This window comes from Epargyreus clarus, unplaced genomic scaffold (assembly GCF_041222505.1).
Source record: "Epargyreus clarus isolate Ecla_fem2 unplaced genomic scaffold, WU_Ecla_fem_2.2 ptg000027l, whole genome shotgun sequence".
NCBI classification, from domain to species: Eukaryota; Metazoa; Arthropoda; class Insecta; order Lepidoptera; family Hesperiidae; genus Epargyreus; species Epargyreus clarus.
Window position 1 is genome coordinate 10,369,064 of NW_027332234.1, and position 72,089 is coordinate 10,441,152.

The following is a 72,089-nucleotide window of genomic DNA, read 5'->3' on the forward strand; positions in this document are numbered from 1 at the left end:
TTTTGTTATGATTTCCTTAGGAATACACTGACCGCGTTTCGAAAAAGATCGTGGTTGCTGTATGGAACTGCAGATGGTATATAAATCAGCTTTGTTTTTTTGGTAAATTGAAAAAAATAAAATCTTCTAAAACAGTACGTACAAATAAATAGTAAAGTACCCATACAGAAGTTTACAAAATAAAATAATAATTTTTATCTACAATATCTACAAAGAATATGACAACTAAATATGTGTAAAGTTAATAATAAACCTTAAGACATAACACATTATAAACGGACAAAAAACGGAACCTAAGTACATACAAATAAATAGTAAAGTACCCATACAGAATTTCACAATATAAAACAATAATTTTTATACATAGAATCTAGAAAGAATATGACAACTAAATATGTGTAAAGTTAATAAAAAAGCTTAAGACAACACATTATAAACCGCCAAAAAACGGAAACTAAAAATTGAAAAAAATAATTTTGAAATCTCCGAAGACGTATTATTTTGGCAATCGTAACTGTCAAATTCATCCGTCCTTTTAGCGGTCTGTACAAAAATCCGCAATTTCCGGTAAAAAAGGAATGCACCGTAATTTAAAACCGCACAAAATTGCCGTTGCAACACGTGCAGATGTATTTTTCCACTTGTAACCAACTTTTAAAAAAACAAACGGAGGTCTGAAGGTTTAGTTTTTATCTGTGGAGCGTTATTTTTTATCTGTGCGCTTATTGTCACGTGTTAGTGATTTGTGCGTCTAATGGCCTCGTGTTGGCGCTTCCTTTTGCTGATTGCGTCAAATATTGCAGCCAACAAGCGCCTTTTAAGTGGTTCACCCCCGGTTTTTAATTAACAGATAAAACATTTTTTATTACTTAAGGAAAATAATTTAGGAAGCTGCACCTTGAAGCTCGTGACTTAATCATTAAATTGAATGCTTTTGATACCATAGATTGGTTCGTTACAGTTAGTAATATAATTCAATTCAATTCAGTTTATATAAAGTATATTCAGTTTTTATATTTTGAAAGTGGTAGAACCCGTTGTGGTCAGTCTCCAGCGGCACCATCGCCACACCCATTTCTGCCTCATAATAGCAGTGTTAAGCACTGATGTGTTTCGGTTTGAAGGGTGTGATAAGGGAGGCTGGTACGCCTTAGTCCTCGGGGGTAGCAGCGGATCTGTGGCTGACTTCAGGTAGGAATATCCAATCCTTTTTTTTTTGTTATCGAGGGGGAAACCTTCAAAAGGTACCCGACAACGTGGGAGCGACGCCGGGTTATGTGGGATATTTACCGCACTAAAACCCCCCCGGTGGCCGTCCTCTGCGCTGCGTAGAGGGCTCCGGGATCTCCAAAGGAACGCAACCGGAGTCCTCTTAGCGCGTTGCCCCGTCGGGCTCCGCCCAGGCGAGCTTGATGCTCGCCACACCATCTGGTGTGTACGACGGTATGCGACCACACATACCGTCGTCCTTCCCGGGGCCGCTGGCCGGGCGGTTCGAGCTCCCACTCTTGCCGCCCGCAACCCCGGACGCCCCCTTTTAGTCACCTCTTACGACAGGCAGGGGATACCGTAGCCCTATTCTAGTCCCGGAATTACAGGGACAAGGAATATCCAATCCTATCTGAGGTTGATTACAGATATCCAAAGGCAGCAGTAGCCACTTACCATATTATAAAATTTACAAGAGCATAGTGGTGTACATGGGTGTTAAAATTAACATATTTTCTCATGCCCTACCCATTCGAAATTAGTTACTTATAAATATGTAGGTATTCGTCTTAAATTCAAGTACCGTTTTATAAATGTTTACCGAGTTTATGGGTACTCTTTTAAGATGTTTTTTAAATAATATTGTAAAAGGAAGTAGCGGAAGCTTAAAGGCACTTAAATACATATTTGTTAAATATTTATGCATTTTCTAAGCAAATTTACAACCAAATTACTAAATAGGGACTTTCGTAAAATAAATTCACTTTACGAGTCGGAAGTGGCTAATTACCTGAACGTGGTAATGGCACTTAGCGCGTCCCGAAGTCAATAGTCCTTTTGTAAAAACATCTCGCACCTAAATGTCCTTTCCTGTAATTGTCGGGTTTGAGTTTGTGTTGGAATATAGTACGGTACGTGCCTGGAAGAATAACAGTTTTTTACAAAAAAAAAATGTAGAAATTTAGTAATGATTCTTGGGAATAGGATTCATTCAAGAACTTATCCTGTTTTTAAATGAAAATAGGTACCTACATACTTATCTCTTTCCTGCAACTTTTTTCTGCCCCATTGCTACGCACGTGTCACTTCTTATAATTAGCTGAGCCCTGAAGAAGATACCTACTCGTATCATTTATAGAAAAAAAAAATACTTGGCTAGCGTTATAGTTAATGAATATTGTTTATTCTTAGACTAGCAATAAAGAAGTTAAATTCTGTCGATAATAATAGAATATGACTGATGAACTGTGTTCAGCACCTACCTACCAGTGTTTTTACGTATTTGGCTATTATGGTAGAATATGGTCATAATCCTGTTCATTCTGACAGTATATCCATACAGTGCAGTTAAGCTGATTAATAGAGAGAAACTACAGATGGCAGTGACCAACTATCAAGTGTTCCGTTTCCTATTCAGATTTAAAATACTTACTTTAAAATCCCTTTACTTGTTAGGGCATTTTAAGAGCTTCCTCAAATCATTTTAAGCAATTAAGAAGAACACTTCCGTTTCAAGCTGCATCCGTAAAATTTTATCAAAAAAAGGATTTTGACCACTCGGAAGTGGCAAAGTATCACTAATTACGTGCTAGCTTAGACACACTTGGCCAAGGCAACAGCCACTTTTGTTATCTCAGCACTCGCACCTAAATGACATTTCTGTATTATTTGTCCTAAGAGCAATAAGGGTCTGTGGTCAGTTGTTAGAAAAAGAAAAATATGGCATACGTTTAAGGAGTCTTTCCTTTATAAAAGCTTTAAGAGGTTTTAATTTTTTTATTGTACAATAAATTTTAATAAGACTCCGCCATTTTGTACTTTAGAATTTTTAATACATCAGCATAATATCAACAAAGAAATAAGTTTTAGATTTGTTTCGAATCTGTAGTCAACTGTATCTACGAATCTGTAATCAATCTGTAGTCAACCTCAGATAGGATTAGATATTCCTACCTGAGGTCCCCTGAGGACTAAGCTGGAACGCCTCGGAAAAGTCTCCCTTACCACACCCTTCAAACTTGCACACAGCAGCGCCTAACACTGCTGTTAGTAGGTAGAAATAGGTGTGGCGGTGATACAGCCGGAGTCGAACCACAAAGGGTCCTACCACCTTTAAAAATATTGATTTCTATAAATACTAATGCATACAGTATGCATCAATCAAGAAATCAATTATAGTAATTTATATAGATACTAAATCATTCAACAGAGAAAGTATTCAAAAACAAAAAGAAAAAACTTACCTATTTTATTGTGCTTTTCTAATTTACAACTTAAATATCCCAAAACCACTTAAACATGAATATTATCTTCTTTGTTTCGTGAAGTTCCGGAAACAATAGAAAGGGCTTTTAGTGGTCACTTCAATTGAAGACGCTTAAACGACAATAGTGCTCGACTAAACAATGGGGTGTTAATTTTCGAGCCTTCACTTGTTATCTTGTTTTATTATAGGCTTGAATGCCTGTTGTATATTTCTGTGGTTTGAACAATTTTATGAAAGAAATGAAGGATTTAATTAATACAACATTTCTTAAGATAAACCATAATAATAGAAGTATTAGTTGATCGTAGAACTTATGGCCTTATATGTATTTTGAATTGGCTATTTTTATTAATTTTACTTGTGAATTCGATATTTTCATGTTTATATATTGGTATATAAATAAGGCTCATTGACACTAAAAATAAACATTAGTGATAGCAATGCATTTGTGATCTATTTCAATTAGAACTCCTGTTCTCTCCTCTCCGTCTCTCTCCTGTATATAAAATTGGTTACAGATGTCCTCAGGCGACATTTATCACATATATCAGGTGTACATACTGGTTTCGTATCTCACATTGTACAAAAAATCTCAGTTTTTGAATTCCTGCGCTAGTTGCAGAAATCAAAAAAGACACACAGTTTCTTGGAAGGTAATTATATATTTCTTACGACGCTATATTTAGCTGGAGGATGCATCAACGCGTGCTGACAAATCATTAGTGTGCAAAAACTTAAAATTAACCTACACGTCCAGTAATAATAGATAGTCAGCTATAATTATGTCGGCTCGACTAGAAAAATCAAACACGTCAAGACGGGGTAATTTAAAACTTTGTGCGCATGTACGTACGCACAATGTATGTAGAATTATTTTGCGGTTATAGGCATATTATGTACAGAAATGAAATTGGATGTACTTTGATCTTTGACTTTGACTGATCATAAAACGTATTCTGTGATTGATTGTTACTTAACTACAGGATTTTTATTGATAGCAACATAAAATATACCTCGTACACTGCAATGTATGTATGTATGTACGGTAAGTTTCGTTTTAATTTAGTTTTAATGGGAAAATACAGTGTGAATAGAGCGCGATTGTATTCCTTATCAATATCGTTTTTAATAAAAGGATGTTAAACTCACAAATAAGAAACATCTGACCGTCCCGATGGTTTTAAGTAAATTATTACAGCACGTGATTTCTTTGTGAAAATTCACGCCGTCCCAAACATTTTGGGACAAATTAACATCTTACTTTTTCGGCGCTTTTTTCAAGGGCCTCCAATCGTGAAGGACTCATTCGCACCCTCAAAAACCATTTCCGTTGTAGCCATCTAAAGAAACTGTTAATCGTGGCACTTTTAGCGATCGCCTCTTGTTGACGGAACATCGAAGCGTGAACTCTTTTACTTTTCACAAATTTATCTTTACTGCTAACATTTTACAGGTCCCAACCAAAATATTCCTTAACGTAAAGGAATAAGGAGACCAAGTCGTTTGAACGGTGATTTTTTAATGTTGTGTTATTTGAGTTTTACCAACGACATAAATCGGAATTTCACGCGACAATTGTTTGTTTCACGGGCCGTTGTTTTGCACAAACGGAGTTGTGAATTTTAACAAGACAAGTGGCGGGCTCTGATTTTCACAGATCCTGAGTATCGACAAAGACGTTCGGATTGACGAAGCCGCTCTTAAGTAGCTTGCATTTATTGCGATGAGGTAGCGTTAATAGGTATAGCGTACACAGACTGTAGATGTAAGGTCAGGGTAAAAGATAACGTAATACCTACTATTATTCAATTTCATTTCATTTTCAGTATTGGTAGAAATAATGCACTATATTATTGAGTATTGTTACATAGTAGCATAGTAGTACATAGGTAGATGTACTTTCAGACTTCAGACTTCAGATGTAAGGTCAGTGTAAAAGATAAGATGCCATTATTCAATTTTGTTTTCTTTGTTGGTGTAAAAAATAGCATCATATCGTTTAGAAGTCGTTTATATAGTATATTTTTATACAATAACGTTATTGGTTGATGATTAAGTAGAAAGATGTTGGATATTAATGATCATCTGATAAAACAATCTTGATACTTTTTCCCAAAGTTCTCTAAAACATATGAAGTGGCTGACATAGTGCACCAGTCGAAGACCGCACTGTGCTTATACAAAATCTTAGAGCTTAATAATTTAATTATAAAATCAAGTTAGTAATAGGTATAAACTTCGTAGAAAAATTATTAAGCTCAAAAGATGGAGCCCTGTGACAAATAGATTTAAGGTTCCATGTTTTACTCATTGGGTACGGGATGAAAAAATCTATTTCTTTTTACTCTATTTTATTTTCATTCGGAAGCTCTCAATCGCTTTAGTGTAAGGTTTAAGTATTCAACGACTCAACAACTCGTGAATTTAACATTAAAAATAAATTATCTTTTAAAGAATCCTACTAATCAAGTAAAATTAATTATAAACGAAACTATTTTGCCGACGATACCAGCAATCTTTACAAATAAGTTAAGTAGCCGACATAGCATTTGACAAATGCAGTCAAAGGTGCCGACGCGTGGAGCGGCGGCTCACAAACAAACTATTATGCCACACATGGGTTTATCTAGTTGCTACAGGCTCCTTGTAACGCACATGTTAAATAAATTTTACAAAGCTTATCTTAAACTAAAGCTGGGCTTATATCACGGAGGTAGTATAAAGTAGTAAAGGTTTGTGAATATACAAGGATAGTAGTAAACACGACTCAAGCGCAAGCCTGAGAAAAAAGCTTACCGCACATTTCTGCAAATGAATTACAGAACAATATCTCACTTTATTGATACTTTATATTAGTTATTTAGTCTATATACTTTAATGTTATGCTTTATATTAGGATGGTCTATATTATAGCAAAGATGTACGCACCTGTAACTGGCATGCATACCAGTCTACGTGTATAGAATAAGTTTGTATAATATATTTTGTATGTAATGCTATTAGTGTGTCTTATAAATAAATAGTACATGTACAAGTTATGTTACCTAGGACGGGTACTTCTATATCAAATGTGTTTTGTTTTTTGGTTTTTACCTCGGAAAAGTATATTTCGCTTACCAAATCGATTAAACAAGAACACAGCAGCGTTTAATACTGCTGATAGACGCTTAATGTTATAATAATAGGCTGTTGTACTCATTGAAAATATTTTTTACTTGTACTTTTGAAATAATTATAATTTCGTCGTGTCGTGTATGTAATTTATTTTATTTCTTTAATACTCGTAAGTAATGAACTTACACATATTCTTTCTAAATTTTTTAACATATGACCAAACCCGGCTGACTTAGGTACATATCAGGCGACCATCTGAGTCCTCAGGAGTACCAACGTATTTTTAAGAATCCCTCTTCTATATGGAGAGGTTTGCAGATGTTTATAAGCCGCAGTAACCACTTACCACTTAATTCAATTATATTACAAAACATTTTATCACTCTTTATAATGTATTTTTTACTATGAAACTGTTTCACGAAATCTTTTTTCAGGTCTATCGTCATTTTCGTAGAACACAAGTCGTAGAATATGCATATAGTATTATATAATTGCTGCTTTATTCGTATGTATGTAATATGTTTGCTTGGTAATATCCACAAAACAAATACAGGTCTGTGGTAATATCATATGCGTTGTATGAAAAGAGAGTAATATCGTTACATGAAAAGATTTATGATAACCACATGGAAACCAGAAATCATTGTATTACATATATATTGTCAGAATGTCTTACACGGTTATTCTTAGAAATAGCTATTTTCCAGTGACATCATAAAATTAATAACTAGCAGCTGTGACGGAAGGTAAGTCAACATCAATGTAACGGATCGCAAACCGTGAAATCAGTCGCAAAATCGAAAAGCCGTCGCGGATCTCTGAATGTAGAAGTTGGCTAAATCAAAGAGCATGTGTTTGTAATGCTGACACCCGTTTAGCGTAGCGAATCAGCGAAGAAAGCCCGTACAAATCCCTAAGAAATAACCGAAAAACCGAAATTTTTCTGCGATTCGACACAGCGCTGCGATTTCACGGTGCCCTATTACGATATCCTTACTCATGGTAAGGTGACCATGTCCGCAAATAGAAAAGCGGGACTGGTAGCTAGTATTTTATTGTTCAGTTACTTTTATTGCGTAATTGTCAAATAGGGACTGTAATTTCTGCCTTTCGGAATTTTTATTTCTGAAAAAACATTCCTCGATCCATTACGCGCTGATGTTGCATCGTAACAATGACTGCTTTCTATCTGGCAGACTTCTGCCTTATCGCTTGGTTATAAAATATATATAAAGAATGCAGTATGTTCGTTTTTTTTAATGAAACAAAGAAGGTAATAATAAAATAATAACTAGAGTCCATTATTACAATAAATGACAGATATTTTAATCGACTTCTGTAATCTCAACGTAAACGGTCGTACAAATATTTTTCTTGATACAAAACCAAAAACCAAATATGTCCGCCTAAAACCTGACTCGTACCCACCCTACTCACGGCACTACCTTTGTGCCGTGACGCAGAGGTGTCGCTCACTTTGTCCGATATCGCAGATCGGAACGAATCGCGTTTAGAAATACCGCCGATTTATCATTCTTAAACGTTTGCCCAGACTGCATTATACCCCTTAAATGGACATCCAACACTTTTACAAAATGTCACGTATCTTATACTATTTCTTGACACGTAACATCGATACCCATTATTTTTTATTTATGATGGGTTATCGGTACGGGTCCTTGTAGTACCTACGTTACATTGAATAGCAACGGACTTTAAGGCCTAATAAATGACGAGCCTTTTTACCCCAAAGAATTAAGTGCCGTCCAATAAATTGAAAATAAGCCCGTGTCTATCCTATCAAAATTCCAAAAGAAGGTTCTCTTTTTATCTTATTTATTGAATGTTATCTGATTTGAATACAGTTTTGTTTTTTGAAACAAAAACAAAATTTACTTTTATCAGGATCCTGAGCATTCCGAGTAAAAAACGGTAATCCTCGCCTATCTTAGGATTAAGTTTGTTTATATTTTGTTACGGTTTTATCTGTATACTGATTTACAAATATCTACTCAATTTTTACGGTTACATTAAACTGTACATAACTTTATTATTTACGTAAAGGTACTTACTAAGGTAATATATAAATAAGTGAAAGATAAAAAGACGGGGATATTTTGGTGTGTTTATAATTTGGTTGATGTTGAATTGTTGGCATAACTTCTACACCTATTTGTTTTTGTATGTGTTCAGGTTTGAAAGGGGAAACCTTACATTGAGCGTTACTCCTCTATATGTCTTAGTCCTCAGGGGTAGCAAACCTTTATCCAATCTTAGGCAAGACTCCTTGATACCTACCTTGATAGATACCTACTATCTGTGATTGTATACTGACGTTCATCCCTGCATCATTGCATACTTAATCGTATTTACTACTTCTTCTTTATTACAAAGAGAAGTAGGTAGTAGCTATGTTGCCTATACATACATACATATCGTAAATCTTATTTGTCGCGCTATTATAAAGACTATTGATGCAGTGTGTTTTAGTAGCTGAATATATTACACCATTCATAAATTTATAATCAGATTGCTTACAGGAAAGCTCGTCTAATTTGCAATTCTATTGTAGACATTTTAGCTCTGCATTAATTATCAATGTATTCATTGTTTTGCCTAATAAAGGTCGACATTTGATATTTATTTTATATTGTAAACTGTCTAATTTTGATGTTTGTCCATATTTAGATAGATTGAATATTAATAACGGGCTTTAAAGTCCAACGACCGCCAGCATATTTCAACGACTATTATGTAAAACAGAGTAACAAGAACCAATACAACCGACAACAATTGACACACAGGAGTGTGAGACAATAATAAAAATGTTGTTTACCCATTATTGTTTTATTGCTGGGCATAGGTCTTCGTTAGTCATAGCCCTACGCTGGGCAACTATAGATTGGCAGACTTAACACGACCTTGAGATCTTTTTTACAAAAAACATAGGCATGTTGGTTTAATCACAATGTTTTCTCCGTCACAAATTGAACTTAATACTTCAAATTTCGTTTTTTTTATAATATAGGTGTAGCTGACAGCATGCAGTCCACCTGATGGTAAGTGGCCCATGGATACATAATAATCAACCCCAGATAGGATTACCTACCTGAGGTCGGCCACAGATACGCCACTACCCCTGAGGACTAAGCTGGAACGCCTCGGAAAAGTATGTCTCCCCTACTACACCCTTCAAACCAGATTACAGCAGCGCTTAACACTGCTGTTATGAGGCAGAAATAGGTCGAGTTCTACCACAAAGGGTTCTACCACCTTCAAAATATGGTAACACCCAGTCACAATTTAAGCAATAAATAAAGTACATACTACAATATTCGTCATAAAGGACATTTTCAGTTCTGTGACTGAGACTGGGTGACAAACATTAACAAATATATAATTCCAAGAAACAACAACCTTCAATTATATATTTGTAATGTTATTTCATTGTTATTCGTTACGATCCTTGATTCGTCGTCAAAGTTTTTTCAAAGCTTTATAATCAGATGATTATTTCTTCCCTTAGGTATAAACACAGATCCCTTGTATTGTGGCAATAGATTATGCTATTACGCTGGCCAAGTGCTTGCTCATATAGATACGAGATATAAACGTGTTATGTTGTACTCTTATACGTATGTTATATATTTAGCTAATCATTAAGCTGCAATTATTTATTTATATATCTGCATGATTATTTAATCAGAGCTCCATGCCATGGATTTGACCTCTGACTTTCGTTATGATATTTCGAACTTCGTACTACGGCGCCAATCTCGGTTTACCAGTCGTAAATTAGTTTTATAATTAATTACTAAGGTTAAAGGATTTTTCATTTAATTACCTAGTTAGTTATATTCTTATTTATAGGTTCTAACAATAAAGCTTAAAGCTCAATAGCTTAAAGCTCAATAGGCGTCATATTAATATAAAATTATTATTTAGATTAACATTAGTCTTGATTTTAGCGTGTCCCGAATGTCCAGTATGAAACGGGTTCTGAAATTGTAGAATAATTGAAAGGAATAAATAGGGGTAGCCCTTTCTTATTTAAAAATAAGTGTTATAGTAGGTAGAACTTATTGTAGATAAAGATAATAATAGGGTTGTATTCATAATTAAAGGGTATGGTAAAATACTTTACGAGAAGTCTTAACAATTTAACTTATTTAAGCCTCTTAACATAGATTACAGAGGTAGTTTAGGTGTGATTGAAAGTAAAGTTAAGTATTAGTGATACTTAGGTATAAGGCTATAAACAAGTGATTTGTAAAGTTAAACTGTAGTAATCAATTTTATACTTTGTAGTGATTGTTTGTAAGTGTATCATCATCAGCAACCCATTACTGTCCCACTACTTATATCAGTAGAACTTATATCATAGTTAAATGGCACAGATCGAAACTAGTGGGCAACAGTTGCGGTTTTTTCATTATTACCATGCTCAGTCAGCATTATAATGGTTGCGTATGGTTCGATTTGTTCCATACAAATTTAAGATACAGAATTATATAATATAAACGTTGTTCATGCCTATAATTGGCACTCATACGAACCTTATATTATTAATACTACTATAGTGTACTTCTAAGTACTATATAATGTATTGTGTGTGTTGCTGTTGGCATGTAAATAAATAAATAAATAAGTGTGCCTACTAAGTGTAAAAGTACGTAACTTCATAAATGTATTTGATTCCATTGTATGACAAATACTACTTTAGATACAGAATCATTGAACTAAGTTACAAAGTAGGTAGGTTAAATAGGTATTTTCGGGAAAGAAAAGATCAAATGTAATGTTTGAATATCTTTATTTAATGAGAGATCAAACGAAAGTCTTGAAATTCTTAACAATCAGTCTACGAAAATGGTTTACAAACTAGACTTAATACAAAATTAAGAAAAACTTATCCTAATTGACACAATAGGGAGAAAAAGTATCTTAAGAAAAAAGAAATAAGTTTTAAGCGTTAAAAATGCCTTACAAGTTAAAAGCATGCAAACTTAAGTATGTAGAACTATAGATATACTTATACACTTAAATTAATACTTAAACTAAGATTGGCACGCTCGGCCCACTTCTGCGATACAAAAAGATAAAGTAAAAGTACTTAAAAGAAATAAGAAAAAGGACATTAGTCTTACAAACTATGTTTGAGTACAACTACCTTACAACTATTAAAGCTTTTCAGTGGATACTACAAACTAATGTACCTCTAATAAAGTCACTGAAGTCGATGGATTGAAGTGCATTTTATGCAACTACTAATAACTATGAAAACAGTAAATTGAATAATGGAAGTATGGATTTTTTTTGTTTCTAACTACTTTGAATTCCATCGCATTCAATGACATATTCTTCATAAAGCATCTTTTACATAAAATTTCTCTATAGTCTCTTACCTATTTAAAGCTTCGATTGTGTACTTTTAATATCACAGTCTATATAAAACTCTCTTACAAACTAATGGAAGACATTGGATACACAGAACATAAAGATTTAAGCAGAATTACGTTAAGAAGAAAATGAATTAGCCGGAAGTTGGTGCATTCATAATTACAGTGCAGTTGACATTAAAGCTGTCTACCAAAACGTGACATTTTAACCTGTTAAATTACACCGAAAACTAATTATGTGGACTAATGTTGCAACGCCTTTACTCTAAGTTGTTAATTAAAGCTAACACCACAATGTGAATAAATTTTTAACTAAAATCACAAAAACAACAACTCGATTAAAGGTATTGCAAGAATATTCCACGTCACTATTCTAATGGAAGACGTTGTTGCGCTCGCATCAGAACGCGCACTAAATCTAAACTTGGAAGACACGATTTTGTTTTCACTGCATTATTAGTACCGAAATTTAAACCGATCGTAGAAATATTGGAAGACGTAGATTCGAACTTTGAGGAGGTTAATAGCAAAGTTTACATACGAAACAGTTAGACTTGGTCGCCGAGTAGCAGATTTCCCGTACTTCGTTCGCCATGTTCTCACTGATTTCTAAGTCTTCGGAGACGAGCTCGAAGCGGCTGGAGTTGAGAATGTTTTGGTTCTCGGCGTTATCGTTGTCTTCTACTGGAACCGGTTTCACCGGGTCCACAGGGTAGAAGTACTCCGAGAACGGTACTAGCAATGGTTCTTCAGGATATGCAGTCTTTTGCGATGGCAGGTCAGTGCGGGGGGATGAGTTGGAGATCAGCTCTCCAAGCTTCGACCAGCACTTGTTAAGATTAACTCGAGTGGAGCTTGCAACCTTCCTCGGAAGTCTTGGCTTTGAGCTCTATAAAAGAAAAAAAGAAAACTCATTAGGCGGGGCTATAAACACAGAAGAGTTAAAACAATTGTTTCAAATTGAACCACAAATGAATTTAAAGTTAACTTAAAGAGATGAACTGTACATTAGAAACTAAAGGAGTATAAACAAGCAAAGGATCCTTACCTGACGGTTCAAGAGCTTCATCCAAGGCGAGCGGGGCGACACCGCCTCCTTCTTCGGGGAAGGTGATTCTCCGTTAACGAGACACATTTTACTATTACGAGCTACGAACTTAAGTAACGTCCTACGTATTTACAGATTACGTCTACGTATTTACAGTACGTTGGAGCGACGCGACATGCACACGCGGAGCGCCAGAAGGGAATGATTGAATCAGGAAGGGCGGGTGGGTTTATATACCGTACGTGTGCCCGCGCGTGCGTCTGGGAGCGGGGCGGCGCGCGCGCAGCACGCGAGCGGTAGCGCGCGCCTACGGACTGGTTTTTACTTACACTTCTACGAATAGGTGCTTTGACGTGCCGCGACTTAGAATTGTCGAGATTACATTCGTAGGCTTATTGATGTTAGTTATCTTAGAACATTCTTTGTTGATGAGGGTTTTAATGTTCTTTCGTTTCGTTTTTTAAATTAATTGACTAATAACACAGCTAAGATTAAATAGAAAAATTGCAAGATTCGCATTAATAGACAGTCGCAAATGCAAGCATGTCGGCACGCTTCCGTCGCTCGGGCGTGCATCGCATAATTTTGCATGCAGGAACAGCGCTCGCTTTACCGCGCCGCACCGCAGGCGATTCTAACAGAATAAACAAGCCTATCCCAGCATTATGAATCACGACTAGCAGCAAGCAGCTGGCCGGTGGATAGATAAGTTCCGCTGCAGTTTGATCATGTCGCTTCCTGCGATTAAATCGGTACTGCAGCGCTCGCAAATCACGTATTGCGCTCTGATAAATCATTTCCTCCGGTCACTCGTGAACCAATGAATTATACTCATTGGTATCTAATATTACTTGACGTGATACAGCATAAATGACGGCTGTAATGGTTACACGTAAAAGTTTTCTCTACCAGTTTCCGGTGTAATTTGGTACGAGTCTATAATAACTTATTTCCTTTGATTTTTAAGTGATAAAACAAACCAGAATAATCTTTTATGTTGGTAAATTTGATTGGTTGATAATTTACTAATGTGTAACAAATTTGTTGTTACTGTGGTCTGTAATTTTTGGATGCAATTTTACTTATCCCAAATATGTCTACGTATGTTTTTTGGATTTTTTTCACATTTTCAGTTTAAACGACTTACGCGTGTTATCAATAGTCAATCTATCTATAATATATCTTACCAAAGATCGACATTAAACAATGACTGACTACCAGACATTGTCATCAAATAACAGAATTGTCGACAGTCAACAAAAAATAGTGTCACAAGTGTATTTTATGAGATAGACACATGTTTTGCAGGATGTTAGTGGCTGGCAGCTCATGTATAGGGCACCAAATAGCCGTTGGAGTTTAAATATAAATCATGACAGTTACGAAACTTTTGAAATAAAAATCTTAAACATCTTCAAGATTTCTTGGATAGCTATTTGAAATTTAAAGTGATGTCTACGTAATTGTGTCATCTTCGTAGACATTCCGTAGAACATTCGTAGAAGTATTTGTCTTTTATTTATACCACAAAAAAAATGTAACTTGTTCTAAAAAAATATCAGTAGCTGTTGTTAGTAGTCATATAGTATAACTACATTCGTGGTAGTAGGTAATTACGAGTTACTTACTTTTATTTGATAAAAAAAATACGTAACATATATAATAATATATTAATTCAATTCCCTTGTCACTTGTATAACTTAAAGTTTTATATTAACCACTTGTAAAAATTTATAACATTTTGGACTGATATATTTTACAACGCTTAGTCCAGTTAGTAGTACCATGGCATGAATTATTATGTCAATATTAATCTAACGGTTACTGTAAGTCCATTCGCCTTAAGACTTTATAATTAGTAAACCGGTAATATTTGAAACATAACTTCACGCCTACACTCAACCCGTTACGGCATCTTAACTAACTTAAATATTAAATCATAATTATGTTATACTCGTCAATATAACAAATTGGCCTAGGAAGCCAGTTAAGTTAGTTTTATAAATTATGCTTCAAAACTCATAAAGTTGTACATCCGAAATGGAGTCTCGTTGAATTCTAATAAGATTATAAAGATATGCTTCCCGTTTAATTTTTAAGTGCAATTAATAAGTTGTTTTCTTTTATTAGTTTTTTAGTTTAGTCCCTTCTTCCAATTTAAATTGGTTTAGTTTACAAATACACTTAAAAGTTTGTACATAAATAGCACACACGCACACTTGTGTAAGCTTAATGTTTAAGTAAATGAAGACATTGAAAACCCTTAATTATATTTCAGAAAAGCCTTCGTACAAATTAAGTAATACTAAGAATATTTCAATACAACTTTACAGAATAGAAAAAAATGTAAGAAAGTATATGAGAACTTCAGTAAATCTAATAAGATTATGACAGCTAAAATATAGGTACTTTTTGTTATAATAATAATAAAATCTGTAAATTACATTTTATAATATTCATTTATTTTACGATATCATAAAACATGTTATTTATCTTAATGTTATCTTTCGCATATCGATTTTATCGTTACTTTACATTAATCGTTGTCATTCGAATTGTCATGAAGACATAAAAATCCTTGCTAACAGATTTTATATCAATATTATAAAAATTAACCCACCTGTCCTCATTTGTGTGTTAATTCAAATCATTTAAATACAAACGAGATATTATGATCAGTAAAATAAACTGTACCTACATAAAGATCGAACTGCTCTCAACTTAGAATCTTTGCTTATTTAATGAAGACTTTATAGCTTGAGATCAAATTAGAAGAAAACCGACAGAGCCAATAAAATATTTTAGCAAATTACCAAAAAATAATCTGTTTTCGTGTGTCCTAATTTTACGACTCCTAATTTTAGCGTCTCAATTGACTACTTTTAATGCGAGTAGTTAACATTTTAAATAAAAATTGACAAAAACGGGAACATAAAGGCATCCTAACGACAACTAAATAGGTACCTAATTGTAAAATCATTGTTTTTATAAAATAATCGTATACGCCAAAATGGAAATTTGTCCTTAAAAGCTTACTAGAAATAGTCCGTCTTTGGTAACAATATGAAAATATTGTTTAATAATAATGGGCGTTGAGGTATACATATTCTAAAAGTGATAAAAATTCCCATTTTCTCAGTTTCCATTTTCTTCATCATTGATCTATCGCGGCTAACTTTTAATCTACTAATCAATCGTCAAAAATCATCTATCTAGTTATAAATTGGTGATAGAATTCGCCTCAGTTAGACTACAGCAGTCCTACTTAAATATCTACCTTTCTTATACCCAACTGTATTCTGGTGTGACCAAGTTTTTTATTTTGTTATAGATGTCATATCACGCTTCAACTAAACAGTCATTTTACATTATATAAAACCGTTTATTATTCTTACTAGAATCCGAAAACGGGTTAGTAACTCCAATAAAACCAAAACTAAAACCGATCGGCATCTCTCAATGTAATGAATACCTTTATCGCCTATCAAGAATATTGTCATGTTCAATTGTATTCAGTAATTCACAATCACGACACAGCTCATTAGTTCAACTTTGGTTCCAACCAGCTTGATATTCGAACACCAAGCGGTAGTAACCGATCCGACGCTCTCGAGAATTTTACACATCATAATACTTTCATAAAACGAAAAAAAGGCTAGACCACAACCCGACCACGTGCAGCCTTTAGCTTGTAAAAAGAAAATAAGATCTTCATTTTTTGCCGCCACCCCACAGTGGGTAGGGTTACAAATGGAACTTTGTTCGGTACGTGAAGTATCAAAGTATGCTTTGTGTTATACAATGAAGTTTGGGTAGTGTAATGCATTGTGTGCGTGTGTGTGTGTGTGTGTGTGTGGAGCGTGCAGTACGCGCGTCACTATTTACTATTTGACTTTGGTCTAGGGTCCAATCTATTGTGGAAGCGGTCATTATATTTTGTAGAGGGATTTTTTAAATAGTAATGGGTTCTTTATTACAGTGTAATTGTTATTAGTTTGCACTATTTAATAGTAGTAGGTGTTTTATTGTGAGCATAGAATCAATAGTAAAAGATCGAGAGCGTAGAATTCTTGTGGTTTGAAGGCGGCATCGTTAATACGCTTAATTCTACCACAAATTATAGTAGTTTATTCTGTTTTTAAAGCAGTCAGATTTAATTAACACAAGACATAATATGGCATCTATTAGCCTATAGGAATTCTTTAGTTTAAACACTTTAGGATACCGTAGTACCTATTGGAACTTGGAAAACCTCTTATGCTAGGTACTTTTATATAAGAGAGATATAGGTGTGACGATAGTGCCGGATTCGAATCCAAATAGGTTGTACTACCTTTAAAGCTGTAACTGTCATCCGTTATTAATAATCTATCCAATGTTTCCAACCAATTTGATCCGATCCAATCGGCATTTGACAATTTTTGCATACTAGAAAGTAAAACTTGATACGTAGATTAAATTCATAATAAATATAGTTCAAAAACTAAAAAACACGCTTTTGATGATAAAGATAAATGATAAAATCAACTAAAAAGCTTTCGGTATTCTATTTCATTCTTTCATACATGCAGGGTATAAGGATGTATGTTGATCTCTTTCTAATGAAAAAACGGAGTTACTCACTGACAAACATACAAGTTAAGCTAATATAAAGCGTGTAAAAATAGATCCTGTCATATATATTTCCTCTCATAAATCAGCACAAAACACTGATTCCATCAGCTCAGCTCAAAGTTCCATTAATTCTCCCTTTACCATCTAAGTGGCGTTGATAAAACAATCACGTGCATAGATAAGTGCGCGTACGCACGCCACGCGTCCCGGCGACAATGCCGGCATTCCGGCACACCATGCGGGCGTCATAATAATATGAATAATATCAATATTATGTTTCTAAGAATAATGATTTGAATAAAATATATTTTTAAGGAATTTTCTTTGTTCAAATTGATTTGTTCTGGTCAAGAAACTAGTAGTTTGAAGACGGTGTTTTAAACGCCGCTACAAATATAATGTATGTAGGTACATTTTAAAATTTTAGAGATTACAAATGCTATTTACCTTTATGCACTGGTTTTGCTTTTTTACATAATTGAGTTTAAAAAGAAAAATAATAAAGTGAGCTTTCTCGTTCAACCCCGATAATAATAATTTGAGGTGGGAAATATAAATATAAGAGGCCAAAAAACGTAATATATTTGAGCAAATATAATATAGATACCTGTCTATAAATAAAATCATTTGTATATGATATGCATGAATATGTATAGAGAATCTTACCAACATATTTAACACTTCGTTTATAACTCAATATTTATTTATATACTAGTGGTGCCCGCGGCTTCGCCCGCATTTTAAAGATATAATATGACACATAAAACAGAAAATTCGTACTTTCATTGGAATGACAGTGGTGCCATCTGTCGAAATTTAGTCTTACCAACTCCCAAACCTTCGTGGGCTCTTGGACAACAACTCTGCAAAAGATCATCACTTCCGCATAGTTTCCGATTCTATAAAATGTATATAGACAAATATTCATTTTTATATAAATAGATAGATGATCAACTAATGGATAAGTAAAGTAACTGTAGGTAAAATCGAAAATCGAATTTCAATCTTCTGGGTTGAAATATCGATTCATTGAATCGATCCATTACTGGAGTCCGTTCTGGTGGGATTTCCGAGATAAAAACTATCCTATGTCCTTTCTCGGGTCTCAGACTATCTTTGTACAAAATTCCATTCAAATCGGTTCAGTGGTGTAGCCGTGAAGAAGAGACAGACAGACAGACAGAGTTAATTCCACATTTATAATATTAGTAAGGATTAGTAAGGAAGTAAGGATTTGCTGACGGATACATAATTTCAGTGCTTGTTTGATCCTGATAACCTTTTTTTTCGCTATCCTCGAAAAAATATCGAAGATAGAACGATTCTTAGGGCCTCGATTTTTTGTGAATCGATTTATTGCACTTCGATTCGAATCGATTCAAACATCGATCTTTTTCGGTAAGAATTGCCACCCCTATTATAACCCCAATAAATCTATATAAACAAATATAATGTTGCAACCGTCTCCGATTGCAAGAACTCATTAAACTCATGGTTATTTAGAGTATGCCAAAAGACCCACAAACGTAGGTAGAATCCATTACCGGAGACCGATCGCTTCTCTGATTAATAGATCTAAGATCGCTATCCCTAGTTCCTGTGGGATTTCTGGGATAAAAACTATCCTATGTCCATTCTAGGTTCTCAGACTACCTTTGTACAGAATTTCATGAAAATCGGTTCAGTGGTTTAGGCGTGAAGAAGAGACAGACAGACAGAGTTACTTTCGCATTTATAATATTAGGAAGGATTAGTAAGGATATCGATTAAAATAATCGACTTTTTGGTCCAAAAGATCGATTCTCCGATTAATCGATCTTAGATCGCCATCCCTAATTCCCGTGGGATTTCCGGGATAAAAACTATCCTATGTCCGTTCTCGGGTCTCAAACTATCTTTGTACAAAATTTCATTAAAATCGGTTCAGTGGTTTAGGCGTGAAGAACAGACAACCAGACAGACAGACAGACAGACAGACAGAGTTACTTTCGGATTTATAATATTAAGTAAGGATATTTGCATATTTATTGCATAAAATTAATTATCAAAATGTTGTGTTACAATAAACTTTATTTTTAAATGCATAGTTGTAATTTGTGTATAAATTAAGTTTGTATTAAACTATTTAAATGTACTCGTAGTATTTTATAAAATTCTACATTTAAACGGTTTGGTAAAGATGCCTAAAAATTAATACACAACTGAAATGGTTCATGAAATATCGCTAATAATACATTATTAGGAGACACATCTCCTACTTATTTATATTATGGTTCATATTTAAAATAATTTTATTAAACTCATTATAAAAAAACAGGTGTAAATTTTAATGAGGTCATATTTATATTATTTTAACTTTATTTTTCAATTAATTCATTGCGCAACTTCGAAGCCATAATACTATAATGCAATTTTCGTCTTAACTATTGCGCAATGCGTAAAATTCACACCTTTCCAACGATTTCTCTGAAGAAATTAATGCAATATTAATAAATGCAGGTGGTTATTTATTGGATTTTTATAATAAAATGACATTCATTGTATTATTAACAAATGTTAAACATGTAATTGTACTCAACATAAAGATATAAAATGAAAAGTACAAATAAATAAAACATTATCGTTGATTTGTTTGTTTGATATTTGCAAAAGCATTTATGAACCCGATATTAATTATTATTATGAATTTAAATTTGGTAATGTTATTTCATATGATAACTAATATAAGTGTTCATAATAAACTACGCTGGAACTTTAAGGATATTTTGCATAAAATGTGCACATGTATTTAATAACTAATCGCGAAATGACTGTACGAGAAATAATATCAATGAATCGTACATTTTAGGGTTATGTACTAAAGATTAAAAACGGAACCAGGCACAAACTATATTGTTTGCGTGATGTAAGTGCCTAAAGATATCATCGCACTAAAATCATTCATATTTTGTTAACCTTCAACATGAAGTAAAATTAAATTACTTAACCTAAGTAAGAAAGTCGTCGTCAACCCATTACTGTCCCACTGCTGGGCACTGCTCTCCTCTCAGAATGAGAAGGATTAGACCATAGTCCACTGAGTTGGCCAACTGCGAACTTCACATACCTTTTGTTTTTTGACGTGACGACGTCTTAAATTAGGTTGCGGCTGGGAGTCACTTATGAAAAAGTGTAACGCCCGGTAACGTTACGATGAGTCACCGAACGAGAGAGAGGCCCGCCGAATGCCTTGCGTCTCTCTCCCACTCAACTATGATCGGTCTGCCGCGCGCGCAGCACTAGAGACTAAACAAAATATATTTCTATAGTTAAAATTTGTGCAATTCTTATTTTCATTCAATTCCTTGTTCCTATTGTGCAATTTAATTATATTCATATCAATAAATATTCTACCGAGAAAAAGACGTTGTCACGTAAAATCTTCGCCCGTAAAACCGACTTTACAGGCAACCATTTTTTTAGATCTCTCATTATTACAGTATTTGGTATCGGAAAACACGTGATAATTAATTTCTAATACGCACATAACCTTGAAAAATCAGAGTTGCGTGCCTCAGAATCGAACCTCGGAGTTCTCAATCGAGATTCGAGATCGAGTTCCTCATTTCTATCGCGTCCCATTGTAAACAGCGTGTGCCACTCATTCGTATGGATGCCACTGAGGGACAACCTAAATCGTTTTCTGATTATGAGATTCTTGTTAACTTAGGTCAGTGGTGCTCAACCTGACACAAATTTTATTGTGCTGTGAAAATCACTAAGCAATAAAAAATAAGTAATTAAAATGATTCATAAAAGTGGCGATGATGCAATTTACCTGATGGTATGTGACCACTTACCGCCTGGGACATCTTAATCAAGCCTAGATATGATTAAAGTACTGTGGTTGACCATATATGCATTGTTACGATTCATGTTTAAGTAAATACGTCAATCATACATTTATAGAAAAAAAACAACAGTAATACTAAAACCACTATAACGTTATTATTATCTTGTGTATCTATATTTTTTTCTGACACGATCATAAACGAAACCATTATTGCGATTCTTGCAAATGTTGACACTATGATAAAATATAGCTATAACATAATATCGTATTCAAGGAATAACACACAGGGCTTCAACGGTATAACAGTTTACGAACACTAAAATATCCTAGTTCTTGTTTACAATTGGCGATCATATTTGTTTACTGACTTTAAACAAATAATATCGACATACTGATATGCAGACACAGAAGTCCAAGAATCTATGCTCGTGTAACTCCATTTTCAATGCAATATAGATATCTAGTTTTAAAAATATGTTAATATACCTACTAGTTTTAGAAACGCTGGCCTAATATTATTTCATACGAGCGACGCGTTCATATTCAACTGTCAAGTTTTGTCGCTGGTGCAAGTTGAATGTTGATTGCAGAAATGCATAATAAAATGCAATTCTACACATAATTTTACATTTCTCAGAATATAATGTTGCTACAATGTTTCATGTGAATTGACCGCACGGTCTAATTTTATGGTCCAGTTTTACATCTTGTCCAATACAATTAGCGGTTCTTGAATTATGAGATCCACGCCTGACCATTAAGGTTCTTGCAAAAAGTAGTAGGTGTCTATTATTGCGCATAAAACGAATTTGCATAGATAATTGTCAGATGTAAGCTATTCATTTTATCGCAGCGAACATTATCTCTTAGCTTATCAATATAATTATTAGACATAATGCGGCTTAAAATCTTGATAAATGTCAATTAATTATAGAGTATATCGCAATAAAAAAGCGAGTGTAAAAAAGATTATAGGTATTATCGCTAAAAAGATGAGCCTGAATAAATCAAAAGCGAACGCACACAAGCGCTACCGTAGAGCAACGTAAACAGCCCTTCTACGCTTTACAATAAATCGTGTAACTAGAGCTGCGCGCGCGCCGCACACACGCGCAGTGTACGCGCGTGTACACGCACGCGCACGCGGACGCGCGGCGCGAGCGCACACACACGCTCTTCTAATCGGCGCTTTCCTTCGCGTGGCGGTCGTGTGTGTAGCATCCCCGTTAAGGGGCGCAGGTGTGGCGTGGTGAATGACGCGGCCGTGGGAACCCACCTCAACCCCGAGTTCCCATGATCGCCGCCACCTGCCACCTGCCGTACTACGCATAATTCGCGTTCGTAAATGAACGGTAGTGACCACGTGTGCCCACTTTTTTCATCTCGACGGGGACGCGGAAGACCGGTGGAGCCCAATTAATTTTATCTTAATGATACCGGAGCGACTCGATCGGCGACTCAAGGGTTGATGGACGTTTCTGGTTATCGATTATTGTAGATAATTTTACAACTAAATCCGGTTATCATTGCAGGATTATAGATCATTGGACGTCTGAGCTATTTAAACGTTTAATTTGGCAAGATAAAAAGTTATAAATGTTAATTAACGATTTAATTTGCGATGCAAGTGTTAAACTTCAATATCTTTTAATTTTTCTTTTAACAAAAACTCGTTATTAAATATAAGGAAAATACATTAATATTCACTGTTCGGAAATTACAGTGTTATTCTGTTTATCTTTATTACATTTACAAAAGAAATTATCATTCTCTATAATAAATCACTGAATATGATACACACAATCAATGATATTTTTCTTTATGACAGGTTAAAAATACGAACCATAATGAAGGGTGGAATATTTAACCTTTACGTCGACACTTGTTCCGGTATTTGGCTACCTGTGCCACCGTTGTTCCGGTTCGGTGGTAGTTATTGTATCCTAATTTTAGCCAATGAATAAATTTTATTAAATGACAAATTACAGGGTGATTGGTTAGTTAAATAAAAAACCTAACCTAACCTAACCTAACCAATTGAATAAATGTACGAATAAATATAATTTATTAGTCCAGTACCTGTACAAATAGTCACATTGTAAATAAAATATGTATGTTACATTTTTCCAATAGAATTATATATATATGTGTGTAAATATGATCTTTCCCTTAGTATGAGTTTTTACAAAAATGACTGTATCTGTTTAAATATTTCCCCTACATTTCCAATCAGTTCTGATACAGCCCGCTAGGGGCGCTGATTGGAAATGTATGGCCAAATACGTAAACTAATACAAAAACAGTCATTTTTGTAAAATCGTAAAAACTCATACTAAGGGTACTGGTGACAGAGTTCGCTTTCGTGTAGGACATTTCTTATTTTAGGGCTGTTAATATTATTTTATTTAATGGAAACAGCAAACGTGTACCCGGACACTAAATAGTCCACTACAAAAAGACATTTAAAACCGACTAGAGACATACCTAGTCTCCCAGCAGTATACCTATAAGATAATACATACCCGTACTTTAATAAACCCACGAACTAAACACTACCGCAATTATTGCTTCTAAAAAGTAGAATAAGGAGTGACGACGGTGCCGCCGTTTTTATCAGCATGACTATGACAAACCGTACATTCTTGATGGTTACCCCTTCCGGTTCCGATTCGTTGGTATACAATGTGTCCGTTCAACGGAAGTGCTTCCGATGCTACTTTATTACTTTTACACGAAAAACTACATATATTAGTTATGTTGCTAAAGTAATTTAATTGGTGTTCTATTGTGTAAATGTAGTGGAACTTCTTATAGTTCGATTGCGGCGGCATTAGATGCCCACTGCAACTTAATTCTGTCTTATAGCAACAGTGTAGTTTAAATGTGTTCTGATTTTTAGTCACCATTATTACTAGGTTTTTAAAGAACGAAAAAGAGCCACGACCCACGTGACGAAGTGATCACCATGTCATCCGGTCTTATACGCATGGGTTCAGAGTTCGATTTCCAGACAAACTGATACCTAAATCACAAGTATCGCCTGGATGGGTGTTTGTGCATTCGTTTTTGTGTTTAAGGCACCAACAACACAGGAAAAAGCCTAGTGCATATGGGCTATGTAGATAGCGTTCTTCGTTTCCTATTTGCTCTAAAAAGTAGCAATCTGTCCATGATCATCGTAAACTAATAGTTTTTTATAGTTTTAACGAAAAACCATTTGCCATTTCTAAGTCATAAAAAATAAACTTGCCCTATTTGCGTCAAGGGCGAGTGAGGGTTGATTTGACCTTTGCTAACGTCTACCTGTTCCCCTCGTTCCGGTCCGTTACTATCGTGTGATCTGTGATCTGTGATCGTGTGACCTACTATCTTTTTTTGTACTATAGAATCGGGCATGCAGTACGTTTGATGGTAGGTGGCTACTGTCGCCCATGAAAATATACTCGTATAATCAACAATAGATAATATTATAGTCCTACCTGAGCTCGGCCACAGAGTCTTTGCTACCCTTGAGTAAGTTGGAATGCCTAGGATGAGTATGTCAATCATGTTAATCTACCGCAAGTTTCCACAAGGTACCCTCATAAAGAAAGGGCTTAGGCCATAGTCTTTCGCTCTGGTAAGACCGAATTGGAAGATTCTTCACATTTTTGAGAACATTTTAAGAACTCTTAGATGTGGGTTTTTTCATGACGTTTTCCTTCGCCCTTATTAAAAGTAATAATTAATTTCTAATACGCAGATCACTTTGAAAAATTAAAGGCGTAGGATTCGAACCTCGGACCCCGATTGAAACGCCGGTTCCAACCACTAAGTTACCACTACTATTCTCTATGTGTCTCATTAATACTGAACAATCAATGGCAAGGGTGAGTAGGCCCTTAAGTGACCTTTGCTAGTCAGGTAAGTTATTCGTTCCGGTATGCGACTACCTGTTCAGTAGCACTACCATGAGTTGGCATAGAAACGCCACTATAGAAATTGTAAATAGAAAACTATTGTCATTTTGCTAGTGAATAACATAACTACTATCGTTACGGTATTTCTTGACAACGTCTGTCAAATTAATGACTCATGGGACCGAATTTGTATGGCAATAGATCATAATGACATTCGCTAGCGATTTGATTTCGATAGGTTTTTTACGTATCGAGTTACGCCACTACGGATTTTAGTTCTACGAGTAACCACCAGAGGCGCTGTACAATTTTTCATACATTTATTTTACGCAGTCGCTAGCGAGTAATACTTTTGTAAACTCATGGTAGTGCTACAGTTCCGGACGGTTACCGTCGTGTGCTCTATGACCGTTGATCCCTTGACGGTTGGTCGTTATGGTAATTAATTAGCGATTAAACTAGTGAAGTTAACGTTAACTGATATTTTCGGCTTTAATTGTTTTTGTGTCACAGCAAGTAGTTGTATACGTTTAAGAGGGCCAAGTTAAAATTGTGGAACATAAACGTACGAGTATGTATCTTATATCTAAAGTAATAGTCTAAACTGTTGATTAATTGTTTGTGTTGTACATTTGTAATACTAATAACGAATACTCGCTGAACTAGCTAAAGCACTTGTAATTATAAAAATTTTATATTAATATACCTATTACGTGTTATTATTAACTCTACCATTTCTAAATAATTTATTTTTATAATTTTAGTATAAAATCTATTTTGAATATTTTATTAAAGTGCACCTATGTAAAATTACTAAGAACGATACCTATTTATTATAAATTGCATAAAAGTTAATTTGTTGAAAAAAAAAACTACAAGCAAGAACGTTAAAGTTTTGACTTAAATCATATTACAGTTAATTTACAAAAGTCAAAAATTCCCCGTAACTTCCCGATTCGTAAATGAGACCTCAAAATTACCTGTCTCAAAAACTAAATGAACAAATCGCCTTACAAATGAAATGCCTTCAACTGCGATGTAAATGAATAATACCGTTTATGTTAAAGTTAATATTACTTTTGTATGTTTGTTGGTTTTTACAGCTGTTAGGCAAAATCGGTGTGAAAATAAGTAATATAAACTATAAAATAACATACATAAAAATAAAACAGTTATTTATATTTACTACTCAGGAGTTTTTGCCGCGTACGTGCAAAATGTGGAATGAACTTCCTCCTGAGGTATTCCCTCAGGACTATGACATGGGGCTCTTCAAGAGGTGTGTAAAAAGAGCTCTCCTTCAAAGCCAGCGATGCATTGGCGACTCCTCTGGTGTTGCAAATGTCCATAGGCGACGGTGACTGCTTTCCATCAGGTAGCCCGTCTGCCTTATCGTTAGGATACATATAAAAAAAAAAAACTCAGGAGTTATTGACCCAATAATGGGTACGGATGTCTTCTCAGAGTTCGAGAGACTAACACCGTAGTCCACCGCGCTGGCCGAGCGCGATTTGGTAGACTTTTTTATATATAAAGGGAAGTAACAGACGAGCGTGCAGTCCACCTGATGTAAAGAAGCTACTGCCGCCCCAGACAAGACGACATTCTCACCTGAGGTCGACCATAGATACGCCGCTACCCCATCGGACTAGCTGGTATGCCTCGGAAAATACTCCCTTACCACACCCTTCAAACCAGAACTCAGCAGCGCTTAATGCTGCTGTTATTATGAAAAAAAGGCGTGGCGACAGTGCCGTTGGAGTCGAATCATAAACAGTTCTACCATCTTAAAAAACACAGTAACATCGATATGTTGCTGTGTAAATCACAATAAAAGTAAAGGCAACACCAGGACAATTCGCTAGTGTATTTAAAACAGAAATAAGCCTGTAAGCCCGAAGCAAGTCATTTCTCCTGACGCGTAATTACTCCGACGTGTTCTGTTAAATATAATTACCTGATGGGCGTACCAGCACCGAACACCATAATCATCATGTAGGCTACCAGCCTTTTGCTACCGTTGTTGGCGGTTCAGAAAATAAATTCATTGTGAATTTAATATTCAATAACCGAATAAAAAATAGCCAATCTTAATGGCATGGACATACTAGTGAATGGGCTCATTTATTAAATCGTGTCAGGTCGGCCTTTTCATTGTTTTTGCTGCAGGCCTCGTTTGTGCAAGGCTTACATGTGGTGGTGTTAAGTCCGGGTTGCTATTATGTTTAATAATTTATTTATTCATAATTCTTACATCTAACATTACAGGTTTATAGCCTAATTCGTTAGTGTAGTTACATAATTATAATAATAACACGATAATTGTACATAATAATAATAATAATTAATACAATAATAATCAAAGATGTTAATAATAATCAAAGATGTCAATAATAATCAAAGATGTCAATAATAATCAAAGATGTCAATAATAATAATAATGTCAGGCTTACAATCAATTTATACAGGGTGAATTTTTAAAACGGGCCTTCAGGGCCAAATCCGAAACTATAAGGATTAGCGAAAAATGCTGAAAGGAGTTACGAGGCCGATTTTGATAAAAACTAAAACTGCATCATTAGTTTTTTAAAATATTTTTTTCCTTAGCCGGGAATCGAACGAGTTCATTTTGAAAAAAATGACACCTCTATATTATTCCACTATCTGATAGTGTCGCTTATAAGGATCAAATTCTGGGAAGTAATGTTATGTGACAAATTAAAGGAAAAGGAAAATTTTGAAGAAAATACGTATTTTTCCATACATTGGCATACTAATCCTTAAGGATTATACATAACAAATGATTTATGTATAATTCATTAGAAACAGACATAAGTCATACCATTGAAGAATTTGTTGGTTAATCAACTAATTATTCGATGTTATGACTATGATATACGGCTTAGTATGAGAAAGTAATAGTTTGGCAAATAAGTTACCGCCGTTTTTAGGATTGATTTTTTTAAGGAAATTAGATAACTGATTAAATAGTAAATTCTTATTGTTTGTTGATTACAACTTCGTTTCAACGTTAAATATGATTTTCTATATCTCTTTTTTTAGTAATCACTTGGATTTGACTCTAAAAGGTAATTCTCGCGAATTGTCAACTTTACATCTGTATTAAACGATACTCCGCCCATAGCAAGTAAATCTATTTTAATGGTCTTAAAAATAACCTTAGCTAAGTCGGACATAAAAATATAAATTATTGGAAAACAAAACGTCCATTTCGAATGATTAGAAACATTGAGCCAAAAAAAAAATGATAATACACGAAATGTTTAAATTGATGAATGGCGGGAACTTAACTGCCAAATTAATATGAAAAAATATGTATTTTCTTAAAATTGAGGCTTTTCTTTTAGTTTGTCATTTATCATTACTTCCCAGATTTTGATCCTTATAAGCAACACTATCAGATAGTGGAATAATATAGAGGGTGCATTTTTTTTTCAAAATGAACTCGTTCGATTCCCGGCTAGGGAAAAAGTTATTTTAAAAAAGTAATGATGCAGTTTTAGTTTTTATCAAAATCGGCCTCGTAACTCCTTTCAGCATTTTTCGCTAATCCTTATAGTTTCCGATTTGGCCCTGAAGGCCCGTTTTAAAAATTCACCCTGTATAATATTATTTGTAAAAATTTAGGTATTTCCAATTGTCATTTGTAGCATATAAGTTGTGTTACAACCTAATAATAACATGTACTACACTATTAAGTGTATGATGCTAAGCATATATGGTACCTCCCTATGCGCAAGGTTTCATCAATCATCAACAACCCATTATGGTCCCGATGCTGGGCACAGGTCTCCTCTCAGAATTTGAAGGATTAGGTCATAGTTCACCGCGCTGGCCAAGTGCGTATTGGTAGACTTCACATAACTTTTTTTTTAAATCTCTCAGGTATGCAGGTTTCCTCACGATGTTTTACTTCACCGTTTTAGCAAGTGATAATTAATTTCTAATACGTACATAATTTCGAAAAATCTGTGCTTGTGATTTGAACCTCGGACTCCTCGATCGAGAGGCCGAGTTTTTTAGCCACTAGGCTATTGGCTAGGCTAAGCACTGCCTTTGCAAGGTTTATTATTTGATAAACTTCAAACAATCGTTCTATGTTTAGGTTTAGGAATCGTACTTTAGTTGAAAAGTCAATGTTTAATTTTATATTTTAGGTAATCATTTATAATATTTCTCTTTACTTAATACTACAAGTAAGTAGTGTGTAAAAAGAAGACTATGATGTTGGTTTGTTCATTGCTTCCGTATTTTAAAAATACTTTACTATATCGTTTAACGACTTTTATTGCCGTCACTAATTTAATAGTAAAGATTAAAGAAAGAAAGAAAGAAACATTGATTTCAAAGCGGCACTACAAAAATATATATATACATGCATAATATAAAATAATCTTAGATTAATACGTTAAATCTATTTTATGATCTTTAAACTAAACTCTGTACTTAACATTTTGGTAAAATAATAGTGAGAGCATTGCTTTATTCATTTTCATAATTCAATTAGCGGACTAATTGAATTGAATAAATTAGTAGATTAATTAAATTATACATAGTTCATCTATAAGTTTTATGTAAACCCGGCATATATCATATTATGTAAATCTGTATTGTTATTTATCACTTATATATTTTCTTATTCTTAAAGGTCCAACGAGTGTTATGGCGACATTGATTATTTATTGATTGATATTGATCGATATTAAAATAGTTATCGGCAAAATTGATTTTTGCGTACAAAAAAATTCGATACGATGTAAATTGAAAAATAATGTTCACACAGTCTGTGTACATAATTATAGTTTCTTGTAAAAATATGTTTTTTACACTTGTACTTATAAGTAAATGTAAATAAATTAATATAACTTAAATCAATCATACCTCAAAATCAATGGTTGTCTGGAAGAGATCGCTATTTTAGTGATAAGACCGCCGGTTGTATCCTTAATAATTTATTATTGTTATTTATTTTATTGTGTCTTTGGTGTGCAATAAAGAATTATTGCATTGTATAAGCAAATTATAAAAGTATAACCTAACTTAACTCAACCAACTACCTACCTTTTTTATATTATAAATATAGGAGTAGCAGACGAGCATGCAGTCCACCTGATGGTAAGTGGCTACTGCCGCCCATGGACATCTGTATTCGATCCCAGATAGGATTAGATATTCCTACCTGAGGTCAGCCACAGATGCGCCGCTACCACTGAAGACTAAGCTGGAACGCCTCGGAAAAGTTTGTCTCCCTTACCACAACCTTCAAAACGGAACACAGCAGCGCCTAACACTGCTGTTATTAGGCAGACATAGGTGTTGCGGTGGTGCCGCCGGAGTCGAACCACAAAGGGTTCTACCACCTTTACCTACGATATATACCTATAGATACTCATCATCATCAACCTAGTTACTAGCTCTTATATGTATGTGTTAAACAATAATATAAATATTGTATCCACGTTTGATAGAATCAGGTAGTTACTATCAGTGATTCGTGAAGCCTGTACCCTTACCATAAGTTTTCAAAACATCCCACAATTTTACGTTACTTTTACTCAATCCAGTATTCTGTTCCGTTTCCTTCAGTAGACTGAGGAAACGTAACAATAAGTAAGTGCTCAAGTATTTTTGTCTGCCTCACATGTTCGCAAAAAAGAGAGACAAAACATAAAGCGCCATTTTGTCAATTTAGACATTTAACGTTACGTTACTAACACTATAGTTCTGATAGCGGATTGCTAGGGGCGCTGATTGGAATTTGTATGGGCAAATACGTAAACAAATACCAAAACAGTCATATTTGTCAAAACGTAAAAATTCATGGTAAGGGTACTGAGTTCCTAAACTACGGACTATAAATATTAGCGAATGTATTTTCTCTTTCAGTGGACCATTATATTCGTGTTTTGTTTTAATTGGCCATTAGAAGCAGAGAATCCCCATGTAGTCTACCTTATTTTCACTGCCGTAAGTGTAGTAGATTAATAGTAATGTAGAGATAGGTAAGCAGGAAATGGGTCTGTTTGTCTTATCGTCGATCGTTTTACATAATTTAGGTATGTTCTTGTTCTGTAATGACTACCAAATAAGTACTTGTCCTTTAAGTCCAATGAAACAGTAAAGTACCTATAATATAGAATGATGGTAAGAGTAAAGAAATTTAATTGTCAAATGCGGGTATTAACTAAAAGTGGGCGTATAAAAGGGCATCGTAGATCGTCTACTGGGTAGTTATTTTCCGATCTTTGTAAAGAACGTTACTCTGGCAATTTTGTTACTCATTTGCGTTAAATCGTGTTTCTGTTAATTTATTTTGGAAAGTTAAGGTTCTCGGGTCATAAAAAGTTGGTTTTTAAATGTTTCCTGACGATATTCCTAACAATATAATTACGATTATATGATATAAGTTTGAAACATATCTAGTACATTTTACTATCAATACAGCTGAAAACGGTTATTCACTGGACCGATATCCACAACCCATTAAAATAACTTAACAATATTTCCTGAGTTATTCGCTTGCAAAATATTATAATTAAATACCCGGAAATCCTTACGAGTAAATTAGTTTCGTGTTGAAAACAGGGTAACAGGTATTTCTCCATAAATACAGTGACCTCCAATTTACAAAAATGCCTTACAAAAGAAGTCTGATTGTAAGTATTTATGGTGTTTAAAACAGCCCATATATCAAATAACATGTATAAACATATTTAAAATTACTGTTATATACCTACCTCTTTATAATATTGAGGTAGCGATCAAGAAAGAACATGTATTACCACCTGGTACATAGCTACTGCCTCACATGGACACCTGTACATGGCCATCACATCCACCCCAAATAAGATGGTCATCGTAAGTCCGTAAGTGAAGTCCAGTACCCTTACCATGAGTTTTCAAAACATCCCACAATTTTACGTTACGTTTCCTCAATCCAATATTCTGGTCCGTTTGCTTTAGTAGACTGAGTAAACGTAACAATAAATAACTGCTCAAGTCTTTTTATCTACCTCACATGTTTGGAAAAAAGCGAGACATAACATAAAGCGTCATTTGTCAATTTTGACATTTAAAGTTATGTTACTGACACTATAGTTCTGATACAATTCGGCGCTGATTGGAAATTGTATAGGCAAATACGTAAACAAATACCAAAACAGTCATATTTGTCAAAACGTAAAAATTCATGGTAAGGGTACAGATGCCCTGAGGACTAAGTTGCAACGCTTCAGATGTCTCACCTCACCATCACTATACCATTCAAACTAGAACACAGCACCGTTGAACAGTGTACCTACACTGCTGTTAATAAGCAAAAAAAATGTGTGGCGGTGGTGTCTCTTTAGTCGAACTACAAAGGGTTCTAACACCTTCAAATTAAATTATCCCAGTAAAAACAAAACAGTTTTCCTAAAAGCAAAACAACCTTCTAACCTTCCTAAAGCAGGGTAGTATAGCAACCCTTAATCATACAACTCAATTATTTAGCTGTAAATCCAATTGAATATTCAAGATAATCTGGTTTCACGACATATACCTAACAATTACTATGAAACACACCTACATACTGTTCCTTGCGGGTAAATTGCAAAGAGAGCGATTTTTTCTCTTTTCTTGTATAAATGGTGTTCTCAATGTTTGGTGTCTGTAATTTAAGGGGCCATTATATTTTATTGGATACCCGTAATAGATCCGAAGGTGGTTATTACGAGGCGTTTTAAAAATCTGACATTTCTGTTCTTTCCAGCTTATTGGTCTGACGTCTACTTGCTCTTACGAATGATTGCGTAGTTACGGAGTACGGGGAGGTAAATACCGTTCGATTGATTGGTGTGCATTGTTGTATTTTATTGGTGACTTGTGTGTAGGTGTCGATATTTAATATAGGCACAGATAACCTACCCATATTTACATTTCGCAAAATAAGAATAAAAATAAACATTGTTACTTTTATATCTCTAGTAGAAAAGTTTAGTTTCTGAAACAATATTTTACTGCTACGGTGTAGATGCTTCTACATAGATAAAATTATTTAAAAAAAATGTACCCATAATAGTTATTTTGGTTCTTGACGTTAGCGATTTAATTTAATAATTTAAGAAATATTTTGATCAGCTGACTCGTGTATGGGCGCATTCAAGCAAACGTTTAATATTATTCCTATTAGTTTTCAATCGAATAATACTGCACATAACTGTGAAAAAATAATGCCGTCAACTATAATTGAGAACCAACACTATTACGTACATAAATAGGTACCTAAGTTATTGACATAGTAACTTCTTTATCTATCTGTAGTCTCCATAATCCATATGTACTTATCCGTAGTATATGGATACTTTCAACTATATTATGTTTTCAACTATTATATAGATGATGGTTGAAAACCAGCACTGCTATATAAATATGTACATGTACGAGTAATTAAATAATTAAGAATAAGAAGCGGGGTCGCCTAGTGGTCAAGACACTCGGCCTCTCGCTCGAGGGGTCCGAGATTCAAATCCCAGGCATGCATCTCTGATTTTTCGACTTATGTGTGTATTAGAAATTAATTATCACTTGCTTAAACGGTGAAGGAAAACATCGTGAGGAAACCTGCATACGTGAGAGATATATATAAAAAACAATCTAAATGGTATGTGAAGTCTACCAATACGCACTTGGCCAGCGCGGTGGACTATGGCCTAATCCTTCTCATTCTGAGAGGAGACCCGTGCCCAGTTGGACAGTAATGTGTTGATGATGATGATGTTGATGACGAGTAATTACAGTAGGTATCTTCCTTTTCTATTCGACAAAGTTTCACCTACATCAAGTGACTGAATTGTACATGTGTACTAGACTTGAAAGATCGGTAACGTGTTATCACGCGGAACACCTGGGGACACTAATAGCTACTTGTATGGATGTTATTGTCTCAATTCCAGTGTACCTAGAACTCTACAATGTATCGTGTGAAATATATTTTGTTAAGTTATTTATGTATGATACCGATATAATTTTTGCAGGATAATTCTGGAAAATAAACCCTACAAAGCATTAAGAGATACATAACTTACATGCTTAGGAAACTACGAGCAGTAGGTACTTACTTAATTTAAAAATACAGATTCATTTCTGTGATACAATTCAATAAACTTGTCTAGTAAAGTTTATTTAATTTAACTGAAATACTTACTTACATACAAATTTTATGTTACTATAATACAAATTCTTTGTTATTATACCTGTATCACATTTAATAAATTATTTCCATGTTTTTTTTATCAGGTGTAGGATTGAATGTATGGGGTAGAATGTGACACACGGGATCTTCATTGTCGTCTTATGTTATTTTTGTGTGGAGGTGTCATGATCGTTGTTCATATACACTATTTTATCTTGTGAGGTCATATTTTTTCCAAAGTGAGCAATAATACAAAATTGAGTCGAATAAAGCAGTGATAGCCTAATGGTTAAGAAATGAGAGCCTCTCGATCGAGGGGTCCGAGGTTCAAATCCCAGGCACGCACCTCTGATTTTCAAGTTTATGTGCGTGTTAGAAATTAATTATCACTTGCTTAAACAGTGAAGGAAAACATCGTGAGGAAACAAGCATACCTGAGAGATGATTTATAAAAAAAAAAAAAAACTTAAAGGTATGTGAATGTGAAGTCTTCCAATACGCACTTGGCCGGCGCGGTGGACTATGGCCTAATCCTTCTCATCCTGAGAGGAGACCCGTGCCCAGCAGTGGGACAGTAATGGGTTGAAGATGATGATGATGAGTCGAATAACGAACATTTCACACTTTCATAAAAGTTCATATCAACTATCTAATGATATCTTGCCACCCACGAATTGTATTGTCTTTTTTATAAAGATAGTTGGCATCTTAAATCACATATCTTGTATTTTATTTAATCGTAGGTAGGCACCTACAGGAAAATATCAATTACGTTTAATTTAAATGGTTTTACCTAGAAGGTTATACACACAGATTATACGTGTACCTATTAGATATTATTTACGCTTTCTACACTCACAGCCCCACACTAGGATTCCCTGTATCGTGGGTGCTACGGACACACACAGAGACAAATACACAAACACCCAGACCCAGAAACAGAAACCTAAATTCATCATTTAGAAATCTGTCTTGGCCGGGGATCGAACCTGGGTCCCTCTGCGCGTCAGACCGGCATGGTGACCGCTCCGCCACGCGGGTCGCCAACTACTTTACGTTATTACTACGAAGGTACTTATTAGGTAGATTTAAGAAAAGGTTAAGGTTATACGAACTCGTTAATAAAAATAATAATATAACCAGTATTTATTGTAAAATAAGCCGATTGCTTATAAAGTATTGAGGGAAAAGGAAAGTAGGTAAAGTAATCTATGTCACTCTTACAATTTCTTACAAAATGACACCTCATACGTTACAATTCGAAAAACATTTAGGTACCTTCGGCAATCGGGTATTTTTTTTATAATATAGTAGTAGCAGACGAGCATGCAGCCCACCTGATGCTAATTGGCTACTGCCGCCTATGGACATCTATAATCAACCCCAGATAGGATTAAATATTCCTACCTGAGGACGAGCACAGATGTGCTCCTACCCCGATGAGGACTAAGTTGAAACGCCTCGTAAAAGTATGTGTCTCTTACCACACCCATCAAAAAGCAAACAGGCGTGCAATCTATACCTCGTAAGGCCGTCACTACTGTTTTTCCATTAATTTAAAAATAAGAGATACCGATATCAATTATAGATGTCACTCCAAATTTCAGGTGACATACCTTTATACATTCTCCTTAGAACTAAATTGGAACGGCGCGTGAAATAATGAAACTCTTTCCAAATCACAAGTCAAACGCGAAAATTAAATTGTACTATTACAATTATGACGTTACGTAGGTAATAATGTTCTTTCGCAGAGGAATAGATAATAATATTTTCTATCATGTTATCTTCAAAATCCATACTAATCTACGTACTACGTAATTTATTTTGGCAATTGCCCTCTAATATAAAAAAAAAAACTAACCATTACAATCTACAAGTTTACCTCCAAGCCTACTAATATATCAACAACATAATCGATACGTAAAAAGTATGTCACAAATGGCCACAATATTTCACTCCAGAGCTCTATAACAATTAGCTGCGAAACTTTGTAAGTTTAAACCGCTTTATTTATACTCTCGTCTATTTTATCTTAATACTAAATAGAGGCTTACCTCTGCATTTACTGACGTAAAGGATTACGCGCGTGTCATTACCTTCATTAATATCCCTGTAGATAGATCACACGCAATATTTATTCGCATGCATTAAATAAGTCGTCCACCTGTTAATGTCCCACTGCTGGGCAAGGGTTTACTTGTAGGGCAAAAGGGGCTTAGGTAGTTTAGTCACCGCTGGCCAAGTGCGAATTCGTAGACTTCACATTTTAGTGAAGGTGTTTTCCTGATGATTTCCTTTAAAGGAAGGGTTCATAAATTTCTTAAACGCATATAACAATATTGAAAGTCAAGGTGGTAGAACCCTTTATGGTTCGACTCTGGCGGCACCACCGCCACACCTATTTCTGCCTACTAACAGCAGTGTTAGGCGCTGCTGTGTTCCATTTTGAAGGGTGTGGTAAGGGAGACATACTTTTCCGAGGTGTTCCAGCTTAGTCCTCAGGGGTAGCGGCGCATCTGTGGTTGACCTCAGGTAGGAATATCTAATCCTATCTGGGGTTGTTTACAGATGTCCAAGGGCTGCAGTAACCACATATTATAAAAAATTCAAAATTCAAAAATGTGTCTGGTATTCAAATTCTGAATAATTCAGTTGAGAGGTCGCATTTAAACCACTGAGCTATCACTACTTTTGTTATGATACAAAATAAATATTAATATGTAAATAAATTGTACAAGTTCCTACAAGTCGAACAAGCTCAAAAGCAAAAGGTCACGCATCGATCTTTACGACCGTGCTTCATTTAAACGTACCAATTAAGGGTGACTCAATAAATACAAACTAAAATAAAACACGCCACATTTAGTCCTTCAAAAGCATCGCAAAAAAAGCTGTCGTCTGATAACCGAGCCGTACCAAAAAAGTAAGCAGTATCATTAAGCACACAAAATATGTTTTCCATTTACACAGACGCTTCGAGGCGGTTATAATTTTGTATACGCTGAGTGTTTACTCAGTAAGAAGTGCTTCGGATCGGTAACACCTGCCGCGTTTTCCCACGGCCGCGTTCGGCTGTCTTCGGCTAAGCTCGGGGGCGGTCGGGTGCGCGTGGATCTACTTGCATACAAATTACGTACAAAGTGATAGATAGAGTATTGTATTGGTGCGTGCTTATCTCGTCCGTCACGCGTCATCGGTGTGGCACGACCCTAATGCCTTTGATGTACGTGCCTTCGCATACCTATTGTGAACGTTATACATAATCATAATCGACGTATTATTTTATGTGTTACCTAATTAATATTTTATTGAGGATGCCCGCTTCCTACATTTGTATTCTGAATTGTACTCTGTTTATATTTATTCTGACAGTTTTTAAAGATGGATGGAAAGATTAAATATCTCCACTTAAAGGTGGTCAATGCTACCAATCTATCACCTACTTCATGAGATGAGGAGCCCTACCTGATACTGATTACTGATGCCACTCTTCAGGGCTAAGACTCGCTTCATATGTAGGTAGGCAAGTCAGTCGGCATGCATATCTTTCTACCAAAAACTAAGAACTGCTTCACGTAGAAATAGGTGTCGCGGTGGTATCTTCCTGGTTGAACGATACTGACTCTACCAACTTCACAAACCTACAGATACTGTACTGTATAGGAGATCTTAGCTGCGGATCTCCACTTGGTTCTACCCATCCCTAGAATAAGCCATAAACTTGCGACATAAAATAAGAAACAAACACGTCCTACTTTTATTCTAAGAAAAGCAACAACCTACTCATATTTACTTCAATTAATAACAACAACTTGCCTACAAATAGAAATCCATTAAACGCATAATTAGGTACGCAACGTAAATAGAAGCCACCACTGACCTGGTAATATCATTGCCTTATTAAACGAATCCCAATTATCATACAAGCGAGCCTTCAGTTGTCATTGTGACAACGGTACCCGATAAAAAGCGCAAAGTACTGTTTATAAGGATCTCCGTTATATTGAGCAAAAAGAATTGGTCATGCATTTACGCACAGTCGACGCAAATAGTAAAAATAGTGGGAATATAAAGTATAGTTGGTTGGAACAGGACTTGGCCGGTATATAGGGTGAGCGAATTTGGACTTGACGTAAATTAAATGCAACTTTGTTGCTTATATTTGAAGGTGGTAGGACTTTTAATGGTGCCACTTCTTCCATAACGACTTTTAGCTTACAAGAGTTATACAGGTTAAAGGCACCTATATGTTATAGTTTAGAGAGTTTGATAAGGGACATTTAACTATTTGTATTCTAATTCGATCGTCGAAAGTGACACATCTATTAATAACTTAATGTTCCAACGTCCTATTGTCCCACCCAGTTAGTGATGCGTGTACGACGCGTGACGGACTGTAGGGACCAATATCGTCAAGCGAAATGCATGTTGATACTTCTATATCGTCAAACAAGCTTGATATTTGTAGAATTATTGATTAATGTCACTTTGACGTACGGCGATCTCACAAATGGGAGATTGGCGTCATCCTGACGTAAACTTAATTCGTCTCATGGGATACGTCAACAAGCGTTACGAAACGTTACGAAAATTAGGATATTTCGAATCAGTCACCTAAAAATATCGACGTAAAAGTTACCTATACGCATAAATTTCCGTCAAAAAGTCCCACCCTATATTAGTACCAAATAAGTACATTGGATAAACTGTGTTTACCGTTGTGGGTACCGGTGGACAATGGTCGCCCAGGCACTGACAAATCATTGACTTTAAGTACCGCGTGCATGTTCAGACATGTTTAATTAATTGCGTTATTAACTAGATATAATGATAGCCTTAAGTCTTATGTACTAGAGAAGATCGGAGATCTTTCTAGAATTATCTGACGTTTTAAATAGTGACGAAATTAGTTAATAGGTGCTTTATATTCAATGTGGCCGAAGTAAATATGGTACAGGGAAAAGGTGGTAGAGTCAGTATGGTTTGATTAGGGTGGTACCACTGTCACACCTATTTCTACCGTTCAGTGGAATTCAGTGGAAGGATGTGGATGCTGGCTCACTTAGGCATTACTTAAAATATAAGGTGGCATTCTTGGCCTCAGGCGTGCCAACGCATCAGCTTCAGATAGAGTCCCGCAATGTAATGTGGAGTTGGTTAAAGATATCTGTCATCTCTGGTAGATTGAAAGCTCTTAAGCTTCTTCTACGAGTATTTTGTAAAATAATATAACCAAAGTAAATTTTCCATTACCTGCACCTACTCGTATTATCCATTGTATTAATTCAATAGCCACAACATAACTTGCAAAATGGCTCGCTTAATTATGATTAATCAAAAAACAAACAAAAGCAACTTATTAATTTTACGAGAGATAACATGAAACTCAAATTAATACTAGCACACATGCAATACCGACTGGATTGTAAATAAAAATAATTAATTGCATTAATCTTAACGAGTTTTATTGGACAAAATATTTTTTGTGATAGTCACCGATAAATGACATTACGTGTTCACCGACTGTTGAGGTCCGTCATAATCTTTTTGCATTTACCTCAACGAGTGTTAATTAAAAATCAATATGACCGCAAAAACTATATACCGTGTACGGTACGGTACAGTCACGATTAAAAGGCATAAATGTAGTCGGAAATGCAAGCTTACGAATTTTTATACATTCGAATCGGGATCAAAATAAACAAACAATAAAAAATGTACCTAATTCAAAAGGTTGTGTTTCTATAACTTTTCGAATTGACCGCGAGTATTTTTTAAAAGAAAAGTATGTAAAAAAAAACTATTAAAACGACACAAAATAAAACAAAAACATTCATTTATACCTCCGCCACGATGCGAAGAGAATTCATGTAAACAAACCGATATTAGGGTCATCAAAATTTTGGTACTGTAAAAATTACTATTATCCTTGTTTTCATTTTTAATTCAACAAAAAACTTCACAATTAAATTGTATCCATTATTTCTATACCTTATTACATGCAAAGTACTCTCACAACTTTCATATTGTTGCGTATAGACAAAGATGAATAAAATATCCTTATCAGTAAGTAAGTGAAAACCCTGTAAATAAGCGTATGCCAGGTAATAAGAACTTTTGGTTACGATTTTGAAAAATCGAAACAGTCCATCAAAAAAAAAGAGTACGTAAATTTCTTTACAACCCCACTTTTACTGCTTCATTTTAAATTAGCTGCATAATAATTGCTTTATAATCCGACTATTTAAAAAACACAATTGCGTTTCGTTTTATTTAAAGTAGCAAATAATATTTTTTGAAGTGTAAGCTGACATTTTAATTTATCCACTATTTTCGTAGTATATGATTAAATTATTATTTGAAAATAATTTTATTTATACTAATGTATAATATTTTAAATATAACTTTATAATAATAGTTCATTGTTACAAATACAAAAAAAAAACATTTTGTTTACATTGACTGCTTAGCTATAACGAAACGCACTCTCCGAATTTGGTCGTGTTACAATGATGTTTACAACATGGCTGCTTACGATTACGAGTACTGTGCGTGTTAATATCTCTGTTATCCATTGTTATTTGTTTGTTAAATATTCCTGTTATAGTGTTGTTCTGTTATTTTGTTGAGTTTTTTTTTGTTTCGTTTTGTTTGTTTTGTTGTTCTTGTTATAATGAGTGATTCCCAACCGGGTCCGAGTGGCCTGCAGAAGTTTTCTTCTCCAAAGAAGAAACGAGCGAGGTGTTCACTCAGTTCCTCGGAGAAAACAGTTATATGTAACATTTATAAAACTATCGAAGAAATGTGGCCAAAAGATAGTTTTATATACAGTAAAGATGTCGCAAAAAAAACTGCAGAAACTGCCGGCGTACATTTGAGTACTGTGTACCGAATAATAAAAGAATATCGAACTCATAAACGAGTTGCGTCACCGACTCCAGCTCCTAAAAAGGGGACAATAATGGACAAATTGGACGATATGACCTTGAGTGGAATTCGTAGGAAGGTGCACATGTTATTCTTTGATAACGATCCACCAACAATTGAAAAAGTTTTAAATTTAGTGAACGAGGACGACAGCTTACCAAGCTTTAAAAGAACTACCTTTCAAAAAGTTTTAAATAAACTGAAGATTAAATATTTGAAACGGTCGAGACGAAGTGTTCTCATTGAAAAGGAAGAAATTGTGCGATGGCGCTTCTATTATCTTCAAAAAATGTTAAGGATGAGAGAACAAAGACGCAAAATTTATTATTTGGATGAGACTTGGGTTAACGAAGGTACATAAACAATTTTAACTTATTTTTTATATAGAATCAATCATTTCTGTATACTTATTGATCTTTATTTAAACAGTAACCATATAAATTATTATTAATAAGTAGAATTTAAATGTCATAATCAATATTTTATCACATCTTTGGCACACACTGTGTATAAAATTATTTATATTAAAATAATTTAAAGCAATAATATATTATTTGGTTTCAGGACATACAAAAAGTAAAATATGGCAAGACCTTTCCATTGAGTCTGCTCGACAAGCCTATCAGGAGGGACTCTCAACTGGCTTGAAAGCTCCATCGGGAAAAGGGAAGCGCTTGATAGTTGTACACATTGGTATGTTATCACCCTAATATTGTTAGCTTAAGATCACATAATTTTAGATGTGTGTTATCATGGAATTGAAAAAAGTTTTGTAAAAAAATAAACTCATGCATAGCTAATCAGGTTAACGTAAAAGTATAGTTTCTATGCCATATAGTCAATATATGATCACTAGACTGCTACATGTACTTTTCACATTTTAATATTTATCATTTTTTTATAGGTAACGAGGATGGATTTGTGGAAAATGCAGACTTAATTTTCGAAAGTAAAAAAGGTGAAGGCGACTATCATAGAGAGATGAACTCGAAGGTGTTTGAAGAGTGGTTCTCTAGAACTCTGGAAAAATTAGAACCAAACTCCATAATTGTAATGGACAATGCCCCATATCATTCTCGACGCTTGGAACGAGTTCCTTCTATGAATTGGTTAAAAAAAGACATACAAAGTTGGCTAACAGAAAAAGGTATCTCGTTCCAAGCAGAGATGATAAAAGCACAGCTTATCGACTTGGTAACACCTGAACGGGAAAAATACTCAGCATTTGTATGCGATACAATGGCGAAGCAGCACAACATTGAGGTATTAAGATTACCACCATACCATTGCGAATTAAATCCTATCGAGTTGATATGGGGCCAAGTAAAAGGCCATGTCGCAGAAAAAAACAAAACATTTAAAATAATTATTTTTTGATTTAAAAAAAATATTAAGTGAAGCAATTAAATCTATAACTTCTGCGGCATGGCAACAATGTGTCAATCATGTAATTAAAGAGGAAAAGAAAATGGCAGAACTTGGACGGCATTTCAGATAATGTAATTGACAATTTTATTATTCGAGTGACAGACAGTTCAACAAGTCCATCAAGTTCTGCCAGTGATGAAGAAGATGAATAATTTATTTATGATGGTATTCTTTCCCGTTTGATGTAATTCCCGTTTGACGTAAATTTAATGAATAATAACAACATGTCTGTAATTTTGAACAAGACTCTTACAAACTATAATAATTACAATCTGGAGTTTACTAATATCTGCATTCTCTTTATATATAAAAGTACTAACTGGACTAACCTTCGAAATTTCTTCAGGAGTCTTATTCAAAATCTATAATGGGCGGCCAAAAATCCTTAAGGATTTGTATTTTTACATGATGTATTACATACTTGTAATTTGTGCTATTTAATTTAATCATTTTAACCCGTTCATACATGTAATAATAGCTAAATAAATATGTACAAAACTCCAAGTTTTTATTTTTATTTTTAGTTACTACTAAACCAATTTCAATTTTATTTTCCAATCTACTCTGGGAGTAGAGTATTTACTAACTTACAGTCTATTTATTCTCTTAGAGTCCAAATACGAGACGTGTACATATTGCCATGGAGGATATTAAACTACCATTACTCTAAATTACATTATTTTATTCATTCTGATTAAAATAGAATATCACACAGCATAATATCTAAGAAAATTGTATAAATTCACTTAATACGCATTTAAATGCTGATTTAAAATATATCTTGCGAGATTATTCTCGAAATCTAATTAAACTCAAGGTCAAATATTTATTCACAATATTTAATTCAAACCAGACATTAGTGTATAGAATAGGATAGAAAATAACGGAAATTTTCTTTTATTTTACATAATATTATACATTAATAAATTGTGCTAATGAAAAAAGGTTATTGTTATATGGCCGTTATCGGTTGCTAAGCGACGATTGTTGGTAAACATTCTTCTTCCAATTTGGCTGGAGTATAGTCGATACCTTCCGTATCTCAGTAGATTCTTCCGTATCTAAGTAGATTTGATTGCATATAGTATTACCAGATTGGATGGAATTGTCATTTTTACATTGCATAGATAAACTTTTTTCTTTAAAAAATATTGTGGATAAATTTAGTAATGGTATTATTTTCAAGAATATTAATTACTAAAACAATCGATTGTTCCCAAGCATAATAATACTTCACCACCATCCATTAAACATTTCGATCTTCTTTCATTCTAAAAATAATGTAAACTCATTACCCCGTACGCCATTAATAAGACCATTGATAGTAAAAATGAGCCGTCTTTTTTGCGCAAACAATATCTTTTTAGACATGACTGTACGAGCGCCGTTTCCCGCTATCGAACACACCTGCTCGTTTCTCCCACGGTGTGACTCGGCGTTTGCACTTTTTTGCATTTTTGCCCCCTCTTTTGCATTTAAACCGACCACTTTCCACCATAATTTCGCAATTTTCGGACAAGCGCACCTCGTTCCTCATTTTTGACGCTCCAACGTATCGGTAAGTATTTTTGCGTGCGTATGTAAAGTTGACCACTTTTTGCGTAATGACTGTACAGTTCGATTGTGACTTGAATAATGATGATTGAGGAAATAACACTAACTAATATTGGGTCGATATCCGTTAAATAAATAAAGTTTGTTTCAGTTTGACGAAGTTTTTGGGTTTAATAATTGATTATATAAATTTGATTCACTGATATTATCACGTTACATAGATACTAAAGTTACCTAGTGCCTTAGTTACCTTATTATTATTGAAATGATAAGCGTCGTTTTATTCCGACGTAGGTAGTATTATGATAAACATTCATAATACCTTCTTGTAACGTTTTTATTTAGAGAAGAGAAGTTACATGCATGTTTTTAAATTTATATAAAAAAGTACGAACCTTAAATTCGATATTATTCTTCGCCAAAAAAAAATTAACTCAATGTTATGAAAAAGACTGACGCATAGGGTCAAGTATATTTTTGGCGGCAAAAAATCTCCACACAGGTGGTTCATTGTTATTGTTCAAATATGCATGGGTTTTGCTTTGTGTAGCAAAGGGGCATTAGGCCAAGGCCCATTTTCGGATTTGGCCACAATTTTTTACTTTAATTTTGGGTCGAAATCGGGTGAAAAAGGATTTTTTACTCTCATTGTAATTCAGGTTGAAATTAGAAGAAAAAACATTTTTTGCTCTAGTTGACTCAATGGCCTGCCTATTGAGTAGGTATGTGATTTATTAAGATAAGCTGGTAGATGTATGTGTGATTAGGTGCCTACTTTTTTGTTTATGAAAATAAATTAAAATAATTATGTCTTCATGAGTAGGTATAGGTAATACATTAAAACACCCTACTAGGAAGGTATGACGTAGATACCAACTTGGTAGATGGTTATTAAAATAGTTACCCTGGTAATTTATGCTCTGAACCTATCTTTTCTTATACCTACTCAGACGAAGCAATGTTTCACCAATGTTAGAGAAATTGTTCAAAAACTCCAAAATGAACAAAATTCGTAATAAAGAATTAGCTACATTTTCGCCGTGATGAAAATCCGTGCGTTAAAAGTCTAAAAATTCCAATTAGGTAATCAAATAAGAATGGCATGCATTTATCAGTCTAAACGTCATGCATCAATCTCAAGTTAACATAAATTCAATAGAAATTATCACAGATTTTCTTAAACCAGGTCGGAAAAGCTCTAAACGCGTAATAACATCAAACGCAGAAAACAAACAAAACTATCGTTAGAAAAAAACTATTGTAGCTATTTTAGTAACATTTAAATAAGAAATAACAATCATCAAAGATTTGTCCAAACGCGTGAGTCGGAAAAGCTCTGCACGTTTAATCACACTAAAACAAACACCCAAAGTTAACTAAACTATTATTATAAATAAACAAACAGTAGGCTCGAGCTCGATCTTAAACAAACGTCGTGTCTTTATCGCTCTAAAATTAATATCAAAGCACTAAACTTCAATAGAGATCGCAGATTTTCCCAAACGTGCTTCGGAAAAGCTCAGCACGCCTAGCGCTGTACCGCTCCGCGATTGGCGCACCGACGACCAATAGAAACGCGGCGCCCGCGCGCACGCCTACCTAAGTTCTATTTTCAAATTCAAATCGAATGCGTTCTAAATTCGGCTATTGTTTCGTCGTGACGTTTGTTTGAATTAGATATGGAGTAAGATTGAATGCGCTGTCGCTTGTAATAAAAAGAAGGTATGTTTTACTTAACAAAGTCTGTTTTGTTTTTTAATTGGGCATGCGATAAAATCATTTCTTATTATTCAAAATTTGGGTATTGATTATATATTTTTGGTTGCTTCTTCGTTATAAGTATAGATATAAGGTATGTATACCCTACGTATTAGAGCATTGGTGTGTGTATCTAAAAGAAAAATAATAGGACATAATAATTTTTTGAATTCTATTTTTCCTCACTAGATCAAAAAAAACGCTTTCTACACTCACAGCCCCAGACTAGGTGTCGTGGGTGCCATGGACACACACATAGATAAATACACAAACACCCAGAAACAGAAACAGAAATCTAAATTCAACATTTAGATATCTGTTCGGGGATCGAACCCGGGACCCTCTGCGCGACAGACCAAAAAAATTTAGGTGACGTAGCCGGATAACATAGCTTAAAGAAGGCATTCGATCTTAGTCCTCACGACCAGCAAGCCACCAACCTACCTGAAACCGACTTATTATCTATAGGAGGTAGTATCTTTTTGCCAGTAGGTAAATAAGAATACTACATGATTGTTTTTTTTAAATTAAAAATAACAAAGATTTACTTAAAATTCAAACTTTCAAGTATACCCATAGTAAGTAGGTAGCCTACTACCTTCCAGTTGTCCTCAATACAAGATTCTATTAATTAAAGCTGGATATGTAACGACGACGCGTTATCGTATCGTATCTACTATCTCGATATCGATATCAGATCGCGAATGACCCAATCAGCAAGAACAGGTACTCTCGACCTATTTGCGCTAATTTATGAGTTCCTGTGAAGTATGGTATTCTGGGCAATTAACGAACAAGTGCGGGCGGAATTGCCGTTTCAAAAATTCAAAGCGGAAAGTGTATTTGGCTGACTATAGGGCTGGTACCTTCATATACAGTCATTCATTTAGGTATTTATAAGACATGAAAGCCGAGATTCGAGATAGCTATTAAACCGCTTTGGAAAAAAAACTTCCGCCATTTACAATAACACATTATCATTTCCTTTAATTTATCGAAAAAAGTTGATCCTATACGAAAAGATTTTGCGTCAGCGATAAATGAATTACTTACGTATAACTAAGTGTTATTCAATTTTTTCATTTTGGATCTGGATAATTATTTGACTTAATAATAATATAGGAGTAGCAGAGCATGCAGTCTACTACTACGGACTACTGCCGCCCATGGACATCTATAATCAACCCCAGATAGGATTAGATATTCGTACGTGAGGTCGGCCACAGATGCGCCGCTACCCCTGAGGACTAAGCTGGAACGCCTCGGAAAAGTCTGTCTCCCTTACCACACCGTTCAAAACGGAACACAGCGGTGCCTAACACTGCTATTATGAGGCAGAAATAGGTGTGGCGATGGTGCCGCCGGAGGTTAAACCTACAAAATATATAGCTATTGGTACTTCAAGTTTTACTCAAGCTTGCTATTCCTTATTCTGGTCTTTGTTGGCAATTTCTCGACTGACGCTACTCTAAAGTCCTGATAACAGCAGTTAGGTCTGATTCGAAGAGTACGGCAAGAGCTCTCCCTTATTCCTCTCTACCATGTGACTCTAATATAAAATTTAAATACTTAGGTACTGCTAGAGTAAATCTGAAGTTTCGTAGCCCTAACAGTCGATAAGTATCGCCACTCGAATCTTAAAATACTACGTACCTACCGATGAGTTCATATTACCTTTTTTCATCGAGTATGCGAAGGTATGTAACAGTCAGTGAGGCACGCTTATCACTTTGATAAGTGGCTTATCAACATTGTAAGGGTTCGGCTACCAGCTAAGAAAGTTTGATGATGGTACTTACTTAACCACACTACCTAGAAGAATTATCAAGATGCGTTAATCAATTAAGATTTCATAGGCAAAAGTATTAAAATATCATGGCATTAAAGCGATTAAATCAATATTACCCTAAATGCTTCAATTAATAAAGAAAGTACCAGAATTATTATGGCAATACACATTTATTTGTCACATTGATTTTCAAAAGTATCATTTCAATACTGAAAAGCATTTCTCATACTACTATCGCCATCTAGTTTACAACGATAGAATTAAAGTTGTAATGTATAGCTAGATGGCGTTGTATTCGTATCGTGCTTGAGATCTTAAGGATAAATTAAATTGAAATTGTTATTTTAATATAATTCATTGAGAAACCGCTTACATATTTGTTGCATATACATTTTAGTAGGTGTTTCTGTCAAATTATTTGATTTCATACAAACGAATTTAAAACAACCGAAATTAAAATAAAACAGCGCCACCTTTTGTTGGCGCAGTAGAAATTCTTGGCTCGTGTGTTATAACTGCCACGAGCCAAACCTATCATCGTTTCACTCACACACAGTCAATATAATATTTCCCTCTCTTTCTTCCCGTATGATTGCACTACTCGTGGCACGTCGTGCGTCTCACTCTTATCACATCGATCATTGATCTTTGAAATTCGTCGGTGACTCGAGCGGCGCGCGCGCAGTCCTTCGGCCACCGATTTCTATCTCTCTCTCTCGCGCGCGCCACGGTTACCGTTGTCTCGTGTTTCTTTTATTGCCGTTTTATTATTTCTTGTAGATGATCACGCGATTGTAAGCTGTCGCTTGGCGCGCACACGTCATGTTCCCCGTCCTTGTTTGGCGTTAAGATGTAAGGGTGTTTTGTCTCTTTTCATCCAGCGCACGTCGGACTCGCTGCCGTGCGTCGATGTTTTGGGAAGTGCACCCGCCCGGCGTTCCCACGGTTCACCTTCGGCCGACTTCCTTACGAAAAAAACAAACAAGAGCACTTTGTTGAAGAAAATCGACGTCTGCCGGTCGCGTTCAATGATTAATACAATTATGAGCGCGTACGCCGCTACCTACTCGACTTGACGGTAATAATAGATCTTTATAAAGGACACGTGGGTTTTGAACCGGACTCTGTTATTTGGGACCTTGTTTTCGGTTTTGACTCGTATTCAAAAATTGCATATTGATGACCAAAGCTTACAATCGATTGAGTAATGGACGTTCATTTGAAGAATATAATGTTGCCTTTTAAAAATTATTGCTGTTAAATGCCGCTATTGAAACTGAGAATGATCAAAAATTATAACGTTTCTGATGATCTTATAATATTAAAATTGGCCTTCATACTTATACGAACTCTGAGGGTTTTTTTAAGAAATAATTCAAACGGAAATCTCGTAGTAACTTTTGAGTTTGTTTTGATAATAAGAGTTAGAGAGTAGATAGTTAATTCGAGAGCAGATATTTAAGTAAATTCGATTTCCTTTATTTAAAATTTGATTTGAATGAAATGACTGAAAACATAATGTTTAATGAAAAAACAACGATTAAAACAGCATAATTATTGAGCTCATATAAATAGAAAAAAAATACATATAACGAACATAACCTTATGCGTATGTTATAAATTATTTAAACTACTGACTCATATAGATAAGGCAGGCTACTTGTTAAATTTATTTAACACGGTCAACTCTGGAGCGAATAGAGTAATAAAGTCGCACTTTATGGTTACATAAAATTGGGTCTTTATAAAAACATGGCACGACATAAAGCGTGGAAGTATCTGGCAGTTTTAATTCCTGATACATTTTAAGTAAAGTTGAGCAGTATTTTAGGGTTAAAATTACCTTTCTGTGGTTTATGGTTTTGTTTTGGTTGTTTCATGGAAACCTTTTTAGTATTACTAATAAGAATAAAAAAAATGAAATATTAACTCAAATTAATTATGATAATTATGACGTGGAGTACCTATGTTTTTATAGTAATTTCTATATCTTCAAATTTTGTCGGACAGAAAGAATATGCAACGGTATTTATCTTACTCGCAATAGATTTATGTGTTTTATTTTTTATATACCTCGAGTCCTACTCATTAGATACTTTTTACTTACTTGGCCTAAATTGTAAACTGCTCGAATAGTAGGTAATCATAGACAAGGAAAATATTTTTCAGAATTCATTAAATAAACGAGCAGACAAATATCAAATTATGAATAATCAAGACAGCATTGATCAGATAATATACAAGAGTTAATGATTTTAATTTAAATAAAAAGCGTATAAAAGACATTTAAAATTAGGTTATTTTTTCTTGAAACACAAAACGGATTGCAACGTGTTGGTAGATATATATTCAACATATCAATTAGTAAAATTTGTTTTAAAATAATTCTAACAATCTTCTAGTTTTTGCTTTTCTCTAAACTAATGTAACTAAGATAGTATATTAGAGCTAGTATTAAATAAAATAGATTACCTACTCTATACGGTATATGTATATAGGTTATAAAAATATACGAAAATACAGTGTCATTTAACTTTAAAAAATACTATAATTTTCTTGTTTGTGATACTAAGATTAGTTATGATAAAAAAAGCCAAATGGGCATTACCCAAGTTTACACGTTCTAAATCGGGGACGTTATGATTCTGTGTTATTAGAGCGGGGAGCAGATGGCGAATCTTCCTTTTATGCGGGACGCGCATTCAATCAAACGGGAGCTACGATAGAAATGGAGGGATCGCCCTTAATTATACTTTGTTACGTTCAAAAACATTATTATAAAAAGAACAATAATTAGAATAGACATTTTAAAAAATTCTTACGTTATAAAAAATCTCGTGAAAATTTAAGGTTATTTTCAGAAAAATGTAGAGTAGCTTTGTATATAAAAAATGGATACATTTTTAAGTTGCTATTAAGTTAAAGTTAATTTTTAAATCATTAATAATCATATGTTCAAAGTACCTATTTGCTTTGTTTCTAAAGTTTGATTATTTTAATGAATGTAGATATAAATAATAATAAGTATTATGTGGATCCTCTTTATACACATTCATAATTGTAGACGCTCATTTTAAAACCATTTGTCTACAAAAGTAACGATTTCGGGTCATTAAATTAGAATATACACGGATCTTAAAAAATGCAAAATTTTAATATAAGATATATTTTTTAATATCTTTGTTAGCACTTTTTGGTGTAACCTTGAGGTTTTAGGCATCCGGTATAAGACTTTTTTAGAATTCCCAATAATTAAGTTAGAACCTATTATTATATGCTATTACACATAGTGACCTCGTTCAAAATCAATTGATTTGCATATTTCCGGTGATCGTCTAATGATGAATCTAACATTGAGGCGTGAAGTTTTAATGCAGACACATCACAGTAGTACGTTAACTAACTGCATTACACCTTATGCTTAAAGACGTTACTTTGTAACTTAAATAACTGCGAAACTACTACTACTACTACTACGAGAACTAAGCTGGAACGCCTCAGAAAAGTATGTCTCTCTTACCACACCCTTCAAACCAGAACACAACAATGCTAAACACTGCTGATAATAGGTAGAAATAGGTATGATGGTGGTGCTGCTGAAGTCGAACCACAAAGGGTTCTTTCAAAATCTTATTCAGATCATACATTCTATTCTCCCCTTTCAGTAACAACCAATATAAAAATCGACATATTTTAAAATAAGAATCTAGTACGACGTATCCATACTACGTTGTCAGTATGCCGTTGCCGGCATGTGCTCAAGAAACAATATCCCCGAGGTCCTGAGGGAGCGCGATTCCCACGCTCGCCCCCGTTACACGTGTGCCTATCAATCGACGTCTTAACGGATAACTGACGAGTATTAATTAAGTATGAACTGTTGAGGTTTTATATTGAAGTCATAGATTAGTAAAGATACTTCGCCGCCTTGAAATTGAATGAAGCCAACGGCTTATTAGTAAGTTCTTTTTTTGAATTCTTGACAAATAAAAACATTTTTAGAGAAACTTTATGAATAAATAACTAAAACTGCGTAATTTACATAATAAATAAATAGTTATTTCAAATATTTTAGGGACATATTAGCACGGAGACGTGGCAAAACTTTAGGCAACTATTTCAATTCTATAATCCGTACATTTTCTTGTTAGGAGTGAGTAATCTTTACTAATCTATGATTGAAGTACCAACAAGTGTATTTCATCTAATGGTTGGTATCACTGCCGCTGTAAAGATATTCGTGTATCTGTGAATATATTCATGATTCTGAGAGGTTCGTGCCCAGTAGTGGGACAGTAATGGGTTGATGATGATGATGATTTTCATGATGAACTCCATGTAGAACAAGGGTTGTAATTAAAGCCGGTCATAGATGTGTCCAGAGGAATATGATGTTCGCCTTATATGTAAGTCAGTCCGCATCCAAAACTTCATCTGAATCGAAAGACTTGCTTTACGTTAGGAGTAGGTGTAACAGTGTAGTGTAGCAGCTTGGTCTTCCCCTTTCAAATTAAGGTACGAGTAAATCTTCAGATAATTCATATTAACACATTTCATATTAACACATTATTCTCATTACAATTAATTAATAAACATTATGTTTCATTATTCTAATACAAGAAGCACTCTTAATCAATTCATGTTTGTTGTCAGACCAGTAAGCAGTATGATTTTTTTTAAACCGACTTCAAAGGGTAGAGTAGATCGATCTTCTTGAAAATCTGAGTTTACTTGGAAAAGGTAAGGTAACTAAGCTGGATCGGCCCAACTTAAACCAAATTAGGCACATATTTTAATCACAGATGAATACAACAAAATATATGGTGGCGCATACGTAAATACAACAATGAATATATGACCTAGTTCAATCTATTTGAAAATCTGGGTATACTTGAAAAAGGACAAAGCTGGATCAGCTAACCAAACCAAATTAGTCATATTTTTGATCACAGATGTTTACAAGCAAATACTCGTGAAGCACATGTAAGGACAATAATGAACATAATGATTAGCTATGGGTCATGCGATGTGACGTCACGACGTAGTAACATCGTGAGAGCCAAGGGACGGTGGAGGAAATGAAGACAGACGGCAGGAAAATGGGCAGTCTTCACAGATATGAGTGCGACTGCGATCTAGCTGCGAACTTCCGTGAGCTATTTGTGATCTAAAAATAGCTTTACAAAGTCATTATCATGACTTCTTTTAACTTTTTATCTATTATGGAATATATGTATTTTATATGTATGTATTTTTTCCTCAATATCACCCAATAATAGCCGATTATATAATTACTGTTAACACCATAATAATAATGCATTGTCAATTAATTAAATTAGTAAAAAGAAGTCAACGCTGTTATTATTTTTATTGTAATTAATACTACGGTTAATACTACGAATATATTTACATAATTATTCTTACATATATATTCATAATAATGCCTACTTAAAATGTTAAAAGCAAATTAGTATTATGCAATTATGGATATTGCTCATTTCAATAGCAATCTTCAGTAGACAAAACACTGGATCGATTGAATATTAATACCGGCCGTAAATCGGACGGTTCTGGTCAAAACTTAATCTTAACTGTAGGTATGTCTTTTATTAATAGGTAGGCATAATATAAAATATAAACTTAACAAAACATAATACTTTAAAACAACATACTTATATCCCTTACTTATAAGTAGTAGAAGCTTAAACAAACTTTTCTCGCAGTTATTTGGCTTTACGTAACCCAACCCGCCACTTTTTACACTTTGGGCAGATTTCATCGGCGCGAAACGTGGAAGTGGTTTAGATATGATCTCTTAGATTTTGTAAGGTTTCGTATTGACAGCACAAAAAGCCTTAATGGCCGCTATAGACTTCTGAATTGATAGTATCGCGTTCAAATTGATGTCCAGATATTTCAATACTGTTTTATGACGGTATTGATACCTCGTTGCACTTAGCCTTTCATTCGATTTTGTTCAAGGGAAACACGTCTTAAGTGGGTCTTACTGGGTTGTAATAATCGATTATAGTGCTCTTTACTTAAGGTTGGTTTTAGTGGCTTGTTTCTGGAATAATTAGGTGTATCCTTGGAGGTATTTCTTTAGGAGATAAGTGACAACACCTGTCTACTTTTCCCACAAGCCCAGAACGTAGCGGATGTCGCAGGCAGGTTATCTGAAAACATAAAACGGGTACAGGAACACCTACACGATAGTGAGTTTCGTTTAATTTATTATATTTAATTTCTCAACTATAAAGGTTGTAAGGTAGCGGTAACTTTGTAAGCTAAGGAATAATTTTAACGTTGTAAACACGAAACTTGTAAGTGATCTTGTAGGAAATCCTAACTAATATTATAAATGCAAAAGTGAGTTTGTTTGTTTATAACGTAAAACGCCTTAACTACCAAACCGATTATCAAAAAATTTTGTACGCATATTGTCAGGGATTCAGAAAAGAATATAGGCTAGAAAAGAATAAAGATAATTTAGCCTATATTATTTTCTGAACCCTTGACAATATGCGTACAAAATTTTTTGACAGTCAGTTTGGTTATCCCGATTAGAGGACTGTTTCTGAGGGATAGATAAAAATAAATATTTTTATCGACCTCTGACCGCGAGCGTAGCCGCAGACAAAACCTAAAATAACAGAAAATAAACATTTTTAGAGATCATTCGGACACGTATTCAGATGATAATTTTCCTTCACCGTTAAAGCGTGTACTAATTAAATTTCTAATATAATAATTACTACGTTATGTCTCGTTAATGTATATAATATATTGGGCTTTAAAAGTCAAACTTCCAATTAATAAACAGAATATAACATTACATATGTAAATTATAGTTTTAAAACTTAATTTATTATTTAATTAATATAAGAAAATCTCGTTTCAACTTTTCATAGGTAAGATGTATCTCATCCATTAAAATATTATGATGAAGTAACGGACCTAGGTCTTAGCTCAAAGTAACGGGCTAATATCCGGAATAGCATATTGCAAACCAACTGTTTATAGCGGTAAAGACATAAAATAGATTAGCATTTTATGAAATTGAGAAGTGATAGCTTAGTTGTTAAGAAAGTTATGTGCGTATTACTAATTAATTATCACTTGCTTAAACGGTGAAGGAAAACATCGTGACTACTATCAATATCAATATAAATAATATCATATCTGAATATGTATTTTTTTATTTACTTTGTGTACATAGAGATATAATAAAAAAGGCATTAAAAAGAGAGTACAGAGGGCTAGATATATGTATATTTTATGTGATTAAAGAAAGATAGAAAGCTTCTACATGTATGTGTATTTTGTCACTATACAATTATACATATAATATAAGCAGTGATAGCCTAGTGGTTAAGAAACTCGTCCACTCGATCGAGGGGTCCGAGGTTCAAATCCCAGGCACGCACCTCTGATTTTTTAAAGTTATGTGCGTATTCGAAATTAATTATCACTTGCTAAACGGTGAAGGAAAACATCGTGAGGAAACCTGCATACCTGAGAGACTTATAAAAAAATAATCTCAAAGGTATGTGAAGTCTACCGATACGCACTTGGCCAGCGCGGTGTACTATGGCCTAATCCTTCTCATTAAGAGAGGAAACCCGTGCCCAGCAGTGGGACAGTAATGGGTTGTTGATGATGATGATGACATATAATCTTATTAATATGTAAGCAACGATTTCGTATTGTTAAGTACATTTTAGAATGCTTAATAAAATGCTGTTAAAATATTTTTTTTAATAATATTGTACGGAAAGTACTCTACATATAACCGATGATTATCTAAAGTACCTCTATCCTTCAGTTTGATTAACTGGAGACAGGAATTTCTTACGACTTGTTTATTAATATCGATTATTGTTATATCAATTTGTCTGAGAACGCGCAATAATCATTTCCCGCTAGGATAAGGTGGCAGTCGACGCGATCGCTCAGCCGCAGGCGATGAACGAGTAACGATTTTAGAGACGCAAGTAAAATTTATATTTGAAATGGCACAACATTCCATAAGTATTCGAAATCGTGTTAACCTCGACAGGCCAGATTCACTTTATTTTTGTGACAAGATAATAATCTAGCCGTTTTAGCCAATTAAAATTTGGCAAAGTATATGTCTTCTTCTTCACTTGCTTGCTCTTCATTCCATCATAATAGTACTTACCTACTTTAACGTCCATGTGTTATGTTGTCAAGAATGTTGTAAGATAAACATGTTTGAACGATTGAATTTGATTACAAAGGTAGAGGCATTACAACCACCACACCTGTTTTAAGCGTGGACCAATTCTTACTTAATTCAAGGGTGTGCCGATTGATATACATATGAAGCGGCCATCTTATTATTCTGCAGTGGCAACGCTTATGTGATCGGCTTTAGGTAGCAACCTTGGTGTATAATACGGAGCTGATCACAGATGTCCACGGGCGGCAGTGTTACCATCAGATGGACTGTCATCATCATCATCATCAACCCATTACTGTCCCACTTCTGGACACGAGTCTCCTCTCAGAGTGAGAAGGATCAGGCCATAGTCCACCGCGCTGGCCAAGTGCGTATTGGTAGACTTCACATACCGTCGAGATTTCTTTTTTTTTATAAATCTCTCAGGTATGCAGGTTTCCTCACGATTTTTTCCTTCACGTTTAGCAAGTGATAATTAATTTCTAAGACGCACATAACTTTGAAAAATCATAGGTGCGAGCCTGGGATTTGAACCTCGGACCCCTCGGTCGAGAGGCCGAGTTTCTTAACCACTTGACTATCACTGCAGATGGACTGTAAGCTAATTAAAAAAAAATATCGTTTATCGTTAATCGCTGACAGTGAGACTGGTCAAGTGAACAGTTTATCGTCAGTTTAACGATGCGGTAAGGGCGTGTTTTACGACGTTTCATTTGTTTCAATGCACCAACCATCCATTGCCAGTTGACAATTGCACAGATTGCACAGATTGCAGGATGGTGACTAACGTGACTGCTCAGTTCCATTATTTTACGTTAAATGCAATAATTGAAGTTAGATTGGTGCGATCATGATGTTAGACGCTGAGACAGATTTAAGTACCTTATCTGCGGGGGTAAATAGTCCATATAGTGTATATAGTAGCACAGTATAGTCATCAAAAGCGAATAATATATACAATTCGTGCTTAGTATCTATTTTGGCCAAGAAAACTAAAATTAAAATTTGTACTAGGTTTTAAGATTTAATGAAATTTTACATAAAACAATGTTGTTTTAATTTACCAATAAGGATATTAAGGTTTTAATGAAATTCTTTTGTTTACTTAAGTATACCTCCTTTTTTAATATTAAAGTTGAAAACAAGCACGTAGTCTATCTAATGGTAATGATCACTGATCACTGCCACCCATATACGCGTATGTACCATCGTCATCAACAACCCATTACTGTCCCACTGCTGGGCACGGGTCTCCTCTCATAATGATAAGGATTAGGCCATAGTCCACCGCGCTGGCCAAGTGCGTATTGGTAGAATTCACATACCTTTGAAACTTTTTTTATAAATCTCTCAGGTATGTAGGTTTCTTCACGATGTTTTCCTTCACCGTTTAGCAAGTGATAATTAGTTTCTAATACGTACAAAATTTTGAAAAATCAGAGGTGCGTGCCTGGGATTTGAATCTCGGACCCCTCGATCGAGAGGCGAAGTTTCTTAACCACTAGGCTATCACTGCTATGTACCATATGTACCTAATATACTCCGTATATAACCTCTATTTGAAGTCGATCACAGATGCGTTAACACTCCTGTGAAATAAGAAGAGATTGCCTCATACATAAGTCTGCAACACACCCACCGAGAACAACTTCACGCTAGTATTCGCTGTTTTAGTAGCATTTAAAAGCGTCATCCGCTGTTTATATGGAAGCTAAACGGTGATAGTGCTACATTTTACCGACTTTATCATTATAATATGGTCATATAAAGTTGTACCTGTAAATTGTCGGCACGCGAACCAATTACACGCCAATTAATCCGTTTTCAAATAAATAGGTTATATCAGAAAAGGCGAAACAGCCGGAAACACAAAGGTTAACTACAGTTTCCGGACGAGGTGTGGAGGAAAAGAAAGTTGTATGAAGGCATTGATATAAACTAAAGATAAGTTACTAGCGAGCAAAACTTGAAACATACAAAATACACCAATTGGTGTATGTATTTCAGTCAATATTTACGTATGAATGAAACTTGAAACGCAATGCCAAACACTAGTTTTCTGTTTTTATCATATTGTTCCAATAGCTGTTCTTTATAGAATATTTTTCTATGTAGTAATATGTAAGTGAAATAAAAAATGTGTATGTGTGTGTCAATGCGCTCGCGGTTCTCACTATTTCGAGTTGTTTAGTGCGCATGTAACCCATCTATAGTGTAATATATCCTTGGTAGGCATTGAGTTTAAAATATCATAGTATGTAGGTATAATCAATCTGCGGACACTTGTGCTGTGTTGAGGAAGTGATGCTGTCGCTGTCCGTTATTCGAAAATAATATCCTGCTTCTTTGTTTTAAGTGTTATAATTAAGTTTAATTTAAAGTTGAGAGCCTTAACAAACGACTTGTGTGAATATGATTTTTGAGCTTTCGAACATGTCTGATCGAAGTAAGACTTTAGGTACATGATATGTTAATCAATATAATATGAAATCATGTGATATAAGGTTATATGATGTAAAATGATATGATATCGAATACAAAAATGTTTTACACTTTAAAGAAAATAGTTAACATATATCATATTATATTATTATACATTAATTATATTGTATGCTACTATAGAGCGACATCGCCAAAAGGCAAAGCTCTTTAAATAAAGATAAAAAAAAACTTTTAAGAAACATGCAGGATATCATTATAGTTATTTATTTTATTCCATTTTACAGTTACATAAACACTGTCTCTTTAAAAATACATAATAATATCATAACTTATTATAGTATTTTGTGCAATGATGCGAAATTGTTGTCCAAACTAAGTTTACCTGTGTTATAGATTATTTATTAGCTCTTCATATTTCTGGATTATGTAATCCAACAATGTACAAATTAAAGTATTATTCAAACAATTTTATTATTGATAAAAGTTAGCTTACATTTACAACCTCTTTAGCTTGTGAATCTACTATTTAGAAACGTATGTAAATATTCAGACGGAACGTGTAAATGTTTATATATTCATTAAAGTTCATTGAAATCGGTGGTCATTTCACAAAAATCCGGTCCCAGTTGATAACAACTAGTCTACGATGCGAATGAGCTTTAAAATGAATGGATTTAATGAATGAAATTACCTTGGCATTTTCTGAATGGTATCTTTCATATTACCATGCTTTTATTAGCTTGACCTGTACCCTTAGTATGAGAATCTGCGCCCCTAGGTAAGGGTACTGTATGTACGAGTATGTATGTGACGGAATCTTTGAAGTCGATTTTTACCCACCCAATCAGACTGTTCAAAGTCTGATTAATTTAAAATTCTTAACACTTATCAAAATCCAAGAAAATACTCGATTTTAATAATTTTATCCCATTCACCTAATCAGGATCGTCAGGAATCAGGATTAACGAATTTCCTTGTGCGATTTTAGCGTGGTTTTTAGTTCTTAAACTATAATTATTTGGTCCGAAACAGCTTAAGTACGTACCCACAATTTATAAGGTGCTAACTGTTTGACAATAGTAGGTAAGTTGCAGATAGGTATTCAATAATTGTTTATTTACGGGTGGGCCTCTCAGAATGAGAAGGATTAGGCCATAGTCCACCGCGCTGGCCAAGTGCGTATTGGTAGACTTCACATACCTTTGAGACTTGTTTCATTTTTCTAAATATCTCCGGTATGCAGGTTTTCTCACGGTGTTTTCCTTCACCGTTTTAGCAAATGATAATGATAATTTCTAATATGCACATAATTTTGAAAAATCAGAGGTCTGGGATTTCAACCTCGGACCCCTCGATCGAGAGGTCGAGTTTCTTAACCACTAGGCTATCACTGCTGCTACATACATATAATAATGTCTTTTATAGGCACTTCTTTGTTTTCATAAGATTGCAATAGCGAACGAACATGCCGTCCATCTGGTAAGTAGACGTTACCCACTCCATATAATTTTAATATGGACAACTGGGGCACAAACTAAAGCCGATCACAGAACAGAACACAAGAACTGCATCACGTTAGAAATCGGAGGGAATATTTAACATAAATACACAGTTACAAAAGAATCACGATCAAAAATATGTTATAAAATTATCATTTAGATACGAGTAACGCCCGCGTCGGGAATCGAATCCTGAACCCTACGTGACGCACCGCTATCATGACCGCTGCTCGACGCAAATCTTCATTAAATTAATGCTTATATTAAGTAACTTTATACCAAAATATGTTACCGCACGAGTCAAACTAAACCTAGTATCTAATAATTGGCCAAGTGCAAGTCGAACTTGCACACCGCGGGTTCCGTACCATCAAATGATCATTTGTTATCTATTTCTAGTGTTTGTTATCATAGCAGCCATAGCAATGAATGTATTGTGAACATTTGAACACTCTACCCATTACGGTGCAACAGACAAAGCGAAAAACGCCTTTTCGAAAAATAGCGATTTCTTGTATGGCGACTTCCAATTTTTTTTTTATTTGTAGTATTTGTTGTTATAGTTGCTACCATTTCACATATTTTGTGAAGATTTCAGAAGTTTCTATCTACTACGCGTCCAGACATAGACTTCTGTGACAGACAGCGGAGGCTTAGTAATAGGGTTCCGTTTTTACTCTTTGAGTGCGGAACCCTAACAAACGGTTAGCTGGTCCTCGTGGGTGGTTTATAACTTGTTAATGGGCAATGGATCACGCTGCCATGAGTGGCCCTTAGACAATTTGTTATTTTATTAGTCGGGTTTTCATGTTGAAATATCTATAAAAATACTTGAATTTAAGTGTCGATCGATATAATATTTGGCGAATTACTTAAGCGGAACATTTATTTCTTATAGAAGCAGTGTTAAGTGCTGCTGTGTTGTGGTTAAAATGGTAATGGAAATATATACCTATTACTGTATTGATTACAGATAGATACCCTTAGAAGTATTGGCCTCATACGATTAGCTCGACTGCATTTCCATCTTCCAACGGCTGCACTTATTTTGACCAAACTTTCATTAAATGATAGGTGAGTTTTGAGTAAGATAGTACTTATATGTAGTTTGATGTTTACTTTAAAATAGAGAGCAATCATAAAAAACGCGTTAAAAATGCAGTTGACTTGCGTGGGCTAACTCGTATAGAATTGTACCTTTCTATGAAATCTATTTATTTACACCTCTTCAAGAAAGCGGTGTATTACGTTAAAAGTGTAATAAACATTTTATGGTGTATTTTAAAACTTTAATTAGAATGACGGTGTGATGACGAAAGTTTGATGGCATGCTAATGTGTCGTATCAGTCCCAATAATTGTTTTCTATAGGCGCCCGTTGCTCTAACAGCTATTTTTACCTTTATATCCTTATATTTTATTCTTACTGTTTACGGATTTGCGTTACAATTGGAATTAAAACTTACTTTAAATTATTTTTTGAATCAATAGATGAACGTTACAAAAAAGATTTACGAAACAACAAAACAAATTTCTTAAATATTGATAAAAAAAAATAATAATAATAATCATTTATTTAATAATAAAACATGATACATATAATTTTTTCAAATAAAAACACAATCATTTTCAATTTACAACTTTAAATTACTCTTATGTAAGTACCTACCCACGACGACTTTTTCAGTTTCAATTATGTTAGCCTCAAAATACATTTTGATAAAAATATGACAAAAATATTACTTCACGTTTAATAGGATCTCGTATTTTGACTCTACGATTAAGAATATTTCTTACGATTACGATACGCGTTCACGTAGTAAGAAATCGAATTCAACCTCATTTATATTGCAGATCATATGTGAACCATTAAACGTTAACAGTTTATTCTCCACCCAAATGTTTGGTTCTCGTGGAAAAACCAACTCATCACGTAATCCGAAGACAAAGCCACAAGCAACGATCTTAGAGTTATAATAACCATAGAGTACATGCCAACACCTTAGTACAAATGTAGCTTCATTCAACAGCAGTCATTGTGGTGAAAATGCGTCCTTTCAATTGGGGGTGTGAGTGAACACATCTCTGATTTTTTAATATTATATGCGTATGAAAAAATAATTATCACTTGCTTTAACGGCAAGGGAAAAAATCGCGAAGAACGCCGAGATACCCGAGAGATCTTCAGAAAAACAAAAAAGTTCTTAAGTCTCTAAAGTCTATAAATTCCTGCTTTTCCAGTGCGGGCCTAATATTTCTCAGTCCGAGTGCAGACAGGTGAGTTGCACAACAGTGGGACATTCATGACGACAATGTCAGCTTACTTGTCAAATGTAAATTATACTACTAGTTTCCACTGCAAATTTCACCAGAGTCAAGTTATTTACCAATATAACAACGAAATTAACTAACTCAATTGGCGTACACGTAAACTTTGTATGTTCGCTCCATACCGCGCAAGTGATTGTGTTCTGACCTGTGCCAAGTTCTTACCCGAGTAGGCTCAGTCTACATTTTTGTATCCTCTGAGACTATTTTATATATCTTCTGAACGGTAGTAGGACAAGTTCCACAACAGCTGGATTCATTTCACTTAAAATTCGTCTAGCGGGCTTGATTTATAGGACAGGTAAGTTTTATGACGGCTCGAGATGGATATCTCGCGACACAGTGTTAATATATTGTCATATACACCCAAGGCTATGAACTGCCGCAATCATTTATATTTAAAGTTTATCTATATTAGCTAGGATAAAAAGCGGCTACAGAGCAGTGGCTCTACAATATTCTGTAGTTCGACTGGTAGGATGGTATCGATTTGAAATAGGTACTGAAATAAAATAAGTAGGTTACCTATGCGTATGCATATCTACCTACTTATTTCAGTTTCATATTAAGAACACCAAAAATTACGTAACATGTTTAAGTTACGTAATCCTTACTTAATATTATAAATGCGAAAGTACCTCTGTTTGTCTGTATGTCTCTTCTTCACGCCTAAGCCACTGAACAGATTTTAATGAAATTCTGTACAAAGAAAGTCCCTAAGTGAGAAAGTGAGACCCTAGAATGGACATAGGATAGTTTTTATCCCAGAAATCCCACGGGAACTAGGGATAGCGATCTTAGTTCTATTACTCGGAGAATCGATCTTTTGAACCAAAAACACGATTATTTTAATCGATCTCCATTAATGGATGGATTTAGCGAATCGATCTTCCACCCAGAAGACCGAAATTCGATTTTTTCATAATTTACCTACAGTTACCTTACTTATCCATCCTTACTTATCTATTTATATAAAAAATAATTTTCTGTTTTATGTATGTCATATTATTTATTTAAAATGCGGGCGAAGCCGCGGGCACTACGAGTACGTAATAGACGTATCTAAATCAGTATTTTAAATTAGTAAGTAGATTACTATCAACGTATTGTAAAAAATCTAGATATAAGATAACCTTTATATACGACATATTTCTTTAAAACAGGTTCGTTATTGGTTTTGTAAATCTGAACATAATTGATGTTCATCTCTCATTAAGATATTAATTTCATGTTGCCTCAAAATCCAGAATAAATAATTCTTAAGATATCATATAAAAATCAGTATAATAAAAAAATCTTGGCGATATCGATAGCTACTAAATATCTATTATAAAAAATATTTTACGATATCTATTAGGTATTTAATTATTAAATAGCTATTTAAATATGTATCTTTATCATATCTTAAAAGTTGCTGCTAATTACTAACTAACTATTCACATATTTTTTCTAATGCATTTGCGTCTTGTAAATGGTAAACTAATGTTCGTTGACAGTTTGAATGATTGGTATTAAGTTTAGATAATGACAAATCAATTAACACGTTTTGTATCAGGAACTGTAATGGACGTCATATGTAGATAATTAATCCACTTACATATTGATTGCTTGAAGATAAGACTCTAAGATCAAAATAGCTATTGCCGAGCGATTTGTGTTTCCGCAATTTTAAGCAACATAGGTCGCGGCCGAAACTTGGATGGGTAACCAGTAGTGGCTTAATTTCATGCGCATTTCTGTACTTTAGAGGGCGTCCAGTTATTATTATTGGACTCCAGTTGTTGAACTTTATCTAACCTTCGAAAGTTTTGATATCGTGTTGGTTATTGATCCTTAACTTCATCAACATATTGGAGTAGTGACTTCGAGTATACTTCAGGCCTCCCTCGGCATCTATGTCCAACAGTGAGACATTAGAAAGGAGTATTATCCCACATATCTCCACATTACTCTGCCATGCTGTCTTAGGGTGCAGCTTCAATTCAGAAAAAAAATTGTTAAATATTTCGGAAACTTATCACTATTTAATATTAATAAAATAAAGACACTTGATGCAATTTACAACTTTTATTATTCCCGCGAAAAATACAACTCAAACGTCAAGAGCGTTCTTTTTCTTTTTTATGCTAACTCATACAATCGTATCTGCCAGTGTCTAAGTAAGATGGGCACTTATGATTATTATAAAAAAAAACACATCATGAAAATAACACAAATAATTAATTAAAATAGTACTATAATTCAATAATTTGAATATATTTCTAACAATATACAATTCTTATGAAATTCAAAACCAATATTTATTGCATTGCCTATTTTAATTTCTATATGAAAAAAAACGACCTATTTATAAAATTGTGTCAGGCGTGCACAATACAAGACATTCCAGCGATGTTTACTACGTATGTGTAACATACCTACCGCTTCTTAAATTGCAACACATTATGAATACAACACGCACAGCAACAGGATTAGGTTCACGCCAACATTTACAGTGCATTACTATTCTGGTTTGTGTCCATTGTGTCTTTTAACGTATCCGTCATTTTTATTTTTTGTCCTCATTTTTTTGTTTTATTGTTTTGTCCCCAAGTTTGGATGTCAATTAACATATACATACGATTATTCCAGGCGCCTGTTTTTTTGGGTATGAACTGGTGTTTTTTTTTTTTTTTTATGAGAGAACCTATTCATTTTTTGTATTGTTCTCAAATATGTATCAAATGTGTATACCAATGGCATCAAATTACATTTGGGTAGTGTGGTAGACTATCCTTCTGATTCTGGGGAGAGACATGTTTAGCAACTGTTTATTACCGGCTTTCAATACAAAAGACATTAATAAAATTTTCAGCCAGTGAAAATTATTTATGCTTCAGAATTTGTGTATTTACAATACTTGTTCTTGTTCATACGTAAATACGTGCCATTGACACTATTTATTACCTACTATAGGTGGATATACTGTATGTATATCACCAATACAATTAAACTTAAGATAAAAAATAATAAACCGTGAAACAACGCACATACACTAACAATGGACACAATCCCTTATGTAGGTAAATGTAGGCAAAAACGCAATCTGCTTACAACGCCATTACCATTAGCGGTCACGCGTGTTTCGCCTTATTGACCACAATAAGTCACGAGGACCTATCAGATAGGGTTCTTGCGGTTCCCACCGGGCACAGGTGTCAAAGAGCTCCCGGGCCAATTTAAATCGCATTACGGTGATAACTCAATTGTAGGAATATTGAGCTCTGAAATCGCGAAGAAATGCAATGACGCATAACACATTAAACATAGATCGAAGACGGTTGTGACTGGGCAATTTGATTATTAATACATTTTGTTGAAATTTTTTTTGTTATTCTTGTGCCATCTTATTCTTATGTACATATTTTGACAATATTATTAATGTTTTGTAGCTGGTAGAACTAATCGTAGAACTCTCCGATTCCCGAGGTACCATTGTCCATCTCTACTTAAGATACCGCCGCCAGGCCTACTCTTGACTAATAATAAAAGTGTGCTTTGGTTTCAAGGCTTTGGTAAGTGTCGAATACTAATACGTTAAAATTTTATTAATCTGAGATAGCAAGGCATCTGCAGTCGACCTCGGGTAGGATATATCCTACTTGTATGTTATAAACAATAAGATGTGATTAAAAATAAAGTGATTGTGATAGAAATATACCTATTGGTAGCATTTTGAAGATCATTGCTGAATACAAGCTTACCCTGTTAAGGGTATCCGAACGCCGTTTCCAACATTTCTCACTGTCTTCCTCAAGTAAGTAATAAGGTCGGGGAAGGGACTTGCTTATATCTGGCAACGTTGCACAAATAAGAGCCTTAGTATCTGTATAATTACTAATGTAATATATTAAGAAGTTTACCAACCCACGGATAATTATTTCCAATTTCGGATATCAATCGGAAATCACTTACAATATATAATTAAATCCAAAATATAAATGCTTGATATCGATTCAACTCAATATGGTCACGTGGAATACCTGAAACAAATTGTTAAACACGAGAATTCACTTAAAAGACAATAAAGATCTGAAGAATGGCAATTAAAATGGCTGTTTCATTTCAAGTACCAAATTAATTTAATTAAGAGGTATTCGAGGAATGTTTATTCAGAATCCAATCGGTAAACAGCAGTTTAAGTTAAAATATTGTTTAGGTTGCAAGGACGGGTGAGTAAGGATAATTCTGAAACAGTACAAAAAAATCTTATTTGACATTGGTCGATATCATCATCATTATCAACCCATTACTTTTGCTCTGCTGGACACGACTCCTCTCGGAATGAGAAGGAGTAGGTCATAATCCACCGCGCTGGCCAAGTATTGGTAGGCTTCACATATCTTTGAAAACATTTTTTTGTGATTTCTCAGGTATGCAGGTTTTCTCACGACGTTTTCCTTCATCGTTTAATATAAATAACCTAAAATAACTTCAACTGCCTCACTGTTAATTTACTTTTAGAAGGGTAAACACTTTTGTACCACATATAGAGATAAGACAAGTAGATTTCACACAAATCTTTGGAAACATATTAAACTTTCAGGCACATCATATAGGCATATAATGGCCATGATACTTATTACCTTACGGTATTTAACAAAAAACAGTGTCACTTTTTTTTTAATATGCGAGTAGCAGACGAGCATGCAGTCCACCTGATGGTAAGTGGCTACTGCCGCCCATGGACATCTGTAATCAACCCCAGGTAGGATTAGATATTCCTACCTGAGGTCGGCCACAGATGCGCCGCTACCCCTGAGGACTGAGCTGGAACGCCGCGGAAAAGTCTGTCTCCCTTACCACACCCTTCAAAACGGAACACAGCAGCACTTAACACTGTTGTTATTAGGTAGAAATAGGTGTGGCGGTGGTGCCGCCGGAGTCGAACCACAAACGGTTCTACCACCTTCAATATTCTTCATTCCATGCCCTACATTAGGATATCCTGTGCTATGAACACAAAGACAAATACATAAAGAACCAGGTCGGCAATCGAGATTCGTGATATAGATTTCGGCTAGGTCGCGGATCAAACTTGAAACCCACTGTGTCACATCCGTTATATGACCGCACTGCTACGCGAGTTGGCAAGATTTTTCCATGACGTTAAGTACATAGTTAATAAAAATTATTTCTTAATTTATATTTTGTTTCAGTTCCTTTCTGTACGTTCTTAGCTCATCGAACTAAAAGTCGTCTCAGTATTACTTATGGAAATAGCTACCATTAAGGTTGATTTAAATGTTAGCGTTGGTGCCCTGGCCTGGGGGGCAATTTGTCCAATAAGGGTTCGCCATTACCGATGCAACAAATAATGCCACCACATTTTAATGCGTAAATAGTTGTGCGTCGATATGGATCGTTAGCGATTCGGTTTTTGTTTTACTCCACGAGTGATATGTCGAATTGCACTCAATTAATGTTGTTCGAACTCGAATGATCTTTGTAAGTGTTGGTTTGTCATAAAAAAAATCAAAAATACTTTATTAGGTTACAAAATTGTGTACATACTTATAAGTTGGTATTGGAGCATCCTTTTAAGTAAATATTTATACCATGAATTATTAATTAATATAAGGGTAATAGCACAATAGAAATATGGACCCTTATATTGTGGTAATAGGTCATTCTATAACATGTACACAAGGACAGATCAAACCTCTAAGTTTTATTTTACAGTAGTCTCAAGAACATCATGACGAAACGAAGTAAGCATATTAAAGCATATGTTAATTGATTTGTATGTAAGCATATGTAAACGTAAATATTAGGTAAAAACGTAATAAACAGATTATGTCGTGTCGTCACAATTTGGCGTTTCCACTGATTCATAATGCGACAATTTCGACATCATTAAAATGTAAATCATGATTAAGAAATGTATTTAATAAAATAAATTGTTTCCTGTTGTAATATCGTGATTCATAAATGCTTCTGTTATCCAAAGTAGGTACGGATTATTCTAAGCACCATATTTATTAAAATATATCTTAGTTTACTGTAAAAAGCGAAATTTACGAAGCGAAATTTGCCAAATCTCAACAAACCGTCAGAAATTAAATGTCTGGATAGAGAGTTTAAGTTTATACGTATATGTTTGCAAACTATGTTTGTAATAGTAGCCCTAGGTTTGATTTCTCAAATAATACCAAACTTTTTTTATAATATAGAAGTAGCAGACGTGCATGCTGCCCACCTGATGGTAAGGGCTACTACCGCCTATGGACATGTTTAATCATCCCAGATAAGATTAGTTTCCTACCTGAGGTCGGCCACAGATGCGCCGCTACTTCTAAGGACTAAGCTGGAACGCTTTGGAAAATTATGTCTCTCTTACCAGAACACAGTAGCGCTTAGCACTGCTGTTATTAGGCAAAAATAGGTGTGGGTGGTGTCACCGGAGTCGAACTAAAACAATTTTACTACCTTCAAAAGTTTTAAAGGTAGAAGTGGTTGGAGTATAAGATTGCGTATAGTCGTCACAGTTGTAAATTCAATGTGTGTCGATAATTCCCATTTAATCATTCGGGTAATTTCATACAATTCAACACTCTCCCATATATCAATCTGTTGTCAATTAATCTTGTCCAGACAGTCCGATTTGTCAGACTTGAACAAAAAATTTGTACAAAAAGCCGATATTCTTGCTGGGCCTTACATTGTATGACCAAATAATTTGTGAAGTAACCATACTGCAAATTACGTTTATTACGCCGTCATGTTCTATCTAATATGGTAGGTCCTTAAAAAATATCGTTGGTAACAGAGTATCGGGAGTTTTTCCATATTTCAAAGGTGTATCTATTTATAGCTTGCTATTACATCTTCTATTTCAAGATAGAACACAGTTAGTAGTTTTTTCAACGTAAGTTGTTTGCTGGTTCCTACGACAAGATTTCCCGCATAGCCACATAGGGAGAATAAAGTGGCCGAAAGATTGGCGCTGTATCACTATCTTCGTTAGAAAATCACAAGTGACTTATTGTTACCACCTGTGAGTGACTTATTAATTATGCGTTATTTTAAGTTATTATTAAACGGTATACACTATTATTATTATATTCAAAATAAATCAATTTAACAAAGAGTTTATGACATTTTAGATTACCTAGTTTTGATATATTTTTCGTATATTCAACATGTTATTTTGAATATCTATTTACATTTTCTAGTTGAAAGTATAAACAAAAATGTTTAAATATAATAATTCCGAGTAGTCTGAATATTCACGTTCAGATACGTAGATACTTCTTATAAAACTTTACATCTTTCATCATTTATTATCTTTTATTACAGCTTCACTAAATACATAGTCATAAACATAGTTCATATCTTATTTTTAAACGTAAGGTCCTTTTCCAGAAATAATTGCTACATGTTCAGAAATAAACAATGCAGTCATTATTTATTTGTGCCATTATGAGGTATAAGTGTGGTACATAACTATTTACTTTTATTAATGTTTATTATGAGGTAATACCATATGGGGATACCATATTTCTATAATATACGAGTATATACATCAGGCACTAATAAGGTCTTGTTTGTCATTTTGTGTGTATCCAGTGGTAAACATATAATTTACTCATTAATTAAAATAAAACAAAAACAATGCTAGCATAATGGTGCATTAGCCGTGTCGTTCTAGGAAGTTGGGGATCATGTCTTAAAAATACCAAGAATTTTCGAAGTTATGTATGCATTAAATATTAATTAGGTATCAGTTGCTTTAAACGTGAAGAAAATCGTTGGTAAAAATCTGAAATTTCTTTAAAAAACTTCTCTAAAAATTTGTGAAGTCTACTAACCCGCACTTGGCCAGCACGATGAACTATGAACTAAAATTTAATCCCTAAATAATTTTAACTTTGAGACAAAACCCTTATTAAAGAACAGGACAGAAATTACCTACTAATCAATGAAATCCATAAATTTGTTTAAAGACTTATAAAATCGCGAATTCGTTTTTATAACAAGTAAACTAGAACAAAACGACTACTGTACTTTGACCTTACGCTTACGTCAAAGTAAGTAAAGTGTTGACGCATACAAACAATGTTTAAGTGTGTCGTTCAAAGTGCAAAATTTTGTACGGGTAAGTATTTTCACGTTGTAGGCACACGTGCCATTTCAAATACAATTGTTATGCTTACACAAAAAATAGCATTAAATAAACATTTCTGTTTATCGGCGAAATGGTTTAGCTTACTATAGCATTCCTACTCGTACTGTGCATGCTCGTCTGCTACTCCTATATTATAAAAAAAATAATAATAAATTACCAAATATCATTTAAGAAAGTAAGAGCCGAGAAATTTGGTGAAAATCGGTAAAGCAGTTTCGGAGGCGTACGGTAACTAACATTGTGACACGAGAATTTTATATATAAGATTTACTAAACTGCGGAGGGTAAAGTTTCTTATTCTTAGGCACGACCTGCAGCCCAATCGGTTTGACGATTTTTAACGTAACAAAAGGTATTTTGAATTCGTCTAAATTGTTAGTCACAATGGTGGGTGGCCATTTTTCTCTTTATTTATTTATTTATTTATTTATTTTATTTATTTATTTTATTGTGTAAAGCATTTAGTACAATAGGTCAATAACAATACATACAGTTCAATTAAATGCTACCTTTACAGGTGTTACACATGTCAAACTTAAATAAAATGTTAGGATTAATAATAAAGTATTAAAGGTAACCGCTATTTAGATTAAGACGAATGCAATTATGTCAAAATTAACAATCAATAATAATAATAATCAAGTCATTATATAATGATAATAATAATAAGGAAATTAGGAAAATTATGTCAGTTTTTATCATCAAAGTACTCTTTAATCGTATAGAAGCATTTTTTAGCTAGCCAATTTTTTACTAAATTCCTGAATTTTATATAGTTGTGGCCTTTAAAGTCATCCGGAATTTTATTATATATGTTAATAGCCATATTAAAACTATTTTTGGCAGTCACTGATAGTTTTGTCATGGGTGGTTTAGTTAATTATATTTGAGCAATTTAGTTTTTACAGCAATTAAACCACGTTAAGTGCACGTGATCGCCGCGGGAATGTCGCATAGAAAATAATTTTAGTTGTATTGTTATATTTGTTATTTATTATTATAACTTTTTGTTTCTTCTTTTTAATTATAATAGATTTTACTAACATAGGTTTTTAAGTACAATGTAAATACTAACAAAATATGGACTATGTCTGAATTAAATGGAAATAAAATAAATAAATAAGTGATCTGTCTAATCTTCAATAATGGAAGATTTGATATACATGTAATCTGATTATTTGTAACAGCCACATAAATACGCCTTCAGACTTAGTCTACCTAATATTGTCGCAAATAAAATCTATCCAAAACTTAGTAGAATATGACGTAGTGAAAGTCAATAACCGGTTCGCGTGTTAATTTTTTCACGTATCCAGTTTCACACGCTCGCGTTAAGTGCTCAGTCACCACGAGTGCAAGGAGCAATATCCTGTCAGATATTACTATGGAAACTCGAATGTAAGTCGAATGGATTCTTA

At 34.3% G+C, this 72,089-nt stretch overlaps 2 protein-coding genes across 2 annotated transcripts; one reads left to right on the forward strand and one right to left on the reverse strand.

The window, feature by feature from the left end:
- Positions 1-11,385: 11,385 nt before the first annotated feature.
- Positions 11,386-13,241, reverse strand: LOC140753829 (uncharacterized). The gene is made up of 2 exons (XM_073088625.1): positions 13,037-13,241; positions 11,386-12,877 (listed from the first exon to the last, which is right to left on the reverse strand). The coding sequence occupies exons 1-2, from the start codon at positions 13,121-13,123 to the stop codon at positions 12,509-12,511; spliced, it is 456 nt and encodes a 151-aa protein (XP_072944726.1). The 5' UTR covers positions 13,124-13,241; the 3' UTR covers positions 11,386-12,508.
- A 27,185-nt stretch (positions 13,242-40,426) lies between these two features.
- On the forward strand, positions 40,427-42,881 carry LOC140754094 (uncharacterized). Its single transcript, XM_073089007.1, has 3 exons — positions 40,427-41,857; positions 42,069-42,197; positions 42,409-42,881. The coding sequence occupies exons 1-3, from the start codon at positions 41,251-41,253 to the stop codon at positions 42,879-42,881; spliced, it is 1,209 nt and encodes a 402-aa protein (XP_072945108.1). The 5' UTR covers positions 40,427-41,250.
- The last annotated feature ends 29,208 nt before the right edge of the window (positions 42,882-72,089 follow it).

Coding starts and splice junctions, on each gene's coding strand:
- LOC140753829 (XM_073088625.1), bottom strand. CDS start 13,123: ATGTGTCTCGTTAACGGAGAATCACCTTCCCCGAAGAAGGAGGCGGTG. Junction 12,878..13,036: donor TGAAGCTCTTGAACCGTCAG/GTAAGGATCCTT, acceptor TTTCTTTTATAG/AGCTCAAAGCCAAGACTTCC.
- LOC140754094 (XM_073089007.1), top strand. CDS start 41,251: ATGAGTGATTCCCAACCGGGTCCGAGTGGCCTGCAGAAGTTTTCTTCT. Junction 41,858..42,068: donor TGAGACTTGGGTTAACGAAG/GTACATAAACAA, acceptor ATTTGGTTTCAG/GACATACAAAAAGTAAAATA. Junction 42,198..42,408: donor CTTGATAGTTGTACACATTG/GTATGTTATCAC, acceptor ATTTTTTTATAG/GTAACGAGGATGGATTTGTG.